This window comes from Triticum aestivum, chromosome 5B, assembly GCF_018294505.1.
Source record: "Triticum aestivum cultivar Chinese Spring chromosome 5B, IWGSC CS RefSeq v2.1, whole genome shotgun sequence".
Classification (NCBI taxonomy): Eukaryota; Viridiplantae; Streptophyta; class Magnoliopsida; order Poales; family Poaceae; genus Triticum; species Triticum aestivum.
Genome location: NC_057807.1, coordinates 325,306,949 through 325,379,037, shown reverse-complemented (window position 1 = coordinate 325,379,037; position 72,089 = coordinate 325,306,949). Strand labels below are relative to the sequence as shown.

At 44.8% G+C, this 72,089-nt stretch overlaps 2 protein-coding genes across 6 annotated transcripts; both read right to left on the bottom strand.

Moving 5' to 3' along the window:
- Window positions 1-12,433: 12,433 nt before the first annotated feature.
- LOC123116058 (chromosome transmission fidelity protein 8) lies at window positions 12,434-13,399 on the bottom strand. The gene is made up of 3 exons (XM_044537063.1): window positions 13,143-13,399; window positions 12,845-13,061; window positions 12,434-12,739 (listed from the first exon to the last, which is right to left on the bottom strand). The coding sequence occupies exons 1-3, from the start codon at window positions 13,302-13,304 to the stop codon at window positions 12,669-12,671; spliced, it is 450 nt and encodes a 149-aa protein (XP_044392998.1). The 5' UTR covers window positions 13,305-13,399; the 3' UTR covers window positions 12,434-12,668.
- Window positions 13,400-21,996: 8,597 nt separating this feature from the next.
- LOC123111661 (myb family transcription factor PHL7) lies at window positions 21,997-26,763 on the bottom strand. 5 transcript variants are annotated; one of them, XM_044532493.1, is made up of 7 exons: window positions 26,496-26,763; window positions 24,803-24,961; window positions 24,008-24,084; window positions 23,876-23,918; window positions 23,740-23,797; window positions 23,033-23,102; window positions 21,997-22,687 (listed from the first exon to the last, which is right to left on the bottom strand). In XM_044532493.1, the coding sequence occupies exons 2-7, from the start codon at window positions 24,942-24,944 to the stop codon at window positions 22,217-22,219; spliced, it is 861 nt and encodes a 286-aa protein (XP_044388428.1). In that variant the 5' UTR covers window positions 24,945-24,961; window positions 26,496-26,763; the 3' UTR covers window positions 21,997-22,216. The 5 variants fall into 5 exon arrangements, with proteins under 5 accessions (XP_044388428.1, XP_044388430.1, XP_044388431.1 ...); XM_044532495.1 differs by having other exon boundaries at window positions 24,803-24,947; XM_044532496.1 differs by having other exon boundaries at window positions 24,803-24,934.
- Between the last annotated feature and the right edge of the window lie 45,326 nt (window positions 26,764-72,089).

The window sequence follows — 72,089 nt, the reverse complement described above, 5'->3', positions numbered from 1 at the left end:
TCCTCCTCCATTGGTTGACTCCCATAGAAATCTATATATTAAAATGTGGACTTTTCAGTTTAATGAAAAACACTTTATTGGATATATAGAATACAAACGTGTAAGAATTCTTTGACGGTCATTTTGTCCTACAAGATTGAGAACCAAATATTTGATCAATTTACTTGTATGTAAATTAAAATCATCATGGCCCTGTTGTAATAAATTTTGCAATTCTTGTGAATTCAAGTAAAGACTTGAAGTTTAGTTAGTTTATTAAAAATATTGCATATTAATCTATTCGAATTAAGTCTACTTTGTGCTACATAGGCATTTTTTGGACTTAATTGATGGCGAAATAATATTTGAGTTGCAAAAAACATGATTTTTCAATTGCAAAATAATATTATTGTACCATTTGTACATGTTATAGGGATTGCGAATTGCAAACACATTGAACATGTAATGATTTATAGACATAATATGGTCTAAACATCAATACAAATTTAATTGAGCACAATATATAATCACACCAAGATACAAGGTCTAAAACATGACAAGTACTTAATTACAGCACTAATAGTTGAACCTATCTGCAAATTCCCAAATTTAGGGGCTAAAACATGGCAAGCACTAAATTAGTACTAGTAGTTGGACTAATGCATGAAATTCCGATAATATGAGGATTTTTCTGCAATCTAGCCTATCACCCGCTAGGTGTTTTTTTCTTTCTTGCTGGTCGTTGCAACGTGGGCCACAACCCATGAGGCCTTTCGGCCTAGGCCCATGGTGGCGCCGCTGAAGGAGCGGATAAGGGGGACTGGGAGGTGGGCGGTTGGGGTCAATTCCCCCCATTCCACCGCCACCTCCATGGGATCTCGTCGGCCGCTGCAGATGGCGCCTAGCACCGGCGATCTTCAGGAGGAGGAAGGCCCTCCCGCAGCGTAGCCGGGGAGGTGGAGGCCTGCAGGGGCCCAGGAGACGGGGCGGAGGCCGGGGCGGTGCTGCTCCAGCGCCACCGCGAAATGGCGAAGGATTCGGCGAGCCGTCGGTGGCGGCGTTCGCGGGCTTGCCAGGGGCGGAGGCGGCGGAGATGCTGGTGTTGGGGAACGTAGTAATTTAAAAAATTTCCTACGCACACACAAGATCATGGTGATGCATAGCAACAAGAGGGAAGAGTGTTGTCCACGTACCCTCGTAGGACGAAAGCGGAAGCGTTAGCACAACGCGGTTGATGTACTCGTACGTCTTCACGATCCGACCGATCAAGCACCGAATGTACGACACCTCCGAGTTCAGCACACGTTTAGCTCGATGACGTCCCACGAACTCCGATCCAGCAGAGCTTTGCAGGAGAGTTTCTTCAGCACGATGGCGTGATGACGGTGTTGATGATGCTACCGACGCAGGGCTTTGCCTAAGCACGGCTACGATATTACCCAGGTGGAATATGGTGGAGGGGGGCACCGCACACGGCTAAGAGATCAAGAGATCAATTGTTGTGTCTAGAGGTGCCCCCCTGCCCCCGTATATAAAGGATCAAGGGGGAGGGGGCGGCCAGGAGGAGGAGCGTCAGGGAGGAGTCCTACTCCCACCGGGAGTAGGAAACCCTCTTTTCCTAGTTGGAGTAGGAGGGGGGAAGGAAGGGAGAGAGGAGAGGAAGGAAAGGGGAGCGCCCCCACCCCCTCCTTGTCCTATTCGGACTAGAGGGAGAGGGGGCGCGCGGCCTGCCCTAGCCGCCCCTCCTCTTCTCCACTAGGGCCCATTAGGCCCAGTAAATCCCCCGGGGGGTTCCGATAACCCCCCGATACTCCGTTATATGTTCGAAACCTCCCGAAACACTTCCGGTGTCCGAACATAGTCATACAATATATCAATCTTTACGTGGCGACCATTTCGAGACTCCTCGTCATGTCCGTGATCATATCCGGGACTCCGAACTACCTTCGGTACATCAAAACACAAAAAATCATAATACTGATCGTCACCGAACTTTAAGCGTGCGGACCCTACGGGTTTGAGAACTATGTAGACATGACCGAGACACGTCTCCAGTCAATAACCAATAGCGGAACTTGGATGCTCATATTGGCTCCTACATATTCTACGAAGATCTTTATCGGTCAAACCGCATAACAACATACGTTGTTCCCTTTGTCATCAGTATGTTACTTGCCCGAGATTCGATCATCGGTATCTCAATACCTAGTTCAATCTCATTACCGGCAAGTCTCTTTAGTCATTACGTAATGCATCATCCCACAACCAACTCATTAGCTACATTGCTTGCAAGGCTTAGAGTGATGTGCATTACCGAGAGGGCCCAGAGATACCTCTCCGACAATCGGAGTGACAAATCCTGATCTCGAAATACGCCAACTCAACATGTACCTTCGGAGACACCTGTAGACCTCCTTTTTAATTACTCAGATACATTGTGATGTTTGGTAGCACACAAAGTGTTCCTCCAGTAAACGGGAGTTGCATAATATCATAGTCATAGGAACATGTATAAGTCATGAAGAAAGCAATAGCAACATACTAAACGATCAAGTGCTAAGCTAACGGAATGGGTCAATTCAATCACATCATTCTCCTAATGATGTGATCCTGTTAATCAAATGACAACTCATGTCTATGGCTAGGAAACTCAACCATCTTTGATCAACGAGCTAGTCAAGTAGAGGCATACTAGTGACACTATGTTTGTCTATGTATTCACACATGTATTATGTTTCCGATTAATACAATTCTAGCAAGAATAATAAACATTTATCATGATATGAGGAAATAAATAATAACTTTATTATTGCCTCTAGGGCATATTTCCTTCAGTTCCCACTTGCACTAGAGTCAATAATCTAGATTACACAGTAATGATTCTAACACCCATGGAGCCTTGGTGTTGATCATGTTTTGCTCATGGAAGAGGCTTAGTCAACGGGTCTGTAACATTCAGATCCGTATGTATCTTGCAAATCTCTATGTCTCCCACCTGGACTTGGTCCCGAATGGAATTGAAGCGTCTCTTGATGTGCTTGGTTCTCTTGTGAAATCTAGGTTCCTTTGCCAAGGCAATTGCACGAGTATTGTCACAAAAGATTTTCATTGGACCCAATGCGCTAGGTATGACACCTAGATCAGACATGAACTCCTTCATCCAGACTCCTTCATTTGCTGCTTCTCAAGCAGCTATGTACTCCGCTTCACATGTAGATCCCGCCATGACGCTTTGTTTAGAACTGCACCAACTGACAGCTCCACCGTTCAATATAAACACGTATCCGGTTTGCAATTTAGAATCGTTCGGATCAGTGTCAAAGCTTGCATCGACGTAACCATTTACGACTAGCTCTTTGTCACCTCCATAAATGAGAAACATATCATTAGTCCTTTTCAGGTATTTCAGGATATTCTTGACCGTTGTCCAGTGATCCACTCCTGGATTACTTTGGTACCTCCCTGCTAAGCTAATAGCTAGGCACACATCAGGTCTGGTACACAGCATTGCATACATGATAGAGCCTATGGCTGAAGCATAGGGAACATCTTTCATTTTCTCTCTATCTTCTGCAGTGGCCGGGCATTGAGTCTGACTCAACTTCATACCTTGTAATACAGGCAAGAAGCCTTTCTTTGCTTGATCCATTTTGAACGTTTTCAAAACTTTATCAAGGTATGTGCTTTGTGAAAGTCCAATTAACCGTCTTGATCTATCTCTATAGATCTTGATGCCCAATATATAAGCAGCTTCACCAAGGTCTTTCATTGAAAAACTTTTATTCAAGTATCCTTTTATGCTATCCAGAAATTCGACATCATTTCCAATCAACAATATGTCGTCTACATATAATATCAGAAATGCTACAGAGCTCCCACTCACTTTCTTGTAAATACAGGCTTCTCCAAAAGTCTGTATAAAACCATATGCTTTGATCACACTATCAAACGTTTATTCCAACTCCGAGAGGCTTGCACCAGTCCATAAATGGATCGCTGGAGCTTGCACACTTTGTTAGCACCTTTTGGATCGACAAAACCTTCTGGTTGCATCATATACAACTCTTCTTCTAGAAATCCATTCAGGAATACAGTTTTGACATCCATTTGCCATATTTCATAATCATAAAATGCAGCAATTTCTAACATGATTCGGACAGACTTAAGCATCGCTACGAGTGAGGAAGTCTCATCGTAGTCACCCCCTTGAACTTGTCGAAAACCTTTCGCAACAAGTCGACCTTTATAGACAGTAACATTACCATCAGTGTTAGTCTTCTTCTTGAAGATCCATTTATTCTCGATGGCTTGCCGATCATCGGGCAAGTCAACCAAAGTCCATACTTTGTTCTCATACATGGATCCCATCTCAGATTTCATGGCCTCAAGCCATTTTGTGGAATCTGGGCTCATCATCGCTTCCTCATAGTTCATAGGTTCGCCATGGTCAAGTAACATGACTTCCAGAATAGGATTACCGTACCACTCTGGTGCGGATCTTACTCTCGTTGACCTACAAGGTTCGGTAGTAACTTGATCTGAAGTTTCATGATCAACATCATTAGCTTCCTCACTTATTGGTGTAGGCGTCACAGGAACCGGTTTCTGTGATGAACTACTTTCCAATAAGGGAGCAGGTACAGTTACCTCATCAAGTTCTACTTTCCTCCCACTCACTTATTTCGAGAGAAACTCCTTCTCTAGAAAGGATCCAAAATTAGCAACAAAAGTCTTGCCTTTGGATCTGTGATAGAAGGTGTACCCAATAGTCTCCTTTGGGTATCCTATGAAGACACATTTCTCCGATTTGGGTTTGAGCTTATCAGGTTGAAGTTTTTTCACATAAGCATCGTAGCCCCAAACTTTAAGAAACGACAACTTTGGTTTCTTGCCAAACCACACTTCATAAGGCGTCGTCTCAACGGATTTTGATGGTGTCGTATTTAACGTGAATGTAGCCGTCTCTAAAGCATAACCCCAAAATGATAGCGGTAAATCAGTAAGAGACATCATAGATCGCACCATATCTAGTAAAGTACGATTACGATGTTCGGACACACCATTACGTTGTGGTGTTCCAGGTGGCGTGAGTTGCGAAACTATTCCGCATTGTTTCAAATATAGACCAAACTCGTAACTCAAATATTCTCCTCCACGATCAGATCGTAGAAATTTTATTTTCTTGTTATGATGATTTTCCACTTCACTCTGAAATTCTTTGAACTTTTCAAATGTTTCAGACTTATGTTTCATTAAGTAGATATACCCATATTTGCTTAAATCATCAGTGAAGGTGAGAAAATAACGATACCCGCTGCGAGCCTCAATGTTCATTGGTCCACATACATCAGTATGTATGATTTCCAATAAATATGTTGCTCGCTCCATAGTTCCGGAGAACGTCGTTTTAGTCATCTTGCCCATGAGGCACGGTACGCAAGTACCAAGTGATTCATAATCAAGTGATTCCAAAAGTCCATCGGTATGGAGTTTCTTCATGTGCTTTACACCAATATGACCCAAACGGCAGTGCCACAAATAAGTTGCACTATCATTATCAACTCTGCATCTTTTTGCTTCAACATTATGAATATGTGTATCACTACTATCGAGATTCAATAAAAATAGACCACTCTTCAAGGGTGCATGACCATAAAAGATATTACTCATATAAATAGAACAACCATTATTCTTTGATTTAAATGAATAATCATCTCGCATCAAACAAGATCCAGATATAATGTTCATGCTTAACGCTGGCACCAAATAACAATTATTCAGGTCTAAAACTAATCCCGAAGGTAGATGTAGAGGTAGCGTGCCGACCGCGATCTCATCGACTTTGGAACCATTTCCCACGCGCATCGTCACTTCGTCCTTAGCCAATCTTCGCTTAATCCGTAGTCCATGTTTTGAGTTGCAAATATTAGCAACAGAACCAGTATCAAATACCCAGGTGCTACTGCGAGCATTAGTAAGGTACACATCAATAACATGTATAACACATATACCTTTGTTCACCTTGCCATCCTTCTTATCCGCCAGATACTTGGGGCAGTTCCGCTTCTAGTGACCAGCCCCTTTGCAGTAGAAGCACTCAGTCTCAGGTTTAGGTCCAGACTTAGGTTTCTTCTCTTGAGCGGCAACTTGTTTGCCGTTCTTCTTGAAGTTCCCCTTCTTCTTCCCTTTACCCTTTTTCTTGAAACTGGTGGTCTTGTTGACCATCAACACTTGATGCTCCTTTTTTATTTCTACCTCCGCAGCTTTTAGCATTGCGAAGAGCTCGAGAATAGTCTTGTTCATCCCTTGCATATTATAGTTCATCACGAAGCTCTTGTAGCTTGGTGGCGGTGATTGAAGAATTCTGTCAATGACACTATCATCAGGAAGATTAACTCTCAGTTGAATCAAGTGATTATTATACCCAGACATTTTGAGTATATGTTCACTAACAGAACTATTCTCCTCCATCCTGCAGCTATAGAGCTTATTGGAGACTTCATATCTCTCAATCCGGGCATTTGATTGAAATATTAACTTCAACTCTTGGAACATCTCATATGCTCCATGACGTTCAAAACGTCATTGAAGTCCCGGTTCTAAGCTGTAAAGCATGGCACGCTGAACTATCGAGTAGTCATCAGCTTTGCTTTGCCAGACGTTCTTAACGTCGTCAGTTGCATCTGCAGCAGGCTTGGCACCCAGTGGTGCTTCCAGGACGTAATTCTTCTATGCAACAATGAGGATAATCCTCAAGTTACGGACCCAGTCCGTGTAATTGCTACCATCATCTTTCAACTTAGCTTTCTCAAGGAACGCATTAAAATTCAACGGAACAACAGCACGAGCCATCTATCTACAATAACATAGACAAGCAAAAATACTATCAAGTACTAAGTTCATGATAAATTAAAGTTCAATTAATCATATTACTTAAGAACTCCCACTTAGACAGACATCCCTCTAATCATCTAAGTGATCATGTGATCTAAATCAACTAAACCATGTCTGATCATCACGTGAGATGGAGTAGTTTTCAATGGTGAACATCACTATGTTGATCATATCTACTATATGATTCACGCTCGACCTTTCGGTCTCAGTGTTCCGAGGCCATATCTGTATATGCTAGGCTCGTCAAGTTTAACCTGAGTATTCCGCGTGTGCAACTATTTTGCACCCGTTGTATTTGAACGTAGAGCCTATCACACCCGATCATCACGTGGTGTCTCAGCACGAAGAACTTTCGCAACGGTGCATACTCAGGGAGAACACTTAAACCTTGAAATTTAGTGAGAGATCATCTTATAATGCTATCGTCAATCAAAGAAAAATAAGATGCATAAAGGATAAACATCACATGCAATCAATAAGTGATACGGTATGGTCATCATCATCTTGTGTTTGTGATCTCCATCTCCGAAGCACCGTCATGATCACCATCGTCACCAGCGCGACACCTTGATCTTCATCGTAGCATCGTTGTTGTTTCGCCACCTATTGCTTCTACGACTATCGCTACTGCTTAGTGATAAAGTAAAGCAATTACAGGGCGATTGCATTGCATACAATAAAGCGACAACCATATGGCTCCTGCCAGTTGCCGATAACTTTGTTACAAAACATGATCATCTCATACGATAAAATTTAGCATCATGTCTTGACCATATCACATCACAACATGCCCTGCAAAAACAAGTTAGACGTCCTCTACTTTGTTGTTACAAGTTTTACGTGGCTGCTACGGGCTGAGCAAGAACCATTCTTACCTACGCATCAAAACCACAACGATAGTTCGTCAAGTTAGTGTTGTTTTAACCTTCTCAAGGACCGGGCATAGCCACACTCGGTTCAACTAAAGTTGGAGAAACTGACACCCGACAGCCACCTATGTGTAAAGCACGTCGGTAGAACCAGTCTCGCGTAAGCGTACGCGTAATGTCGGTCCGGGCCGCTTCATCCAACAATACCGCCGAACCAAAGTATGACATGCTGGTAAGCAGTATGACTTGTATCGCCCACAACTCACTTGTGTTCTACTCGTGCATATAACATCTACGTATAAAACCAGGCTTGGATGCCACTGTTGGGGAACGTAGTAATTTCAAAATTTTCCTACGCACACACAAGATCATGGTGATGCATAGCAACGAGAGGGGAGAGTGTTGTACACGTACCCTCGTAGACCGAAAGCGGAAGCGTTAGCACAACGCGGTTGATGTAGTCGTACGTCTTCACGATCCGACCGATCAAGTACCGAACGTACGGCACCTCTGAGTTCAGCACACGTTCAGCTCGATGACGTCCCACGAACTCCGATCCAACAGAGCTTTGCAGGAGAGTTCCGTCGGCACAACGGCGTGATGACGGTGTTGATGATGCTACCGACGCAGGGTTTTGCCTAAGCACCGATATGATATTACCGAGGTGGAATATGGTGGAGGGGGGCACCGAACACGGCTAAGAGATCAAGAGATCAATTGTTGTGTCTAGAGGTGCCCCCCTGTCCCCGTATATAAAGGATCAAGGGGGAGGGGGCGCCGGCTAGGAGGAGGCACGCCAGAGAGGAGTCCTACTCCCACCGGGAGTAGGACTCCCTCTTTTCCTAGTTGGAGTAGGAGGGGGAAAGGAAGGGAGAGAGGAGAGGAAGGAAAGGGGGGTCCCCCCCCCTCCTTGTCCTATTAAGACTGGAGGGGGAGGGGGCGCGGCCTGCCCTGGCCGCCCCTCCTCTTCTCCACTAGGGCCCATTAGGCCCACTAAATCCCCCGGGGGGTTCCGGTAACCCCCCGATACTCCGTTATATGTCCGAAACCTCCTGAAACACTTCTGGTGTCCGAACATAGTCATCCAATATATCGATCTTTACATCTCGACCATTTAGAGACTCCTCGTCATGTCCGTGATCATATCCGGGACTCCAAACTACCTTCAGTACATCAAAACACAAAAACTCATAATACCAATCGTCACCGAACTTTAAGCGTGCGGACCCTACGGGTTCGAGAACTATGTAGACATGATCGAGACACGTCTCCGGTCAATAACCAATAGCGGAACCTGGATGCTCATATTGGCTCCTACATATTCTACGAAGATCTTTATCGGTCAAACCGCATAACAACATACGTTGTTCCCTTTGTCATTGGTATGTTACTTGCCCGAGATTCGATCATCGGTATCTCAATACCTAGTTCAATCTCGTTACCGGCATGTCTCTTTACTCGTTACATAATGCATCATCCCGCAACTAACTCATTAGCTACATTGCTTGCAAGGCTTAGAGTGATGTGCATTACCGAGAGGGCCCAGAGATACCTCTCCGACAATCGGAGTGACAAATCCTAATCTCGAAATACGCCAACTCAACATGTACCTTCGGAGACACCTGTAGACCTCCTTTTTAATTACTCAGTTACATTGTGACGTTTGGTAGCACACAAAGTGTTCCTCCAGTAAACGGGAGTTGCATAATCTCATAGTCATAGGAACATGTATAAGTCATGAAGAAAGCAATAGCAACATACTAAACGATCAAGTGCTAAGCTAACGGAATGGGTCAAGTCAATCACATCATTCTCCTAATGATGTGATCCCATTAATCAAATGACAACTCATGTCTATGGCTAGGAAACTCAACCATCTTTGATCAACGAGCTAGTCAAGTAGAGGCATACTAGTGACACTATGTTTGTCTATGTATTCACACATGTATTCTGTTTCCGGTTAATACAATTCTAGCAAGAATAATAAACATTTATCATGATATGAGGAAATAAATAATAACTTTATTATTGCCTCTAGGGCATATTTCCCTTCAGTTGGGGCCGTGGAAGACAACGCCTCGTCCTTGATCTTCACGTCGGTGGCAGTGTTGAGGTCGGGGACGGTGGCGCCAGGTTCATTGGTCTCCGTCGGTGTGGTTGGCTCCTGCTTCACAACGGAGTTGAGCCACTGCTCCTCCTCTTCGTTCGGCGTCGCCTCCCACTCCATCATGGCGGGCACAGGGCCATAGCCTGGAGGGATGAAGTGCTCGTCTTCGTCGGCAGGCGTCGGCGTAGGGAGGTCCGGGTAGGCGAGCGGCTCGTCGATGACCACCGGTTCCGGTGGTGGAGTGGCCGGCGGAGGAGGGCACGGCCCATACCCGTGCACGGGGCAGAAATCGCAGGCAGGGCAAGGGTCGTATCCGTGCACTGGACAGAAGGCCACGCCTGCGTCCATGCCATTGCCGAAGAAGATCCCCGGCGGTGGCGGGGCCTGGGCGGCCTCGAAGAACTCCTCCTCGCCTAGGAACGGGGCTGCAGCCTCGGCTGGAACCCAGTCCATTGGCGAAGCGACGAAGGCCGTCATCGGGGGTGCCTGGTAGGCGTGGTGGACGGCGGCAGATGGGTTGCTTGGTCCTGCCTGCTCTGCAGCGGCGGGGCCAGGGTGATCATGACGACCACGCGACCACGACGGCCGTTGCCTGGGCCCCAATGGCGAGGAACACCAGCACTATGGCGTCTGGCAAATCGACGGATTTCCCGTCCAATGAACCGGACAAGGGCAGAGGCGATTCTATGCAGGTTCATCCCTGCCATCTCACCTTCTCGTCTCGTCCTGTTCGTGCTCTGTTGGTCAAGGCTATCGTGGCTGATAACGTGTAAGAATTTGAGAGAAAACTTGTGTGCCATTGATAGTTGGGCAAATCCCTTTATATACAAGGATTAGCGCCTCAATTTGAGGCGCCTATTATAGGAGGTGCCTGTCCGGCATCGAGAAGGCGTCCGTACGGACGATCGCGTCAGTACGGCGCTTTGGACGCTAATAATTGTATTTACGCTAATTCTAATGACGGCTGGCTATGACAGTTCAGTAGAGACATGTCGTTTGATTCTTAACATGTTTCACGGGGTTTGCCCAGCCCAATCCCTTCGATCCCCTTCGTTCCCCTCCTATCCACGCGGTTGGCGAGCCTGGAGGGCACCCGCGCGGAACTGGACGGGCGAGACGCGCGAGACAGAGCGTCGCCCAGCCGCTGGATCTTCAACACCTCGCCGCCGCCACTGAGAGGACGAGCCCCGCCGTCGCCACCGAGAGCAGGTTCCTCGCCGCCGGATCTTGAATGCCCCGCCGCCGCCACAGCGTCGACGCCCCCCTTCGCCGGTTCTTCCCGAGGAGATTCCTCTCCTCTCCTCCACTACTTCACCCCCTCTGGAAACCCTAGGGCCACGGCCAGACGCCTTCTTCCTCCCTAGGTTCACTGCGTTCTGTAGCAGTTCGCAGCAGGAGTTCTTGTGACAGTTTGATGCGTCCATCACAGGAGCAGCAGTACTTTGACACCTCCTGCGTGGTTTGGTGCCAAACTGAACTCGTCTAGTCGGCGGCGGAGTTGTTGTGTCTACTTGTTGGAATCCCTACTTGCTAGCTGTTGGTGTTGAGCTAGCAGATTATGTAGGAGTAACCCATCCATCCTGATTGGTAGGGTGTGCTCTTGACCAATGGTTGGTAGAACCATCTCACTTTCTAATCTAGGGTGGTTGTTGTTTAGGTGCGTGCATGGAAAACATATGAAAACCACCTCACTCAACTGTTGCTCTGTACCGTATGATGATGTTTCTTGTTATTTTCAATCTTCCACTGCCAGTCATGAGTTGAGCTTAGCGTGGATTGTGATTTTTAGGACAGCTTGCTTGGTGCCATACATACATAGTTTAGTTTTCATGACTGTCCAGTGAGAGAGATGGTTCAGTGGATTGTGATAAGATATTGTCTATCTTGTAAAGATTGCATTTTTACATGTTTGCACTATCTTATCAGAATATGGTAATCCTTGCCTATCAAACAAGTTTTCCATATGAAGGGGATTCTGGCTGGAGGGGTTTGGAGGTTTCAAGGGGGTTTGAGGGGATTGGGTGGAAGGAAGGGATTCACCAAATCCCCTAAAATCCCCACCTCCATAAACCTCCCCAATCCACTTCTACCAAACAAGGCCTTAAGGAAAACCAGTTTTCATGGTGAAGTGTGTGTCTTGTGTCCTGTTATAAAACCCCGTCCACTGCGCTAGTACTCTCTCCATAAAGAAATATAAGAGCATTTACATCACTACTTTAGTGATCTAAACGTTCTTATATTTCTTTAAATGGAGTATGAAATATTTCCACCTTCATGTGTGGAGTATGATCTATGCTGACTGGAACTGGATAGAAAACATTGGCGTGTCATCTTTATCTAAAGGCGCTGCTCTGAAACATGAACATGACCATTTGGCTGCCAGGGTTACACGGTCTGATCTTAACCACCGACACGAGGACTTTCGTTCTTAGATACTACTGTCTATGTGTTTCTTGTTAATCTCTTTTCCTAGTCACGGTTAATTGCTTCGATGCTAGCCGTATCTTTTGTACTTCAAACACGATAAATTATATTTGAGTATCCTCTAGATGCACATGTAGAATGAACCTGATCACCACAAGAATAAAAGCAAATTTGATGGTGGTATTTGGTTCCCATAGCAGTGGACCCAAACAGCCCCAGAAGTTTGTGCTAATTTTTCACTAGTGTGCTTCAACGAGACGGGAAATTCATACTGGTATACGTACGGCACAAGCACAACAATGGTAGAGGAAGATGTGACCACTAACTAGACAGGGGAAACAAACGGGGACAATCAGAACCCCCAGGGAGCTACAGATCCTTAACAAACTTATTCTTCAGGAAGCGGGAGGCACGGTTGATGGGGTCGCCGCTGCAGGCAGGGCCTTCTTCTCCTTGGGCACCGGCTCTGCAGGAGGAAACCAGAAAAAACACGCCATCAGCAAAGTTTCTGCCGAATCACCGACACCGTGCTGGCAATTGTGGTGGAAATGGAAATTGGATCGGTGATTACTTGAGATGAGGGCCTTGGGGCGGTCCTTGAAGAGGATCTTGTGCCGGATGATGCCGATCACCTCCAGCTCCACCTCCGCCGCCGCCTGTCCACCTTGGCCGAGCTCGCCGGCATCTCCCTTGTCGTTCTTCTTCTTCCTCAGCACAAGCAGGGGCTTCTTGAGAGTCACCTTCGAGCCGGCGAGCTCATGGTACCCCACGGTGAAGGTGTACCCGCCCTGGCAATGGCAAGACCGCCGTCAAGATCCCCCAAATCAAATCAACAAACCAAATATGCAGGGAGGGTTAGTGGTTCTTGCCTTGGAAGTCGGGGCGGAGGAGGTGGAGCAGAGGCGGCCGATGTGGAGGCCCTGGATGCGGCCGGAGAAGCAAGGCTGCGGCTGCAGCACGCCCTGCACCTCCACCACCGCCCACTCCGGGCACGCCGCCTCGCCGCACCCGCACCGGACCTGGATCTGCATCGCCGCCTCGCCTCGGATCGGATGTGGAGACAGCGGGGGAGGAGGAGAGAGATCGGTTGGCGAGGCTTTCTGCTGGATGTTGGCGGGCTGCTTTCCCGCCCTTTTCATTTCCCCGTGCTTCTATTAGTTCGCGCCAAAACACCCCCAATTGTTTTTGCTTCCCTTTTTTTCCAAATGATTTTCTTTGCTTATACTGCCCTGGTTGCTCCAACGATGAAACAATGGACTCTCTCTCTCTCTCACGTGACACGAGCAGGAGCTCCTTGAATTAGGCCAACTCCAACTCATCTTCTCAAACCGACGTCCGTTTTGAATTTTGTCTGTTTGGATCGGTCAAAGGTGTCGTTTTTCTGTTTACGCTGACTCGTGCGTCCAACAGGTGAACGCATCGGCTCCACCACAGTAGTTGAAGCCCCTATGTATACATTTTTTGAACTATATACACATTACCAAATAAATCAAATATTGCTAATAGTTTTACAATCAAATAGTCCCACATCCGAATAAAAACACAATCAAATAGTTTTACAACCCAATCAAAATTGTCTTGAATACATGAAAATGAAATAAACCCATACATTTACTGGTTGCCCATGTGAGCACACATGTGCTCAACAAAGTCATCTTAGAGCTGCATGTGAGTATGCCAATCACGCATTTCATAATGAAATTGGATGAATTGTTTAAACATTGTCGGTTCTTGGTGCTTAGGCGCAACATTTTCACCCTGAAAATCAAACCCTTGGTCGTAAATGATGTCACCACGTTCATGCTCCACGATCATGTTGTGCATGACCACACAAGCAGTCATCACCTCTCAAAACTTCTTGGTGCTCCATGCAGTGCAAGGTGTCGAACGATACCTTATCGAGATTGAAGCACACCAAAAGCACGCTCCACATCCTTCCTAGCACTCTCTTGTTGCTGGGCAAATCTATGTCTCCTCTCTCCTCGCGGATTGGGTATTGTCTTCACAAGAGTTAACCACTAAGGATATATACCATTAGCTAGGTAGTATCCCTTGTTGTATTGGTGGTCATCGGTCTCAAAGTTGACCTTTGGGGAGTGGCCTTCTGCAAGCCTTGCAAACACTTAAGAATGATGAAGCATGTTGATATCATCGTGAGAACCAGCCATGCCGAAGAAAAATGCCATATCCAAAGATCTTGTGAAGCCACGACTTCTAGTATGACGGTGACACCTTTCACATGCCCCTTGTACTGCCCCTGCCAAGTAAATGGACAGTTCTTCCACTTCCAGTGCATACAATCTATGCTCCCAAGCATCCCCGGAAAGCCCTTGTCGGCATTGATTGACGAGAGAATTCCTTATTTGACCCATTCTTAAAATCTAGTTCCCTTTTTGACCCTAAAAATTTTATTTTTCCTTTTTTGACACCACAACTTCATTTTCTTCCTTCTTTGACACATCTGTCAGTTTTTGCCGTTAGCAACGTTAACTGTGACTGGAAATGTCGTTCTTACCCCTGCTAGGATGCTGGAAAAAAAAACTGGTTGAGCGAACCGTCAGGCGCTGCGCTGGGTCAACCCCCCGATCCCCTCCCTACTCTCCTCGATTCCCCTTTCCCTCGATCCCTAACCCTAAAAAATCACGGATGGAGGAGGGCGTGGCCGATGCTGCTACTGGTGGCGGGATGGACGGCGCGGTGGAGGGCGTGGCCGACGCTGCGCCGGTCTCGGCCTCGGGCGGCCATGGCGGGGAGGCGATGGGCGGCCATGGCGGGGAGGCAAAGGGCGTCCATGCCGGGGAGGCGGAGGGAGTTCCAGGCGCGCCACTGGAGGGCGTCCATGCCGGGGAGGCGGAGGGAGGTCCAGGTGCGGCGCCGGAGGGCGGCCATGGCGGGGAGGCAGACGAAGGTCCAGGTGCGACGGCCTCGGATGCAAGTGCTCCGGCATGGCTACAAGGGTAAGTGCTTGTTTTCTCTATATTTGAGTATTTGCTGCCATGATACGTCCTTGAGATGGATCGAAGATGCAACAGAGTAGTTAGAGATGGATATTTGTTGCTGCCAAATCTACAATGAAACAATAGACAAAGATTATGTTCATATAAAGCAAATATGTTATATTGGATAATCTGTTTACACATGTCACATTTTTTATTTAGAACACGAAGCAAGTATGTTCATGCACAATTGATCTTTTGCTTTTACAGGATGGATCCAAATTCAACATATTTGCTGAAAATCAAATTGCTTGGCAACCCAAAAAAAGCTAGGAAGGATATCCAATGCTTTTGTTATGATAAGGTTATTGATTCCGACTTAACAAATTATAAGGACTTGGTTGAATCAATCGTAGAGCAGTACTCGCCTCGCTATTTGGAAGTTGCACATGTTCAGTACTATGATCCTTTTCTTAAAATCTACCCAGAAGTAACATCTGACCAGGAATTGGTGTCTATGTTTGAGAAACTCTCTAAGACAAAGGTTGTGCACTTGTTTGTTGCATATTGTGATCCATCTGAACCATATGAGCCTATCACAGAGTGGCATATTGATGTGCATATCCAACCTAGCAACACAGAACAAGACGACGATGATTATCTTCGCAACCCAATACCTGAGAATGAACATGTTGGTGTTGATGAGGAAAATATTTATTTAGACGATGATGATTATGATAAATTAGATCCTCTTATCATATAGTTTGGGATACAAGCTTTGATAATCTGTATAGTTTTAAGGAACTATATGGTGATTGGGATACAAGCTTTGATAATCTGCATATTGATGAGCCTTGAAGGAACTATATGGTGATTGGGATACAAGCTTTGATAATCTGTATAATTTTAAGGCACAAATTGAAAGGTGCTGCCCCGGTAGCATAGTGATAATTGAGCACCACATAATAAAAGATAAAATCAGATTTAAGAGATTTTTTGTCGCTTTGAAGCCTTGCATCGACGGGTTCCTTAGTGGTTGCAGGCCATACTTGGCAGTAGATAGCACCTTCTTGACAGGCAGATTCAAGGGGCAACTGGCTAGTGCTACCGCCGTTGATGGCCATAGTTGGATGTGTCCAGTTTGTATGGGTGTTTTTGATTCTGAAACTAATGAGAACTGGATCTGGTTCATGCAATTGGTTAGGCAAGCCATAGGATCCCCAAGAGGTTTAACCATATGCACCGACGCTGGGCAGCCAGTGATGACCGGTGTAAAAGAAGTGTTCCCAGAGGCTGAACATAGGGAATGTATGTTTCACTTGGTGTCCAACTTCAAGAAGAAGTTTCATGGAAAGGTTTTTGATGACCACCTTTGGGCTGCTGCTTACTCATGGAACCCATATTTATTTGAGAAAAATTGGGTTGCAATGGACATACCAAAGCCAACGGCAACTACATATCTTAGGAAGTGGCACACTAGGTTGTGGTCTAGGAGTCAGTTCTCAACAATTTCCAAGGTGGATTATGTTACAAGCTCAGAAGAAGTTGCTGAAGTAACCGCATTGGGAGGCAGCGGCTTTAGGTTTGTGGTCAACTTGCTTGACAGGACATGTTCTTGTAGACAATGGGAAGTTTTTGGCCTTCCTTGCAAACATGGTCTAGCATTTATCACATCTCTTACCAATGCACGCATAGAGAACTATGTGGACTTGTGTTACTCCATTCACAAATTTAGAGCAGCTTATGACCAACTAATCCCTGCCATGGTTGACAAGAACTAGTGGCCTAAATCAGACCATGGATTCTTCATGTTTCCACCACTACTAAAAGCCACATCGGGTAGGCCTAAAACTGAGAGGTATAAAGGCTGCAGTGAGAAGAAAAGAAAAGGCGGCCAACACTTATGCCCTATTTGCAAGGACTATGGGCATCATTGGCACAAATGCAAGAAGGGTAACCCAGATGACATTGCTGCTATTTTAGCTGTGAGGTAATGAATTTTATTGTATATTGCATCACTTGCATTTTTTTGTAAAAACCATACATGTTAACTACTTTTTTGATGCTCATGTAGAGGACCACCAAAGAAGAGGACAAAGACCACCAAATCAGTTCAATCATCAATTGTGCCTTGCGAGGATGATGCTCCATCAGCCATGCGTTTTCCGCCAAGGTTAGCAACAACCATGCTCATAATTAAATATAATTAATTGTGCCTTTGTGTTCTAAGTGCATTCTTCTCACCATAGCCAAATCTTGGAGAAAACAACCAAGGAAAAAGGGAAAGGTGGTAAATCTGGATCCGGAGGAGCAAAAAGGTAACCTATGGTAGTTTCGAAGTTCTAATGTTATGTTATGCATTATTCTATTGTTAACTTGGGCTACCTGTATGTCATGTATGTGTATGTCTAGATCAAGAACACAACCCATTTGTGGCGAACATGATGTCGCCAAAAAGAAAACACATGTTGCTGTGAAGGTACATGCCAAAAGAAAAAGCAAAGAGGTTGCTGAAATTACTCCACACCTTCCTATGGTGCCACTTGACAGCCCTGCAATGGGTACACGCAACAAGAAATTCAACCCTGCTAGCCCTGCAATGAGCACATGAAGCAAAAAGAGACTTAGTTTGTGATTCTCATGTCATTACTTTTCGTATCATGTTTCATTTTGAAAGCTGAGTTGTTTATGTGATATATGTGTGGACCTTGGCTCTTTACGTGCTATATGCGACCTGTTGTGAACCCTCTTTATGTGCTATATGCGACCTGTTGTGAACCTGGGCTATTATGTCATCTTTATTGAACCTGGACTATTGTATGTCACTTTTATGTGAACCTGAATGTGTGTAGATGACCAGCTATGTGGGATGTTTGCATATATGTGAACCTGGAGCAATTATGTGTGTTTTTTGTGCATATGTGTACTGTACAGGGGATGTGCCTCCAAAATACAAGGGAGGCTCTGTCCAAATTTTCAATTGAAATTTGTGCATGTGTGTACTGTACTGTACGGGATAATTGCAGATTTTGTTTCATTTGGTAATATATTCCAGTTCATATTGCCACTGTTTTGGCTTCCATTTTGGTCACAAAATACACCAGGGGTAAAATGGACTTTTCATGTTGTATTTAACGGTGTTAGTTTGCAAAACTGACGGAAATGTCATAGAGGGAACAAAATGAAGTTTGAGTGTCAGAAAAGGAAAAAAAATCTTTTAGGGCCAAAAAGAGAACCAAATTTTAAGAGAGGGCCAAATAAGGAATTCTCTCTTGATTGACAACAACCGGTTGTATCTGCGGCATTTGACTCTCTCATGTACTCAGGCCAAACACTACCACCATGGCCCGCCAGAAGTTGTACATTGATCTAAGACACGTGGACTCACTCATACGTACGTACTCATCCACAAGATCGCCCGGAATTCCGTATGCAAGCATGCGAATAGCCGCAGTGCATTTCCGGTAAGAGGAGAAGCCAAGCTTGACAAGGGCATCCTCTTAGCACTCAAAGTATGGGTCATATGCTACCACTCCCTCCCGAATTTGATTGGGCACATGTCTCGCCATCCAGAAGCGGCGGTGAAATTGATGTGGTTTGAAGAGTGAGGAATCCTCAAAGTAATCGGCATAGAGGACGGCATGGCCACTCTCCCTATTGTTGTTCAGGGCCGGAGCATGGCCCGGGATTGATCCCCTAAACCGGGGCCGCTGCCTAGTACTGTGGTAATTGACGACCAAGTTCGTCATCCGAGGATGAATCATCCAATGAACAAATGAAGTTGTGGAAAAAATACTCGTCCCCACTATCCATGGTACCTTGTGAGCAAAGTGTCGAACACTGTGCAGTTGTGGTGGAGACGCGACCGAGAAGAGCACCAGGGGCTCCCCGCGCAGGAAGCAAGGAAGGTTGGCATTGACGATCGGCATCCGGCGGCTTTGCAGCGCCTGCAGGAAGGTGTTGGGGTCGATGGCGTCACCGGCGGTCGTAGCTTCCCGGTACTGGATGCGGCGATCCACAAACGCTGGCAAGAACTCCTCTGAAATGCGGGCGTGTGGTGGCTATGGTGAGGGGTGGCCGTGGTTTGGGCGGCCGGGCTAGACAGCGAGGAGGTGGCCGAAAAAATAGGCGGCGACTATGGCGGGTGGGAGGGGAAGGGGAGGGTCTGGCCACATAGGGGAAAAGCAAAAGGAGCGTCGTGTCCCCGACAGGCGAGCCATGGGAGGACAAGGGCGTTTATCCCGCCCGTCCGCGCGCTGTCCATTTTGTTGGGGAACGTAGTAATTCAAAAAAATTCCTACAATCACGCAAGATCTATCTAGGATATGCATAGCAACGAGACAGGAGAGTGTGTCCACGTACCCTCATAGACCGAAAGCGGAAGCGTTTAGTAACGCGGTTGATGTAGTCGAACGTCTTCACAATCCAACTGATCCAAGCAGCACACGTTCATCATGACGTCTCTCGAGGTCTTGATCCAGTTGAGGACGAGGGAGAGTTCCGTCAGCACGATGGCGTGGCGACGGTGTTGATGATGTTATGGCGCAGGGCTTCGCCTAAGCACTACGACGATATGACTGAGGTGTTAAATTGTGGAGGGGGGCCGCACAAGGCTAAGAGATTGTCTGTTGTGCTTTAGGGTACCTCCTGCCCGCGTATATAAAGGAGGGAGGGAGGAGGCCGGCGGCCAAGAGGGGCGCGCGCCATGGGGAGTCCAACTAGGATTCCCAATCCTAGTTGGAGTCCCCTTCCTTTCCAAGAGGAGGAGAGAGGGAAGGAGTAGGAGAGGGAGAAGGAAAGAGGAGGGGGGGCGCCGCCCCCTCCTAGTCCAATTCGGACCAGCCATGGGGAGGGCACGCGGCCACCCTACGACCCTCCTCTCCTTTCCTCTAAAGCCCATTAAGGCCCACTACTTCTTCCGGGGGTTCTGGTAACCTCCCGGTACTCCGAAAAATGCCCGAACCTTTCCGAAACCTTTCTTGTGTCCGAACATAACCTTCAAATATATCAATCTTTATGTCTCGACCATTTTGAGACTCCTCGTTATGTCCGTGATCTCATCCGGGACTCCGAACAAACTTCGGTCATCAAAAACACATAACTCTGAATACAAATCGTCATCGAACATTATGTGTGCGGACCCTACGGGTTCGAGAACTATGTAGACATGATCGAGACACATCTCCGATCAATAACCAATAGCAGAACCTAGATGCTCATACTGGCTCCTACATATTCTACGAAGATCTTTATCGGTCAAACCGCATAACAACATACGTTGTTCCCTTTGTCATCGGTATGTTACTTGCCCGAGATTCGGTCGTCGGTATCATCATACCTAGTTCAATCTCGTTACCGACAAGTCTCTTTACTCGTTCTGTAATGCTTCATCCCGCAACTAACTCATTAGTCACATTGCTTGCAAGGCTTATAGTGATGAGCATTACCGAGAGGGCCCAAAGATACCTCTCTGATACACAGAGTGTCAAATCCTATTCTCGATCTATGCCAACCAACAAACACCTTCGGAGACACCTGTAGAGCATCTTTATAGTCACTCAGCTGCGTTGTGATGTTTGATAGCACACAAGGTGTTCCTCCGGTATTCGGGAGTTGCATAATCTCATAGTCAGAGGAACATGTATAAGTCATGAAGAAAGCAGTAGCAATGAAACTGTAACGATCATAATGCTAAGCTAATGGATGGGTCTTGTCCATCACATCATTCTCCTAATGATGTGATCCCATTCATCAAATGACAACACATGTCTATGGTTAGGAAACATAACCATATTTGATTAACGAGCTAGTCAAGTAGAGGCATACTAGGAACACTATGTATTCACACATGTACCAAGTTTTCGATTAATACAATTCTAGCATGAATAATAAACATTTATTATGATATAAGGAAATATAAATAACAACTTTATTATTGTCTCTAGGGCATATTTCCTTCACGTTTCAACGCAAACGCGACCCAAATTTGGGCCGTAAATGCATCGGCGGCGAACAAAAAATGGACGTTTGTCCTTTTGCTCCCGCACGTTGGGCCGCGATTTGTGTCCGTTTTGCCCCAAACGGACGCGGTCAGACCATTTGGGGTCGTGCGTTGGAGTTGGCCTCATACCATTGAATTAATAGATGCCACAAAAAGTATATTGTTGAATTCATATTGAAAAATACTACTCCCTCCATTCCTAAATATTTGTCTTTCTAGAGATTTGAACAAGTGACTCCGTATAGAAAGGAGTGAATCTACACTTTAAATTATGTCTATATACATAGTATGTGGTAGTCAATTTGAAATCTCTAAAAAGACAAATATTTAGGAACGGAGAGAGTAGTTTCTAATGATATATTTTTATAGCAAACATCTCATGTAGTATTACTTTTATTGACGATCAAAGTAAATCTCAAAATACAAATTAGGCCCTATATGTCCAAATGGAGGGAGTACACAAGTTTCAAGTTTGTAGATGTTCTTTCAAGTTTGTATTCCACATTTTGTGGCTTTCGATCAATAAAACTTAGTTTTACCGCTAAAAAAATATGTTCTTCCAAAAAAGTTTGTAGATGTTGACTTAGGATTTTGTCTAGACTTTTGATGGTATTATTTTATAATTATATGTTGTACGAAGTACACACTGATAAAAGGGGCACTGACATGAAAACACTGGTAAACGCGTTGTTTCTGATCATCAATCACCCTCATAACAAATAGGAGTAGCATATCAAGATAAACTTGGTGTTAAGACTCAAGAACAAGAGTAGAAAACATAGCATGTAAAAACAGGCTAACAGTGCCCACCCCACCCAAGCTGGTCAACTCATCTGCCAATAAGGTTACAAGTCAAGGCGCTACAAATGCAAGATATAGATGTCATGTGTAAGTATGCATCATGTAAACAACCACCTGAAAACACCTAACAACTTTTGTCAACATACAACATATCCCCTTAGAAGACACCATTCTAAGATGCTGCCAAAATGTAGCTGCCGGGAGGCTAATGACCCGAGTAGTAGGGCACCGAACATTGCTGGAACTCTGGCCCCGAGCTCGACTCGAAGATATGCTGCGGAAGGGATAACTCGGCCTCCGGGAATTCAGCATCGCTGCCTCGCTGCCTCTTTGCTGCCCTCTCGTGCTTTGGACTGAGAGTAGGAGAACCGGGATGACAGTTGGAATCTGCTGTTAGCAGCGGTTCATCATGACATGGGCTCTTGATTGCTTCAGTCTGGCTTCCACTGTCTCTTTTGAAAGCCCCACCTTGAGATGCAGATTCAGATGTCGGTGCAGGAGTCGAGGGGTCTGTCCTCTCAGAGTCGGGGAACTGATCGCTCGACACTGTGACAGTTGCTCCTGCACCAGGTGTTTCAGACTTTATACCACCGCCACCGAAACGCTGCTGCTCTTCTATGATTTTCTTAAGGTACTTTCCCTGTGCCTCGATTCGCAGCTGCAGCTGCCTTTGTACCTAAAGAAAATGTTATCAGCACATCTTATCATTGATCCCTACTTAATATAATTGTAGGTTATTGATGAATTTACTGCTATGCAAGCATGCAACTAATGCATCTGGTCAATTAAACCTAACTATTTACTTAATTTGCAAGTTTGAAAATATGAATGAGATTACAAACCGAAACACAAACAATGTCTCTAGTGCAGACTTCGCAGCCATTACTAGAAGAAGCGTGGAAGTTGACAATATTAGGAACGGACTTGTTTTTGCCTCTAGCTTACTAAGAATTTTCCTCTGTTTTTAGAAGATAAAGTATTTTACAAGCATTTGCTTTTGGACCGCAAACAAAAAACTTACTTCGAGCTGTTCATGCAACCGCTTTTGGACCTCCATCTGCAGCTTCAGGGCTTCAGATATCTGCATTCCACTGTAAAGAAAAAGGCTCGACGATCAAACGTCCCTAGGAAAAACTGAGGAAAACAGGGGAGCAGCATCAACTGAAAGACACTAATTCCAAAAGTGAAATTGAAGTCTCCAAGAAAAAGGTCGCTGTACATTAGCAAAAGACTTGCCCCTTACGGATAGCATAGCATGGATAAATCAACAAAAAGCAACGATATTACATCTTTCAAATAAAGGAAGATGAAAATGCATATGGATCGGTTTGAAGCTATATCAACGTGTTTTCATTGCTGCGTAGCATTTGTGTACCTGATGATATTCAAGGCCAAAAATTGATGAAGGGAATAAAATAAATTGAACACTTTTCATTTTGCAGAAATTACTCATCCAGTATAAAAATAAGAGAGATTTCAATTAGATTATGGTTGCACCCTAATTTTTTATGTTTCTAATAACTGAGGAACCACAGTTAGCATGTGTGTCGAGCGGCATGCAAACCTCAAGGGTAGTAAAATAAGAGAGTTGACTATGCTAGATGAACTTCTTAGTGCATTGTAGAATACGGCATACATTGCAGTACTTTCATCCCATGCCATGCCAGTCACAGTTTACATAAGTTACTATTTAATGGAGATTATAACTGGCCATATGTGTATACATACGAGGATCCATCAAGTCCTGCTAGTGAATCCCCTGGATCTTTGTTATCAGCCTTGTTACCTACACGAGAGATACATATTAGGAAAGAACTGAAACAAATACCACAATACCAAGTATATGAGAAGTGTGTTCACCTACCATCAGCTGAAGAGTCGGGAATGTACTTTGCTAGCCTGTATTTCTGAAAACAGTAATAGGGGATTCAATATCAGAAATTAAGAGTTAACAAATATTACCAAAGGCCAAGTGGCACTGTTAAACAATATGTACCTGTAGGTGACTTTTCACATGGTATATTGTTAATCCTGGTGTACCCATAATTCTCAAAACTCCTTTAGGAGTTGCTCCTGTTGCATTTGAGGAATTCAAGTGTCAGCAGAAGCGAAGTTCAAAAAAAAGTGCCAGCAGAAGCATAATAAGCCTATATAATTACTGTAGCAAATAAAGGTACAAATGCACATAACTGACAGATAAGTGCAACATAAGTACATTTGTACCTTTTACTTTTATAATAACATAAGAAAATACTGATAAAAGTAAGTTATTAATTGCTTAGATGGATGGAGATCCTCACCCAAGTGATTTGAAAGTCTTAAAAATCAAGCTACAATTCTCTCACTTAAAAGGGCTTCTTGCTTGGTACATTCTCATGTAAATGCATGGTAGCTTATACATCTCATCTCTTTTACTTGAGAATAGAAGTTAATCTAACACCTTAAACTCTAAGCCATGCTTATTCCAAGCTTATATGATGTTGAGTTGAGATAATGTGATAGCTTAAAACCATATATAAGCTTTCTACTTAGAAACGATGTTTTGAGTTCCACGGCATCATATATTTACATGCTATTGTCACTTTAAGAACGTCTGGTATTTTCAAACTATACTAAAAAACTTCACTAGATATAACAATGTCATGTAATATAAATTAATTAATGTAAAATTATATCACCTTTAGATTTCAAATAAACTATTTTATGTAGTCCCATAAAGTGATTACACAGTAAGAAGAAATAGTATCATATAAAAGAAGTAATGAAGCACAGTTGCAATGTGGTTACGTACTATCAGGACCGCCCAGTTGAGTAACAGCCTCCACAAATTGTTCATGCAACTCATCTGTCCACCGCAAGCGTTGCCTCGCAGGCAAGCTAGCTTTGCTGTTTGGTCCATCATTCGAGCCCATGTTGTTTTCACCTGATTCCATTTGCTGCAGGTGAGCGACTGAGTGGCTATGATTAGACTCTAGTGCTGGTGGATATACTGTTCATCATCTAGGGAAAAATGATATAAGGAACCAAATAGAAAAGGCTATTTTATTTCCTTAAGAGAACGATGCTATATTAATAGAAAGGGTAGTCTAACATGCAGTGATCACCAACAATTTGCATTAATGAAAGTACAAAATAACTACTTAATATGAAGGTGCCGTGACATATTTCACTCCCTATCTACTGAGAAAGACCACCAGCTTGCAACATGTATGATGATTGCTTGGTAGTTAATGCCCTATTAAGACACCTCAGAGAAAAAGCAGTGAGATATGGCAATTTTCATACAGAACCCGGGTATTTCAGGGAAGACTAACCACACATTGGATTTAAGACAACAGAGAGTGTTTAATTTAATTTAGTACATACTCCCTCTGTCCCATAATGTAAGACGTTTTTTTGACTCTAGTGTAGTGTCAAAAAACGTCTTACATTATGGGACGGAGGGAGTAGATAATACTGAGAGCACTAACAGCCTACAGAGATGTCATTTGCCCATGGCAAACAGGTCAAAATCTCATATTCTACCCAGAGTGCTAGAGGGAACAGCCATTTTCTGTTTTCATCGACGCTAATACCTTTATCTCATCATTCCACTGGTCGTTCTGTTTACAAGGCAGATCAATCAAATCATAAGAGTCACAGAGGCAACACAAACTGATATTGGAATATTTGTGCCCACAGCTGGGAAGGTGCACCATCGCATACTCATGCTTGCGATCCTGGATCAGCTCAGGCAGGTCAATTTCGTGGCCACTAAGCAAGACAAAACAGCACGGATACAAATAGGCGAGGTGGTGGCTCGAATGAGCCATTCTAGTCATCCAAACGGCCATCAATTGTGAATAATCTAAAGAATCATAATAGAATGATTCCCGCCACGTTATGGACCAAAGGGGCTGATATTTTCAAAGAAACCTGTAGCAAACGTTCCAACAAAAGTTTACTTCTCTTAAAAACGCCAATTTATCCTACTAATGCTAGTACAGAAGAAACTCTTCCTATGTAGAGTAGCTCTTAAGAGTTTCTGTGTTCTCAACTCTTCCTATGTAGAGGAATTTGCCACTTCATCCAAAATACAACCATGATGATGGTTGTTTACTATCCCAACCTCTTATTCTTTCATTAGAAAAGTTCGCACTTTTATCAGGGCAAGAAGATGAGCAACCCCAAACATAACAGCTTCTGATCACCAAACATAGCAGGTTGTTGTCAGGGGCGATGCCCCAAGAACCCGGTTTCATAGCAGGTTGTTGTCAGGGGCGATGCCCCAAGAACCCGGTGAAAAACCATATGCCAGCCATCCCGCAGAGAAGGTGGGCCCACCATGTCAGCCTCATGAGGGGCCCCTTTCTTCCCCCAAATGGCCCCGACCACCCATGGAAACTACTTCGGCCAGGCAAGAGGTGGTGCAACGAGACAGGTAAAATTCGGGAATCCTCCCCGCGGCCAAAACAAATTGAAGAAGAAATTCGAGGATTTCTCACCTGCCAGGGTCGACGAACCGGCCGAATTCGCGGCGCGAGGCTCGAGCCGGGGAACTGGGGACGGCCGGAGTGCAGCTCGGCCGGCAAGATCGGGACTTGGCGCGGCGGTGTGGACTGGTTGTGAGGGAAGATTCGTGGGTTATTTCTTGGTTTCCGGCGAGCAGTGGAGAAAGAATTCCACGAGATTCGCCTCCCACCTTCTCTCTCTGTGCTACCGGCTCGGAAGGACCAGATTTCAGCCCAAACCTGCCCAACACAAACTGGTTTGCAGCTATTTTCAGTTAAGTCCTTATATTATAAAATTTTGTGTAAGACACACTTGTCCAGTATGGCACTCCCTCCGTTTCTATTTGGTCCTCGTGGTCAACAAAGTTTATAAACAAAAATATTAATATATACAATAATAAATCAATACCATTAAATTCATTATTGAATGTACTTTCACATTATATATATTTGTTATGATAATTATTTATATTTTTTAATATAAACTTGGTTAAACTTTACGAAGTTTGACTTCAGCCAAACCAAATATGCAGAATAAGTAAAAACGGGGGAGTAACGTTTCTATCTCAGCGATATTCTAGGTCCAAAAATCTTTCTTCGAAGACCAATTCTTGCTTTCCTGCTAACTGATCGCAGCTAAGATTAATGGATTTGGGAGTATATAATGAATATATAAAATAAAAATATAAACAATAGTAACATGTCTGTAAATTTGGGAGTAGATAATGAAAACCGATTATATATAAGCAATAGTAACAAGTAGGAGCGACGTTGTTGATGACGATGTTGGCGATAATCTGTTGCTGTTGCTGACGGTGATTAAGACGATGATGAGTAGAGCCGTCCGACTTGGATGAAAGACGACCCGTGATGATGAACTTGAGTAGTCGGGCAGAACGCTTCCCAAAAAGCTAATTTGTTCTCTCCTAGTGCAGGATCACAAGAACGAACGGTTTCGAAGACCTGCTCTCCCGCAATGCACACCGGCATTCGGGATGAAGTAGACTATGGTGACTACACAAATAATGAGATGAGGCAAAACCCTACACGTTTTTGATGTGTCTTTGGCCGCGGCAGGTAGCAGTAAATATAATAGGACCAGAGGCAGTATCATGTTACGATCACGATCTCGAACTGACTTGGATTCTAATTTGTATACTTATCGAACAAGAAATAATTAACTTGTTTGCCAATACATCAAAAAATAAAATGGCAAAAAGAAGCTACGCCCCTGTGGATTTGATGAACCATTCACGTGCACGTCGCAAGCGCGCCACCCCAGTCTGAGCCCGGCGAGGCGAGCGAGCACGCGCGCGCGATCTTCTATTTCTCTCCTTCACACCCCATTAAGTGCGGCGTAGAGAACTCACTGTATAAAGAGACTTCGCACCTCCTCAACTAGTCGTATGAGACTAAACTTTCAGCACCAGCACTTGTCATTTTTCATGAGCCTGGTTTGAGATTTCAGATATTTCACATGTAATAGGCCAATTATTTCCAACATTCGCCGCATATAAGTGAGATTCTAAAGTGCGTTTAGTGAACCCCGGATTGAGCAACATGACGTGACCACGATAACCGTTAGTACACATCAATACATCATCATCTGCGTGAATGTAGATGCAATCGGATGCCTTCATGAACCGTGCATGGTTCGCGACCCCGTGATCGTAATATCGTGAATACAGGAGGAGCAGAGCGAATATTGTACAGGAAAGTCACGCGGCGTGCGCCCTACATCTGGAAAAAGGTTTAGCCCTAGCTTAGCTTAGCTCTGGCCGGCCATTGGCCAATGGCATGCTGCGCCACTGCCCGCGTGGGACGCGTCCACGTGGCGCCTGCGGATCCGTTCAAACGCATGAAAATGGTCGACCGACCCATACGCTGTGCATTTGAAAACGGACGAACGCCACCAAAACAGGAGCGTTTTTATTTTTCGCGGGGCGGTTTGTTTTTTCGAAAAAAGGAGCAGCATTTTTGTTGATCTGGCTGTCATGTTTTCTTGGCATTTTTGTGTGTGGGCTGACTTTTCTTGGCATTGGAGTACCAGAAACCTATTTACTACTCCCTCGTTCATAAATACAGTACATTATAAAATATTCTAACCCTTTTACAAATCGAATGTACATGAACAGTGTTGATGTGTTTATTCACTCATTCCAGTATGTATGTAGTTCATATTTCTAAAGTATCTTATATTTATGAACGGAGGGAGTACAATGAGGAAATCAAACATGTTTAAAATGCTACAACTCCACAATTATCCATGTCGAAGTCTTAAGACATTCCATAGTGGGATATAAGAGTATCTACAACCGGACGCGGCAAATCCGACCACTCAAACGCTCGCGGACATGCCTGGCGTGTCTGCAGGCATTTCTCAAATAACTCTCTCTCTACATCTGAATACCTCATATAGGAAATCTTAAAAACATACAGACCATGCAAAGAAAACATCTACGTGTTGCGTAGATCAACTAATCCTCGACTACGCTACTCATTGTCGTCGAAGATGTCCCCTATCTCCGTTTCGGGCTCTGGGTACATGGGGGCGGCAGCAACTCCGACTCCTCCTCTGCCTCTGCCTCCATTTTCGCTTCCACCTCGTTGAAGAGCACGTCGGTCTCCGCTTGTTCTTGTCGGACAGAGCGCCAGTTGGACTCCACATATGACTCATCCTGGATGGACTCCAGGATGGCTGTCTGCTCCGCCATCTCCGCCGCTTGGGCGACGGCAAACTCTGTCATGGCCTCTTCCATGGTGAAGCCCGCAACCGGCGCCGGCTCTTCCTCCGGCTCCATCGCGCCCGCCTTCTCCGGATCGGCCCCCTCCATGGGCTCTGGCTGCTGATCCCCCTCCTCCTTCTCCTCCACCGACTCTGGCGAGTCTGGAGGCAGGCCTGTTGCGATCCGGGCCGCGCACCTCGCCCGGTCTCCTCCTCGATCTGGAAGCGGCGCTCCAGCGTTAGCATAGCGTAGGTGGGCTTCTACTATCGGGCCATGTCAAACGGCAAGGGAAGAGGAAGGTGGAGACGGGGAGAAATGTGCTTGGGCTGGCGACACATAGAGAGAGAGAGAGAGGAAGAGGTTGTGGCTAGGATTGGGAATGCCAGTCGGGTTAAATAGCCAGACTTTGGCCTCGGGCGATGAGCCAGTGCGGCGCCATGCAGTGTTCACACTCCCATCGGAGAAGATGCCCGTCAAACTGTTGGGTTTTCGGTGATTACGCGTGGGACTCGGCTGTCAGTCCGACATGGCGGACGCGCCCGAGCCTCACCATATCCGCCCTATATTTGAGCTGAATATGAGGGGTGCCGATCAACCCAGGCGTTTGAGGTGCCCGTCTGGGTCGGCTTTTTTTGACCGATCACTGACCAGGGCGTTCGCCCCGGCGTATGAGGAGGTGGGGGGGGGAGGGGGGTTGAGGCGTCTGGCTGTACATGCTCTAATAGCATAAATACCATGCAGTCACATGCAGTGACTAAATATATACATAGATGATCAAACGAGGAAATAGAGGATACCAGTAACATGTCAAATAAAGTGCTAATATGAGTCATGCAAAATAATAAATGAGGTTGTCTAAAGATAATAACCTATAATTGGTGATTTGCGTTTGTCTTAAGTCAAATTTATTTAAGTTTGACCAAGTCTACTAAAAAATATATTAATATCTAGAACTCCAAATTGGTCTCATGAGATTGTCATTTTTGTACTATGTGTATTCGATGTTATTGATCTTACCACATTTTTCTACAGAAATAATTTGTCGAGACATTGGCAAGATAGTTTGCCGCCAACCAATTAGTAGCTACATTTTTGGCATTTGCCGTATGACAAACTAAAATTTGTCAACAAACCAGAAATGCACACATGTTTTCAGTTTTGTTGGATATCCACAGAGAAGGTTCGAGAGAAGCCTCGGTTTCATCTTAAGATAAGGCTCTGACTAAGTTGTAAACGAGCTGGTCGTTGTCAACAATAACCCAAAGTTAATCAATCAAGAGTATTTTTTGGATTTTGGAGGTTTCTATTGCAGGAATCTTCGGATCGATGCCCGGCATATTCCCCACGTTGTGCTCGCACTCGTCTCTCATGCCAACAGTGGAGCGGTTCAGAATCAGATCAGTGAATGGAACAAGATGGATGGAGTACATGATAACCTTCTTCTTAATTCTATGGACACATATTACGTGTAGGAGCCTCCAACCAGAATCTGCTAAGTTTGCCTAGCAATAAGACACAGTACTTAGATGGTACTCACTCTGTAAAAAAATATAAGCGCATTTAGTATTTCTTTACAGAGGGAGTACGTGACATGGAAATTGTGATATCATGAAACTTCATCCTTTTCGATGTAATATGGTCGAAGCTGATTAGTTACACTGATCATCAGAACTTTGAACATAATAAGGATACCACATATGAAAATTGGTGATGGGGTTGCAACTCTTGCCCGTAGAACTGTGTGCAAGCAAATAATTACTACTCCTTCTATTCCTAAATACTGCCAAAACATCTTATATTTAAGAACAAAGGAAGTATTACACTTGATAGGTGATCGGACAAAATACCAAGCATCATTCACTTAGATCATATGCCACAATCAGTGACATAGTCTACAGAACGAGTCGGCTGATTTTAAAACTCTAGCTACAAACTCAAAAACAAATATCTCCTTTTCCCAACTAAAAAAGGATCTCCTCGCTGGATCGGGCTCTCTTCAGCATGGCAAAAGGGGTCGGTGGTGGGCCGGGTGGACTTGCCATCAATTGGTCAGGGTGAGAGCGATGGCACCTGCGTCATAACCTTGTTGAGGGTGTTGTCGTTGTAGCTTGTGTCTCCCCGTTCTCCGGGATTACACCGTAGGTCCCATTTCCTGGATTTGACGATGACATAATTTGTGTCGTTTTCCTTCTTGGGGCCATCATTTTAGAGATGGTATCGAGGGACCCATAGTTGGTGGGAGGTTTGCACTATAGTCGTCGCTTTTTTCTCTCGGGTGCGTGGATTTGGGTGGATGTTGTATGGAGACGGTGTGTGGCAACGGGTAGTGGTGTTCACCCATTGTCGTGTTTGCATGGTAGAGGCGGTGTGCAGCGGCAGTGCCAGTGATGCTAGCGGTGGTGCAACGGATGGGCCATGGTTGCTCGATGGTGCTGGTGGCGATAGACCGCGGCCATGGTAAGGCAGTGACAACTCGTGGTGTATTGTCTGGAGGTCATTGACCTAGTGAAAGGATCGACAGGTCGACAAGAGGGGGTGAATAGGAGACTACAAAATTTTAGGTCAACTTCCAAAATTTAGGGGCAATGCGAATAAGGTAAGTTCTCTAGATATGCAATCCACAATGAGAACAACCCATGGCAAGAAAGCTAGTACAAGGGTAAGCAAAGAAATGAGCTTATTAACAAGTGAACAAGCATACTAAGATAGTGAGTCGAGGACGCAGATGTATCCTGAAGTTCACACTCTTTGGGGAGTGCAAGCTTCGTTGGGAGGTGTCGAAGCCAAAGCTCCGGAGCACCAGCAAGCGGCTCACGTCATTCTTTCTTTGAGTCACCCAAATAGATGAGCCCCAAATCACTCGAGGTTGGTCTTGAAGGCAACAACTGAACCTTTGCAAACTTCCCAAAGCACACCACAAAGCAAGGAAGCATCAGGTCCTTTACTCCTACCGACTAGGAGGCCTAAATCTCCAAGAGTAACAAGTGTTCGTGATTAAATCGAGCTGGGATCATGAATTGGTTTCGTGGTAATGTAGATCGAGCCTTCCTCTTTCAATCCTCAGGATATGGTGGAGTTTGAGTGGAGGAATTGAGAGTATTTGAGCTTTTCGAGGTTTGGAATGATGGAGCACCTCAAGACATTAGGGATCAAGCTGGGAGGTGGAAGAAGGGGTTTTATACACCCCAGAGCCCAAAGTGACCATTGCCCACCTGATGGCCCCATGCGCATGGGCTAAAGGACCCCATGGGATGGGGTTAGAAGGCCTGTGTGTAGAGGGTATCTAAAAGAATCACGATTTTGACAACCCTTGAATTGGAGAGCGCTATGATAAGACCATAACACTACCCAAGTGCAACTGCCAATGACCATGGGAGTTGCTATGATCAGTGAAACCGGGCATTGATCATAACAATGCCCAACTACATTCTGCCATGATCAGTGCATCATTGTCTGTTGCACTGCTCATTGGCAGTTCTATGATGCGCTGGTTACTTACTGTCATCCACTGAACTAACAAGGTCGTGAAGACAGAGTGAGACACCACCAATCGAGGGGCGCAGGTTGTCGCTAACGTCGAGGCGGCCGAGGACATCATCCCGAGGACCAATGGATCAAGAGGGTGGATGTGTTGGGCAGGATAGCGGATATGAGCAAGCCACTGGGGCTTGTCCACGAGGGGCACGACAACCACTCATGTTTTACGTTTGTCGGTGTCAAAACCGGCGGATCTCGGGTAGGGGGCCCCGAACTGTGCGTTTAAGGCTAATGGTAACAGGAGGCGGGGACACAATGTTTACCCAGGTTCGGGCCCTCTCGATGGAGGTAATACCCTACTTCCTGCTTGATTGATCTTGATGTATGAGTATTACAAGAGTTGATCTACCACGAGATCGTAGAGGCTAAACCCTAGAAGCTAGCCTATGATTATGATTGTTGTTGGTCCTACGGACTAAACCCTCCGGTTTATATAGACACCGGAGGGGGCTAGGGTTACACAGAGTTGGTTACAGAGAAGGAAATCTACATATCCGAATTGCCAAGCTTGCCTTCCACGCAAAGGAGAGTCCCACCCGGACATGGGACGAAGTCTTCAATCTTGTATCTTCATAGTCCAACAGTCCGGCACAAGTATATAGTCCGGCTGTCCGAGGACCCCCTAATCCAGGACTCCCTTAGTAGCCGCTGAACCAGGCTTCAATGACAATGAGTGCGGCGCACAGATTGTCTTCGGCATTGCAAGGCGGGTTCTTCTCCAAAATCCCGGAGTACCTGTTGTAACGAGCAGTGTCCGGCTTCCCATTAATGTTGCAGTCCTCGGCTTCTGTACCTTAATAATGCCAGTCTCCACGTGTCGAGCAAATGCGAGAAGTCAGGGCATTTTTACATTTGCCACCCTGACCATGTAAATAAATTGTCTATTAAAGAGACGAGGATTCTCAGATCCAAATCACACCATCTTCCCCAACGAGGATCCATCAGAGCGTGCCCGAAAAAAGCCATTCCATCATGGCCGGCCGCCGCAGCTCCTCCTCTCGCTCCCGTAGCGCTAAGCCAGGTGATTGGGAGAAGTGTTCTATATCCCATGGCCAATTGGTGGAGTTGCAGACCCAGAGGTTTCTCCCGCCTACATATCTTGTCCCCGTCCGAGCCGGACTAGCCACTTATGATGGCGGGGAGCAAGCAGAGAGTTCCCCCAACCCGTCCAGGGGGGAGCGAGTATCCCTTGTCCCTTACTTGCTGAGGGGCCTCAGATTCCCAATCCATCCATTCCTCTGTGGGCTCCTGGAGTACTACGGCCTCCACCTGCATAACTTCACTCCTGCTTCCATACTGCACATCGCAGGTTATGTCGCCCCTTGCGAGCTATTTCTGGGCTGCGAGGCCCATTTCGAGCTATGGAAGAGGCTATTCTGCCTCGTCCCTTGTAATCAGGAGGGATCAATATATCAAGTGGGCGGAGCCGAAATATGGCACATCGTCGGGACCGGATACCTGTCCTCTCCGAAGAAGACATCCGAAGACTGGCCTTCGGAATGGTTTTATATAGACGACGTCCCCCTTTCGGACCCTATCCGGATGGGCCTTCCTGAGTTTGCCAATGCCCCACTGAAGAAATGCCGCAGCTGGCGTCCCTGGAGCCCCAGGAGGAAGATAACAGAGAGGTCCTTTATCTGATGGGCAGGATAAAAACGCTGGCCAAATCAGGATTGACAATAATCGAGGTTATGTCAATATGCATAATGCGGGGGGTTCAGCCACTCCAGTATCAGGGGAAACCCATGTGGCACTTCAATGGAGAAGACGATGCCACCCGCTACGGTCGTAAAGGTCCGGACTCCGCCACCGCTCTGGCGAAAATACTGTCTGATTTGTATAAAGGAGAAGAAGAGGAGTTTATCCGCATTAAGCCACATGATGGATTTTCCATGTACAACCCCCCAAGCTGGGTGAGCTGCTATCTTTTACTCAACTCCATTCATTCCTGTATTCTTAATCACAAATATTTACCTTGCTAATTCATAGCAGGAACTATGAAAAGCTGTGAGGGAGGTCCACAGCCCGTTTCCATAGCCAGAGGACCCTGACTGGGCCCTCGACCCCGGACTCGAAGAAGATCCGGACATATTTGTGGAGCTCGTCGATAGGACGTTTTACCAGTTAAGTTGTGATGGTGCCTTAGTGGCCATCATAGCTGATTATCCCGGCCTACTCCCTGCATCACATGTAAGTAAAACCGGAGTCCTAACTTCCGAGAAGGATCCCTTCTTTGTGCCTTACCCACCGCACATGTATTGCGTTTTACAGGGAAGGCCATCGGGACGCCGTGCCGAACCCGCGGTGACTCGTCAACAAGGGGCACCGAAGCCGGGTAGGCTTAAAAGGAAGGCGGTCAGGACCAAGACGCCGTCGCGGAGATATGATTAAAAATCGGCTACGTGATTATCGTCTTTTAAAATATAACAATGTCCATGGTTCCCTGGCAGAAAAAGCGCTCGCCGAACTGTGTCTGGAGAGCCTGCTGGCCACGCCTCCACCAGCTGGACTCTGGAGCCAGACTCAGGGGTGGAGGCTAACACGGGGACAACGCCGGACGGTCCTCCTATAGAGGATGCGAATATAATATCCGCTACAAATTCCAAAGTGGAGAGCGCCATGAATCACACGCGTCGACGGGCTATACTCCGCGACCCTAATTTATCTGAAGAGGCATTCAATGCCTTCAACTCAGGAGATGCGTACATCCGAGCTGCTCAAGGTGGTCTTGCTAGAGCCACGGACCAGTATTTAAAGGATATACGGGTAAGAAAATCTGATAATTATGTATATCAGTAGCCCCTGAGACTTGAAACAGTTGGCACAACTGATTTAAGGATCATTGAATGCATAGGTTCTTACAGAGAAGAACACCCATTTGTCCCAAGAGCTGGAGGAGTGCAAATCCCAGCTAAGGGCCGCAGTTGCCGGAATGGAGGAATCTAAGAAGGCCTCATCTGGTAATACTTGTCTAAAAAAGAATGTAATTACGTGTACCAGTTAGTATTCGGCATGCTTGTGAACCTAACAATAGATTCTGCAGATAATCCCGGAGGGAATCCGGGGATCGCACAAGAAGATGAACAACAAGCTAAACGACAACTAGAGGCTGGCGAGCGTGTGCTTACACGGGTTAGGCTGGAGAAAAACAATCTCCAAGATGCCAATACCCGACTGGGCGTTGAATTAAAAGATGTTCGGGCCCAGCTTGCTGACTCCGTGAAGGAGAATAAGAGGCTTCGACGCAGCATTTTTAGTAAGTTCTCGAACGAACCTTTATACAGTTCGGCGAAGAAACGGGCTAACAGAGTTATGTTTGTAGTTATGCTGACAGGTCGTCCCGAAGAGGAGATGCCCGGATTCGCAGGCGATCTTCTGCAAGAGCTCTCACAACTGCACGAACAAGTTCGGCAGGTGATGCAGGGTATTGCCTAGGCCTTGTGGCCATCCGCCTCCCTTCCAGGAGGCATGGGGGAGCTTGTAGAGATGCTCAAGGGAGCGCCACAACGCTTCCGATTATGGAAGATATCGGCCTGCCGACAAGGTGCGAGGGAAGCCTGGGACATGGTGAAGACGCGGTACACCAAGGTTGACCCGAATCACATGGCCGAGGTCGGACCTGTAGGGTCAGATGGGAAAGAGATCCCTGTTAGTCTGGTATATGACCAGGTACGAGTAGCCGCAAAGTATTCCCAACAGGATTGTAGGCTAGACAGCCTGTTAGATGGTATAGAAGAAGAATTTAGTCAGTCTAAGTGACTGTGTACTTCAAATGACATATTTTGTCCCTAGCCGGATTGTAAATCAGTTGTCATGGCGGGCCTTTTCGCTTCAACCTCTGGACCCGACAGTCCGGAGTGTATCCGAATACCCGCTCAGTTATGTAAACCGGGGTATGCGTGGAAACCAGGCATAGGGGTCATAAGTGCTTGAACAGACAAGTACCCAACTAGTTATGTTATATTACATGGATAGTAAGAAACATCTTCAAGGGAGAATAGTTCCGTTAAGGGTTCCTTTCCCTGGGTACGCATCCATTAATGTGCATGTCCGAACTACGAACAAAGACGCAGGGTATGAAACATATGGGGGTTTATATTGTAAAAAGGTAAAAAACATCTATTGTTCACCGACCGAATATTCCCTTAAGAACGCTAGCTTTCGGCTTCACCCAGTCTGAGGTACACGTCCGGCTGACCCGACAGTAACAATCGCAGAGGTGCTCCCCTTATGCCCTAGCCGAACTAACGGGGATGTAGGGCATAAACACAGGAGCCAGGAAACCCAGCTTGGCCAAAACTTAAGTCTCGATGCATATAATGGCGAAAAAAGGTACATATGGAAAAGCGACACATATGTAGTGGGCATAAAGCCCGGGAGATAATTATATTAAGCTTCTGTATAAGAAGCTGTTGGGGAACGTAGTAATTTCAAAAAAAATCCTACGCACACGCAAGATCATGGTGATGCATAGCAACGAGAGGGGAGAGTGTTGTCCACGTACCCTCGTAGACCGGAAGCGTTAGCACAATGCGGCTGATGTAGGCGTACGTCTTCACGATCCGACCGATCAAGTACCGAACACACGGCACCTCCGAGTTCAGCACACGTTCAGCTCGATGATGTCCCTCGAACTCCGATCCAGCCGCTTCGAGGGAGAGTTCCGTCAGCACAATAGCGTGGTGACGATGATGATGTTCTACCGACGCAGGGCTTCGCCTAAGCACCGCTACGATATTATCGAGGTGGAATATGGTGGAGGGGGGCACCGCACACGGCTAATAGATCTCAAGGATAAATTGTTGTGTCGATGAGGTGCCCCCGTGCCCCCGTATATAAAGGAGCAAGGGGGGAGGTAGCCGGCCAAGGAGGAGGGCGCGCCAAGGGGGAAGTCCTACTCCCACCGGGAGTAGGACTCCTCCTTTCCTTGTTAGAGTAGGAGAGAAGGAAAGAGGAGGAGAGGGAGAAGGAAAGGGGGGCTGCACCCCTTGTCCAATTCGGACCAGAGGGGGGGCGCGGGCCTCATTCCTTTTGGCCTCTCTCCTCTATTCCCGTATGGCCCAATAAGGCCCATATACTCCCTGGCGAATTCCCATAACTCTCCGGTACTCCGAAAAATACCCGAATCACTCAGAACCTTTCCGAAGTCCTAAAATAGTCGTCCAATATATCGATCTTTATGTCTCGACCATTTCGAGACTCCTCATCATGTCCCTGATCTCATCCGGGCTCCGAACTACCTTCGGTACATCAAAAACCATAAACTCATAATATAACCGTCATCGAACTTTAAGCGTGCAGACCCTATGGGTTCGAGAACTATGTAGACATGACCAAGACACGTCTCCGGTCAATAACCAATAGCAGAACCTGGATGCTCATATTGGCTCCCACATATTCTACGAAGATCTTTATTGGTCAAATCGCATAACGACATACGTTGTTCCCTTTGTCATCGGTATGTTACTTGCCCGAGATTCGATCGTCGGTATCTCAATACCTAGTTTAATCTCGGTACCGGCAAGTCTCTTTACTCATTATGTAATGCATCATCCCGTAACTAACTCATTAGCTACATTGCTTGCAAGGCTTATAGTGATGTGCATTACCGAGAGGGCCTAGAGATACCTCTCTGACAATCGGAGTGACAAATCCTAATCTCGAAATATGCCAACTCAACATGTACCTTCGGAGACACCTGTAGAGCTCCTTTATAATCACCCAGTTACGTTGTGACGTTTGGTAGCACACAAAGTGTTCCTCTGGTAAACGGGAGTTGCATAATCTCATAGTTATAGGAACACGTATAAGTGATACGTCTCCAACGTATCTACTTTTCCAAACACTTTTGCCCTTGTTTTGGACTCTAACTTGCATGATTTGAATGAAACTAACCCAGACTGACGCTGTTTTCAGCAGAACTACCATGATGTTGTTTTATGTGTAGAAAAGAAAAGTTCTCGGAATGTCCTGGAAATCCACGGAGGCGCTTTTTGGAATTAATAAGATTTTTTGGCGAAAGAATCAATGCTAGGGGGCCTATAGCCTGTGCACGAGACAGGGGGGCGCCCCCCCTAGGGCGTGGCCTCCTATCTCATGGGCCCCCTGGACCTCCACCGACCTCAATTCCAACTCCATATATTTCGTCTCGGGGAGAAAAAAATCAGAGAGAAAGTTTCATCGCGTTTTACGACATGGAGCCGCCGCCAAGCCCTAATCTCTCTCGGGAGGGCTGATCTGGAGTCCGTTCAGGGCTCCGGAGAGGGGGATTCGTCGCCGTAGTCATCATCAACCATCCTCCATCACCAATTTCATGATGCTCACCGCCGTGCATGAGTAATTCCATCGTAGGCTTGCTGGACGGTGATGGGTTGGATGAGATTTACCATGTAATCAAGTTAGTTTTGTTAGGGTTTGATCCCTAGTATCCACTATGTTCTGAGATTGATGTTGCTATGACTTTTCTATGCTTAATGCTTGTCACTAGGGCCCGAGTGCCATGATTTCAGATCTGAACCTATTATGTTTTCATGAATATATGTGTGTTCTTGATCCTATCTTGCAAGTCTATAGTCACCTATTATGTGTTATGATCCGACAACCCCGAAGTGACAATAATCGGGATACTTCTCGGTGATGACCGTAGTTTGAGGAGTTCATGTATTCACTATGTGTTAATGCTTTGGTCCGGTTCTCTATTAAAAGGAGGCCTTAATATCCCTTAGTTTCCGTAAGGACCCCGCTGCAACGGGAGGGTAGGACAAAAGATGTCATGCAAGTTCTTTTCCATAAGCACGTATGACTATTTACGAAATACATGCCTACATTACATTGATGAATTGGAGCTAGTTCTATATCACCCTATGTTATAACTATTGCATGACGAATCGCATCCGACATAATTATCCATCACTGATCCATTGCCTATGAGCTTTTCACATATTGTTCTTCGCTTATTTACTTTTCCGTTGCTACTGTTACAACTACTACAAAAACCCCAAAGCATTTATCTTTACTGTTGCTACTATTACCATTACTATCATACCACTTTTGCTACTAAGCACTTTGCTGCAGATACTAAGTTATCCAGGTGTGATTGAATTGACAACTCAATTGCTAATACTCAAGAATATTCTTTGGCTCCCCTTGTGTCGAATCAATAGATTTGGGTTGTACTTCACCCTCGAAAGCTGTTGCGATCCCCTACACTTGTGGGTTATCAATAAGTCATGAAGAAAGCAATAGCAACATACCAAACAATCAAGTGCTAAGCTAACGAATGGGTCAAGTCAATCACATCATTCTCTAATGATGCAATCCCGTTAATCAAATGACAACTCATGTCTATGGCTAGGAAACTTAACCATCTTTGATTCAACGAGCTAGTCAAGTAGAGGCATACTAGTGACACTATGTTTGTCTATGTATTCACACATGTATTATGTTTCCGGTTAATACAATTCTAGCATGAATAATAAACATTTATCATGAAATAAGGAAATAAATAATAACTTTATTATTGCCTCTAGGGCATATTTCCTTCAGTCTCCCACTTGCACTAGAGTCAATAATCTAGTTCACATAGCCATGTGATTTAACACTAATATTCACATCTGTATGTGATTAATACCCATAGTTCACATCGTCATGTGATCAACATCCAAAGGGTTTACTAGAGTCAATAATCTAGATCACATTGCTATGTGATTAACACCCAAAGAGTACTAAGATATGATCATGTTTTGCTCGTGAGAGAAGTTTAGTCAACGGGTCTGTCACATTCAGAGCCGTATGTATTTTGCAAATATATTATGTCTAGAATGCTTTGTACGGAGCTACTCTAGCTAATTGCTCCCACTTTCAGTATGTATCCAGATTGAGACTTAGAGTCATCTGGGTCAGTGTCAAATCTTGCATCGACGTAACCCTTTACGACGAACCTCTTGTCACCTTCATAATTGAGAAACATATCCTTATTCCACTAAGGATAATTTTGACCAATGTCCTGTGATCTACTCCTAGATCACCATTGTACTCCCTTGTCAAATCAGGGCATAGTATACAATAGGTCTGGTCCATAGCATGGCATACTTTTATAGAACCTATGACTGAGGCATAGGGAATGACTTTCATTCTCTTTCTATTTTCTACCATGCTCGGGATTTGAGTCTTACTCAATTTCATACCTTTGCAACACAGGTAATAACTGTTTCTTTGACTGTTCCATTTTGAACTACTTCAAAATCTTGTCAAGGTATTTACTCATTGAAAATCTTATCAAGCGTCTTGATCTATCTCAATGGATCTTGATTCTCAATATGTAAGTAGCTTTACCGAGGTCTTTCTTTTAAAGAACTCCTTTCAAACACTTCTTTATGCTTTGCAGAAAAATTCTACATCATTTCTGATCAACAATATGTCACTTACATATACTTATTAGAAAGGTTGTAGAGCTCCCACTCACTTTATTGTAAATACAGGCTTCATTGCAAGTCCGTATAAAACTATATGCTTTGATCAACTTATCAAAGCATATATTCCAACTCCGAGATGCTTGCACTAGTCCATAGATGGATCGCTGGAGATTGCACATTTTGTTAGCACCTTTAGGATTGACAAAACCTTCTGGTTGCATCATATACAACTCTTCTCTAAGAAAACCATTAAGGAATGCAGTTTTTACATCCATTTGCCAGATTTCATAAAATGTGGCAATTGCTAACATGATTCAGACAGACTTAAGCATCGCTACAGTTGAGAAAAATCTCATTGTAGTCAACACCTTGAACTTGTCGAAAACCTTTTTGTGACAAGTCGAGATTTGAAGATAGTAACACTACTATCAACGTCCGTCTTCCTCTTGAAGATCCATTTATTTTCTATGGCTTGCCGATCATTGGGCAAGTCCACCAAAGTCCACACTTTGTTCTCATACATGGATTCCATCTCAGATTTCATGGTCTCAAGCCATTTCGCGGAATCTGGGCTCATCATCGCTTCCTCATAGTTCGTAGATTTATCATGGTCAAGTAACATGACCTCCAGAATAGGATTACCTTACCACTCTGGTGCGGATCTTACTCTGGTTGACCTACGAGGTTCGGTAGTAACTTGATCTGAAGTTACATGATCATCATCATTACCTTCCTAACTAATTGGTGTAGGAGTCACAGGAACAGATTTCTGTGATGAACTTCTTTCCAATAAGGGAGCAGGTACAGTTACCTAATCAAGTTCTACTTTCCTCCCACTCACTTCTTTCGAGAGAAATTCCTTCTCTAGAAAGGATCCATCTTAGCAACAAATATCTTGCTTTTGGATATGTGATAGAAGGTGTACCCAATAGTTTCCTTTGGGTATTCTATGAAGACGCACTTCTCCGATTTGGGTTCGAGCTTACCAGGTTGAAACTTTTTCACATAAGCATCGCAACCCCAAACTTTAAGAAATGACAACTTTGGTTTCTTGCTAAACCACAATTCATAAGGCGTCGTCTCAACAGATGTTTGATGGTGCCCTATTTAAAGTGAATGCAGCTGTCTCTAATGCATAATCCCAAAACGATGGTGGTAAATCGGCAAGATACATCATAGATCGCTATCCAATAAAGTGTGGTTACGACGTTCGGACACACCATAACGTTGTGGTGTTCCAGGTGGCGTGAGCTATGAAACTATTCCACATTGTTTTAGTTGAAGACCAAACTCGTAACTCAAATATTCATCTCCACGATCAGATCACAGAAACTTTATTTTCTTGTTACGTTGATTTTCCACTTCACTCTGAAATTCTTTGAACCTTTCAACTACTTCAGACTTATGTTTCATCAAGTAGATATACCCATATCTGCTCAAATCATCTGTGAAGGTCGGAAAATAACGATACCCGCCACGAGCCTTAATACTCATTGGTCTGCATACATCAATGTGTATTATTTCCAACAAGTCAATAGCTCGTTCCATTGTTCTGGAGAACGGAGTTTTAGTCATCTTGCCCAAAAGGCATGGTTCGCAAGCATCAAATGATTCATAACCAAGTGATTTCGAAAATCCATCTTTATGGAGTTTCTTCATGCGCTTTACACCGATATGACCCAAACGGCAGTGCCACAAATAAGTTGCACTATCATTATTAAATTTGCATCTTTTGGCATCAATATTATGAATATGTGTATCACTACGATCGAGATCCAACAAACTATTTTCATTGGGTGTATGACCATTGAAGGTTTTATTCATGTAAACAGAACAACAATTATTCTCTGACTTTAAATGAATAACTGTATTGCAATAAACATGATCAAATCATATTCATGCTCAATGCAAATGCCAAATAACATTTATTTAGGTTTAACACTAATCTCAAAAGTGTAGGGAGTGTGTGACGATGATCATATCAACCTTGGAACTACTTCCAACACTCATCGTCACTTCCCCTCAACTAGTCTGTGTTTATTATGTAACTCCTGTTTCGAGTTACTAATCTTAGCAACCGAACAAGTATCAAATACTCAGGGGCTACTATAAACACTAGTAAGGCACACATCAATAACCTGCATATCAAATATACCCTTGTTCACTTTGCCGTCCTTCTTATCCACCAAATATTCAGGGCATTTCCGCTTCCAGTGACCATTTCCTTTGAAGTGTAAGCACTCAGTTTCAGGCTTTGGTCCAGCTTTGGGCTTCTTCACGGGAGTGACAACTTGCTTGTCATTCTACTTGAAGTTCCCTTTCTTTCCCTTTGCCCTTTTCTTGAAACTAGTGGTATTGTCAATCATCAACACTTGATGCTCTTTCTTGATTTCTACCTTCGTCGATTTCAACATCACGAAGAGCTCGGGAATCGTTTTCGTCATCCTTTGCATACTATAGTTCATCATGAAGTTCTAATAACTTAGTGATGGTGACTAGAGAACTCTGTCAATCACTATCTTATCTGGAAGATTAACTCCCACTTGATTCAAGTGATTGTAGTACTTAGACATTCTGAGAACATGCTCACTAGTTGAGCAATTCTCCTCTAGCTTTTATCTATAGAACTTGTTGGAGACTTCATATCTCTCAACTCGGGTATTTGCTTGAAATATTAACTTCAACTCCTGGAACATCTCATATGGTCCATGACGTTCAAAAATGTCTTTGAAGTCCCGATTCTAAGCCGTTAAGCATGGTGCACTAAACTATCAAGTAGTCATCATATTGAGCTAGCCAAACGTTCATAACGTCTGCATCTGCTCCTACAATAGGTCTGTCACCTAGCGGTGCATCAAGGACATAATTCTTCTGTGCAGCAATGAGGATAAACCTCAGATCACAGATCTAATCCGCATCTTTGCTACTAATATCTTTCAACATAGTTTTTCTCTAGGATCATATCAAAAATAAACATAGGGAAGCAACAACGCGAGCTATTGATTTATAACATAATTTGCAAAATACTATCAGGACTAAGTTCATGATAAATTAAAGTTCAATTAATCATATTACTTAAGAACTCCCACTTAGATAGACATCCCTCTAATCATCTAAGTGATCACGTGATCCAAATCAACTAAACCCTGTCCGATCATCACATGAGATGGAGTAGTTTTCAATGGTGAACATCACTATGTTGATCATATCTACTATATGATTCACACTCGACCTTTCGGTCTCAGTGTTCCGAGGCCATATCTGTATATGCTAGGCTCGTCAAGTTTAACCTGAGTATTCCGCGTGTGCAACTGTTTTGCACCCGTTGTATTTGAACATAGAGCCTATCACACCCGATCATCACGTGGTGTCTCAGCACGAAGAACTTTCGCAACGGTGCATACTCAGGGAGAACACTTATACCTTGAAATTTAGTGAGAGATCATCTTATAAAGCTACCGTCGAACTAAGTAAAATAAGATGTATAAAAGATAAACATCACATGCAATCAAAATATGTGACATGATATGGCCATCATCATCTTGTGCCTTTTGATCTCCATCTCCAAAGTACTATCATGATCTTCATCTCCACCGACATGACACCATGATCTCCATCATCTTGATCTATATCAATGTGTCATCACATGGTCGTCTCGCCAACTATTGCTCTTGCAACTATTGCTATCGCATAGCGATAAAGCAAAGCAATTATTTGGTGCTTGCATCTTATGCAATAAAGAGGCAACCATAAGGTTTCTGAAAGTTGCCGATAACTTCAACAAAACATGATCATCTCATAAAAATTTAGCATCATGTCTTGACCATATCACATCACAACATGCCCTGCAAAAACAAGTTAGATGTCCTCTACTTTGTTGTTGCAAGTTTTACGTGGCTGCTACGGGCTGAGCAAGAACCGTTCTTACCTACGCATCAAAACCACAACGATAGTTCATCAAGTTAGTGATGTTTTAACCTTCTCAAGGACCGGGCGTAGCCCCACTCGGCTCAACTAAAGTTGGAGAAACTGACACCCGCCAGCCACCTGTGTGCAAAGCACGTCAGTAGAACCAGTCTCACGTAAGCGTACACGTAATGTCGGTCCGGGCCGCTTCATCCAACAATACCGCCGAACAAAGTATGACATGCTGGTAAGCAGTATGACTTGTATCACCCACAACTCACTTGTGTTCTACTCGTGCATATAACATCTACGCATAAAACCTAGGCTCTGATACCACTGTTGGGGAACGTAGTAATTTCAAAAAAATTCCTACGCACATGCAAGATCATGGTGATGCATAGCAACGAGAGGGGAGAGTGTTGTCCACGTACCCTCGTAGACCGAAAGCGGAAGCATTAGCACAACACGGTTGATGTAGTCGTACGTCTTCACGATCCGACCGATCAAGTACCGAACGCACGACACCTCCGAGTTCAGCACACGTTCAACTCGATGACGTCCCTCGAACTCCGATCCAGCCGAGCTTCGAGGGAGAGTTCCGTCAGCACGACGACGTGGTGACGATGATGATGTTCTACCGACGCAGTGCTTCACCTAAGCACCGCTACGATATTATCGAGGTGGAGTATGGTGGAGGGGGGCACCGCACATGGCTAATAGATCTCAAGGATCAACTGTTGTGTCTATGAGGTGCTCCCCTGCCCCCGTATATAAAGGAGCAAGGGGGAGGCGGCCGACCAAGGAGGAGGGCGCGCCAAGGGGGGAGTCCTACTCTCCTCCTTTCCTTGTTGGAGTAGGAGAGAAGGAAAGAGGAGGAGAGGGAGAAGGAAAAGGGGGCTGCACCCCTTGTCCAATTCGGACCAGAGGGGGTGCACAGGCCTCCTTCCTTTTGGCCTCTCTCCTCTATTCTCGTATGGCCCAATAAGGCCCATATACTCCCCGGCGAATTCCCGTAACTCTCCGGTACTCCGAAAAATACCCGAATCACTCGGAACCTTTCCGAAGTCCGAATATAGTCGTCCAATATATTGATCTTTACGTCTCGACCATTTCGAGACTCCTCGTCATGTCCCCGATCTCATCCGGGACTCTGAACTACCTTCGGTACATCAAAAACCATAAACTCATAATATAACCGTCATCGAACTTTAAGCGTGCGGACCCTACGGGTTCGAGAACCATGTAGACATGACCAAGACACGTCTCTGGTCAATAACCAATAGCGGAACCTGGATGCTCATATTGTCTCCCACATATTTTACGAAGATCTTTATCGGTCAAACCGCATAACAACATACGTTGTTCCCTTTGTCATCGGTATGTTACTTGCCCAAGATTCGATCGTCGGTATCTCAATACCTAGTTCAATCTCGTTACCGGCAAGTCTTTTTACTCGTTATGCAATGCATCATCCCGTAACTAACTCATTAGCTACATTGCTTGCAAGGCTTATAGTGATGTGCATTACCGAGAGGGCCCAGAGATACCTCTCCGACAATCGGAGTGACAAATCCTAATCTCGAAATACGCCAACTCAACATGTACCTTCGGAGACACCTGTAGAGCTCCTTTATAATCACCCAGTTATGTTGTGACGTTTGGTAGCACACAAAGTGTTCCTCCGGTAAACGGGAGTTGCATAATCTCATAGTTATAGGAACATGTATATGTCATGAAGAATGCAATATCAACATACTAAATGATCAAGTGCTAAGCTAACGAATGGGTCAAGTCAATCACATCATTCTCTACTGATGTGATCCTGTTAATCAAATGACAACTCATGTCTATGGCTAGGAAACTTAACCATCTTTGATTCAACGAGCCAGTCAAGTAGAGGCATACTAGTGACACTATGTTTGTCTATGTATTCACACATGTATTATGTTTCCGGTTAATACAATTCTAGCATTAATAATAAACATTTATCATGAAATAAGGAAATAAATAATAACTTTATTATTGCCTCTAGGGCATATTTCCTTCAGAAGCCCCCAGGTATAATGAGCGCGCATAGCGCGTCAAGAGTGTGTAATCAAGACACACTTGAAGCCTTTAAGGCCATAAAAAGGAAGAAAGAAAGAAAGAGAGAAAGAGGATATAACTTAAAAAAGAAGGCGGAGGTAAGGAGACGAACACAGAGTCCGGCGCTAGGCATAGAATCTTCAAAGTCTGGCCACGTTCCATGGGTTTGGCTCGAGTCGATTATCATATGCATGACGCAGATGGTACACTCCTCCGGTGAGAACTTTATCAATGATGAAGGGACCCTCCCACTTGGGCTTTAGCTTGTCCTTTTTCTTCTCCGGTAGGCGTAGAACGAGTTCGCCAATGTTATAAGTTTTGGCCCGTACTTCTCTGCTTTGATACCTTCGAGCCTGTTGCTAATAGAATGCGAAACAGGCTTTTGCGACGTCACGCTCCTCCTCCAGGGCATCTAAACTGTCCTGCCGATCAAGTTTGGCTTCCCTCTCTTCATACATGCGCACTCGAGGTGAGTCATGAATAATATCGCAGGGCAATACCGCCTCTGTGCCGTACACCATAAAAAATGGTGTGTATCCGTTAGTGCGATTCGGCATGGTTCACAACCCCCATAGTACGGAGTCGAGCTCCTCGACCCAGTGTGTATCTGATTCCTTCAAGGATCGCACTAGTCTGGGTTTGATGCTTCTCATAATAAGACCATTTGCTCGTTCGACTTGACCGTTTGTTTGGGGGTGATAGATGGAGGCGTAATCGAGCTTAATGCCCATGTTGTCGCACCAAGTTTTCACCTCATCGGCTGTGAAGTTGGAGCCATTATCGGTGATGATGCTGTGGGGGACACCATAACGGTGTACGACCCCTGATATGAAGTCTATCACTGGTCCGGATTCGGCCATTTTAATTGGTTTGGCTTCTATCCATTTGGTGAATTTATCCACCATGACCAACAAGTATTTTTTCTTATGGCTTCCTCCTTTAAGGGGTCCAACCATATCAAGCCCCCAGACCGCAAAGGGCCAAGTTATGGGGATTGTTTGGAGAGCGGTAGGTGGCATAAGCCTTTGATTTGCAAAAAGCTGGCAACCGACGCAATGTTGGACGAGGTCCTGTGTGTCTGCTCGGGCTGTCGGCCAGTAGAAACCTGTACGGAAGGCCTTTCTTACAAGGGCCCGAGCTGCGGTGTGGTGGCCGCCGAGTCCAGCGTGAATTTCGGCCAAGAGCTGCCGCCCTTCCTCTTCGGAGATGCACCATTGGAGCACTCCGGTCGCGCTTTTCTTATAAAGCTCTCCCTCGTGGACCTTGTAGGCTTTAGAGTGCCGCACAATGCAACATGCCTCATTTTGGACCTCAAGGAGTTCTTGCCTATTTAGGTAGGCTAAGAAGGGTTCTGTCCACGGGGCGATGACAGCCATGATCACGTGGGCCGATGGTGTTATTTCGATTATGTCAGTGTGTTCGGGATCTGGGGTTGTGGTCGGATCCGAACTAGTATTGCCGGTCTCCCCTTCCCACACCACTGATGGCTTGAACAACCTTTCCAAGAAGATATTAGGTGGGATGGGGTCACGCTTAGCGCCGATGCGGGCGAGGATATCCGCCGCTTGATTGTTTTCTCGGACCACATGATGGAATTCGAGCCCCTCGAACCGAGCTGACATCTTGAGGACGGCATTGCGGTAGGCTGCCATTTTTTGGTCCTTGGTGTCAAATTCTCCATTTATTTGAGATATTGCGAGGTTCGAATCCCCACACACTTCTAGGCGTTGAATGCCCATGGAGACTGCCATCCGAAGACCATGCAACAGAGCCTCGTATTTGGCTGCATTGTTGGAGTTTGTGTATAATATTTGGAGTACGTATTGGACTGTATCTCCGGTGGGGGATGTTAGGACAACGCCTGCTCCCAGACCAGCCAACATCTTAGAGCCGTCAAAGTGCATGATCCAATTGGAGTACATGCCATACTCTTTAGGGAGTCCGGCTTCTGTCCATTCGGCGACGAAGTCATCCAGTACTTGTGACTTAATGGCTTGCCATGGTTTGTATATGATGTCGAACGGGAGGAGCTTGATAGCCCACTTAGCAATCTGGCCCGTGGCATCGCGATTATTTATTATATTGTTGAGTGGTACTTCAGAGGCCACCGTGATTGAACACTCTTGAAAGTAGTGTTGTAGTTTCCGGGATGCCATGAAGACCGCGTATGCTATCTTTTGATAATGTGGGTACCGTGACTTGCATGTAGTATACCGGATTTTGAAGCTGGAACATGTCCGTCCGTCTCTCGTTCGACGACGAGCACTGTGCTTACAACCTGGTGCGTTGCAGCTATATATAACATCATGGGTTCACCGATATTTGACGCGGCCAGGATTGGATTGCTGGCCAAGAGGTCCTTTATTTCTTCCAGTCTGGCCATGGCCGCATCCTTCCACTCGAAGTGTTCGATGTGTCGAAGAAGGCGATAAAGAGGTAGTGCCTTTTCTCCCAATTGGGAGATAAAGCGGCTTAGGGCAGCCATGCATCCAGTTAATTTCTGGATTCGCTTGAGGCCTGTTGGGGTAGCCAACTGTGACAGAGCTCGGATTTTAGCCGGATTTGCTTCAATTCCTCTATTTGAAACAATGAAGCCTAGGAGCTTTCCGGCAGGCACGCCGAAAACACATTTTTCCGGATTGAGCTTGATGTCATATGTTTGGAGATTGTCGAACGTAAGCCTCAAGTCATCTATTAAAGATTCGACGTGTCTGGTTTTGATGACCACATCGTCTATGTATGCCGCAACTGTTTTGCTGATTTTTTTCCAGGCATGTCTGAATCATGCGTTGATAGGTTGCACTGGCATTTTTGAGCCTGAAAGGCATGGTGTTAAAACAGAAGGGGCCGTATGGAGTGATGAATGCCGTTGTGGCTTGATCGGACTCCGCCATCTTGATTTGATGGTATTCGGAGTATGCGTCGAGGAAGCACAATGAGTCGTGTCCTGCGGTAGCATCGATGATTTGATCGATGCGGGGGAGAGGGAAGGGATCCTTGGGGCAAGCTTTATTGAGGTCCTTGAAATCGACACATAGGCGCCATGATTTGTCCTTCTTTGGTACCATCACCAGGTTTGCTAGCCAGTCCGAGTGTTTTATTTCTCTGATGAATCCGGCTTCAAGTAACTTGGCTAGCTCCTCTCCCATGGCTTGTAGATTGGGCTCTGAAAAGTGCCAAAGAGTCTGCTTGACCGGCTTGTATTCCTTCAGTATGTTTAGGCTATGCTCGGCCATCCTGCGTGAGATACCTGGCATATCTAAAGGGTGCCAGGCGAAGATGTCCCAATTCTCGCGCAAGAACGCCCGCAGTGCGGCGTCTATTGTGGGGTTCAGCTATGCCCCGATGGATGCTGTTTTTGTAGAGTCCGTTGGGTGGACTCGGAATTTGACTATTTCGTTCGCTGGTTTGAAAGAGGCAGACTTGGATCGCTTATCGAGTATTACGTCGTTCATGTCCACTGTGGAGCGCAGTGCCGTTAGTTCTTCGGCCGCGAGGGCTTTGGATAACGCCTCAAGGGCCAGGGCGGCGGTTTTGTTTTCGGCGTGGAGTGCTACGTCCGGATCACTGGTTAGAGTGATGATTCCATTGGGCCCGGGCATCTTGAGCTTCAAGTACCCGTAACGGGTATAGCTTGGAAGCTCGTGAATGCATCCCGCCCCGAAAGGGCGTGGTATCCGCTACTGAATGGGGCCACTTGGAATGTGATTTCTTCGGACCTGTAATTCTCCGGCGTGCCGAATACCACATCTAGTGTAATTTTTCCCGCACATCGTGCCTCCCGTCTAGGAATAATTCCTCTGAAGGTTGTGCTGCTTTGCTCAATGCGGCTCTTGTCTATTTCCATTTTGCTGAGAGTTTCCTCGTAGATAAGGTTTAATCCGCTGCCACCGTCCATGAGCACTTTAGTAAGCCGGAAGCCGTCCACAATTGGACTGAGGACTAAAGCGACTGGTGCTCGAACTGTTCGGAATTGAGGTTCATCACTGGCGTTGAAGGTTATGGCCGTGTCGTTCCATGGGTTTATTGCTGCAACATGGCAGACTTCGGCGAGGCTGCGGAGTGCTCATTTGCGCCTGTTATTTGAGGCGAAAGTCTCGAAGACTGTCAATACTGTATTTTTGTTTTCTGCGGGATGATGCTTTGCGGTATCGTTAATGAGGAGGTCCTCGCCGCTCTTGGCCACTTGCCGGAGTATCCAACATGCTCTAAGGCTGTGTGTTGGTATGGTATCCGATGTGGTGTGAATTTTGCATGGCCCATTGACCCATCCCTCCAATACGGTTCCACGCCCTGTGATGGGCTTTGGTTTCTTCGTGATTGGGTCGGGTGACATGCTAGAGTGCACCCTTTTAGTTCGGACAAGGGGTTTAGTGAGAGCCGGAGGATCCCAAAATTTTGCTTGGGTTTTCCAGGCGCTTTCCATCACACAATACTTCTGTACTATGGCCGCCAAGTCAGCAAAGTGTGATATGTCACGGCGACTTATGGCGTTGAGGATTCCCTTGTCTGTGCAGTTTTTGTAAAAGAATGAGATTGCGTCTTCCTCACGACAGTCCTTAACCTTGCTCATTACAAGGAGGAATCTGGCCCAAAAGTGATGTACTATCTCTTGGGATTGTTGTCTAATGTGGGAAAGATCGCTTGTATCTGGGTGGGTGGGTGGATTTAAGTCCGAACCCTGACCCGATCTGAGACCCAGGGGCAAAGGAGCTTCCGAACTTGGCGGTTCGGGTTCCAGGATGTTGCCCACTTTTTCTGGCCCGTTGTCCGATTCTAGGTTCGGAGCTTGGGCCATGTCCTCCCGTAGACGGGTATCTGGCTCGGAGAGCTCGGTAATCCGGACATACTTCGTCCCCAAAATAGAGGAAGAATCGCTGCATTGCTCCTCCACCACCGCTATCTGATGGGTGACCGGCGGAGAGTTAATCTCCCTTTGATCGGGTTTAAGCCCAATCCGATCATAGTCCATAGCGACTCCCAAGGCAGCTTCGCGATCCAAGAGCTCGTTCAAGGACGAGAGATCCATTGGATCCATCTGCTCGGTGTATTCTGAGCTGACGTGGAGGCTGTTTTTGATGACCCGAGAAGTCATTGTTGGCACGGCGGCCAAACGGGCGGTCATGACGAAGCCGCCTAGTCGGAGAGTTTGGCCTAGAGCCAGGGCTCCACAGGAGGTGATGTTGTCCTTGACAACAAGGCGAGCCATGAAGCCTTACCGTGACGACTCAATGGAACTCTCAATGAAAGCACCAATGTCGGTGTCAAAACCGGCGGATCTCGGGTAGGGGGTCCCGAACTATGCGTCTAAGGCTAATGGTAACAGGAGGCGGGGGGCACAATGTTTACCCAGGTTTAGGCCCTCTCGATGGAGGTAATACCCTACTTCCTGCTTGATTGATCTTGATGATATGAGTATTACAAGAGTTGATCTACCACGAGATCGTAGAGGCTAAACCCTAGAAGCTAGCCTATGATTATGATTGTTGTTGGTCCTACGGACTAAACCCTCCGGTTTATATAGACATTGGGGGCTAGGGTTACACAGAGTCAGTTACAGAGAAGGAAATCTACATATCCGAATTGCCAAGCTTGCCTTCCACGCAAAGGAGAGTCCCACCCGGACACGGGACGAAGTCTTCAATCTTGTATCTTCATAGTCCAACAGTCCGGCACAAGTATATGGTCCGGCTGTCCAAGGACCCCCTAATCCAGGACTCCCTCAACGTTCCCAACAAGGATGTCAAGAACATTGCCATGCTTCTCATCCCTGAGGCCTTCTGGCTGGTGATGAAGCTATGGCTCGTCCTGAAGCATCCTCGCATCCACAGGTTGTTTGCCAAAAAATGGTGTGAGTTCTAGGTCCAAGTCCAAATCTTCCACGAGGGACTGAGACTACTTCCGAGAAGCACAAGATAATCCCCTGCGACCTGCTTGGCCTTAGGTTGTCAGGCCTAGGCTTTAGGGTGCAAATCTACAGATCCGACACCTCCACCATATGCAGGGTCAGGGGCACCAGGCACTGCTATCAGGGCGACTGAAAGGATCGATATGGTTGACTGGAGGGGGGAGGTGAATAGGCAACTAACAAGTTTTAGCTTTTCTTGACCAAATTAAACTTAGCATCAAAGTAGGTTGTCTAGATGTGCAACTAGGTGAACAACCTATATGATGCAACAATAACAAGCACACACGCAAGCAAGGGACACAACACAAAATAAGCTTGCACAAATAAAGGTGAGAGATAACCAAGAGTGGAGTCGGTGGAGATGAGGATGTGTTACCGAAGTTCCTTCCCTTTGAGAGGAAGTACGTCTTTGTTGCAGTAGTGTGGAGGCACAATGCTCCCCAAGAAGTCACTAGGGCTACCGTATTCTCCTCACGCCCTCACACAATGCGAGATGTTGTGATTCCACTATTGGTGCCCTTGAAGGCGGTGACCGAACCTTTACAAACAAGGTTGGGGCTATCTCCACAACTTAACTGGAGGCTCCCAACGACACCACGAAGCTTCACCACAATGGAATATGGCTCCGCGGTGACCTCAACCGTCTAGGGTGCTCAAACACCCAAGAGTAACAAGATCTGCAAGGGATTAGTGGGGGGAATCAAATTTCTCTTGGTGGAAGTGTAGATCGGGGCCTTCTCAACCAATCCCTAGAAAATCAACAAGTTTGATTGGCTAGGGAGAGAGATCGGGCGAAAATGGAGCTTTGACCAACAATGGAGCTTGGGGAGAGAAGAGGTAAGTCAAATTGGAGAAGAAGACCTCCTTTTATAATGGGGGAATCAATCCAACCGTTACCCCCCTCTTCAGCCCGCACAGAGCCGTACTACTGCTCAGTAGAGCGGTACTACCATAGAGACTGAGAGCAGAAGAAAAAGAGGGAGAGCGGGAGAGAGAAGGAGGGTATGGGCGACACTACTAGTGGTGGTAGCCGTGGTACTACCGCTCACGGGCGGTACTAACGCTGCTACTGCCGCTACTACTACCGCACAACCCAACACGAGAAAAGATATCTTCGAATCGAGGTGGTAGCGGTGCTGAACCAGGACAGTACTACAACCAATGCACCCAAGTGGTACTACCACTGCAGGACAGCGGTACTGCCCCTTGAGGACCATGAGCAGTACACCGTGCTGGCGGCGGTCCTACCGCGTCGTCGGCGGTACTACCGCTATTTCCTCACAATCTTCACTTCCAATGAAACGACAAGCTCCAAGGAAAGAAAAGGAGCTGGGGGTGCAAAAAATGAAGTGTACGTGTTGATTCCACCCTGGCCTTTCCATTGCGGACCCCCTCTTGATAGTACGGTGTCTCCTACGACTCAAGTCCACCAAAACCGAAACGAAAGAGACTACACCGTTTTACTTAAAGCTCCGAGAGGAAGGAATCGTCTCATGCCAATGAATGAATCTTTGAAAAACTCAATGCACACGATTAGTCAGCAAAAACATTTTCATTAATCACCAAAACTACTTAGAGAGAGACATGCCCTAACAATCTCCCCCTTTTTGGTGGACTGATGACAACACGGGATTTGTACAAAGGAATAACATGAAAATCAATGAATCCAAGAAACTAGAAAATATAGACGGTCTCCCCTAGATGTGTGCACTTAATTAGAAGTGCGTTTGGATCGCAAAGTACACACATTAGGATCAACACCCCCCTTTATTTTATAGTCTGACAACATTTGCATCAAAGATGAGACATATATGAGCTAGGATGCAATAGAGCAGCAGGTGAGCAAGGTAGACATATGAGATAAGCATGAGCTCACAAACTACTAAAGTACTCGACATACAAAGATAATAATAGGATAGGGTAGCATATGTCTCACACCATATGATAGGCAGGTCACACGAGCACAAACCAAACCAAAAGCAAATGACGAGAAAAGAGTTTGCGAGAGAGAAAGACAGGGCAAAAAAAACACACTCGCAACTCGACAACGTCAAATCCCTAAACTCTCTCCCCCTTTGGCATCGAGACACCAAAAGGGCCAAGAGTGCTGCTATGGCCACATGTGATAGCATAACTCATGATCTCCTTCATCACACTCCCGCGTGATCGTCCGCTCCTCCGTCATCGGCAGGGGGCTGCTCGGTGTCTAAGTCTGTCCAAGGGCAGTGCTACTGAACCCACTCCCCCTCATCGGTGATCTTGCCCTCAGAACCGCTGGCAATGGTTGCACCAAATTGACGCATGAGCTCCTTGTGGTGACTCCTAGCCTTCTTCTTGAACGCATGAGCCATATAATGTCCATGAGACTCCATGCAGAAAAGTTTCTTCATCTTGTGCTTGAGCTTCTTTGCCCATGAGGGCTCCGCTCCAGATGGCACATAGTCCTCATATTAGCCTCTGCCTCAACCTCGTCAGCACCTGACAGAATCCCAGACTTCGGAACTGAAGTGCCCCAGCTCTCCTTCTTCCTCAGATGCTTGATCTCATGAGGGATCAACTCGCCAGTATCCATCACGACACTAGGATAAGTGTGCTCCCAAGCCTTCTCAATAAGCAGCATGAGAAACGGACCATAGATAGGGCACTTGCGCTCGGAGATAGCGGAGAGAAGCTCAGACCACATGACATGAGAGATATCCAAGGAATCTCCAATGTTTTCTTCCTTCTCATGCTGACAGAAAAGTAAAATGTCCACGAGAAACGAGCGAACCATATCCAAGTTCCCAATGCATGGGAAAAGAGGCTCCCTAAAGATGCGATGAAGGATGTCCAGGTAGGCAGGCAGCTCATATGTCTCCTTCTGCGTCATGGGGTTAATCTTCACAGTGCAGAACAGCTAGAGAGCTTTCTTGTGAGTAGAAGTTGTCTTTGGTGAGGACGAAAGCCAACCGGGTTCTCAAGCCCTTGATCTTCAATCTCAAACAATTCCATGAACGCTTTCCATTTGATAGATAGAAGTTTGCCATTAGTCATCCAAGTCAAGGTCCTTTCCGCATCAGTGCCCAGATGAACCGTGGCATAGAACTGAGCCACCAAATCCGTATCAAAGAATTTGTTGAACTCCATGATCATGAGAATAGTCAGCCGAGAACACATCTGCAGAGCTTCGCCAAAGTAGGCAGGATCCTTCTCCATATAGGCAATGTCGATGGAGCGGACATTAACATAAAGATGCTTCTTCGCTTTGATCACATCAAAATAGATTACCCACTGAAAATGGTTCTAGAATGGGCGGTTGACCAAAGAGGGTTCTTGATCTTCCGCATATGGGTTGCGCTAGCGCCTTTCCCAGAACTCCTTTGTAGTCATCTCTATCACAGACTTGGCCCTAGGCTTGGGCTTGTTCGCAACTGTCTTCTTGGGCTGAGAAGGAGGAGGAACACTTGAGGAAGCAGCCCCTGACTCAGAAGTGCCATAACGCTTTGAACTAGTACGCCCGGGGTTGACACGATGGACGGGTTCCTCTGAAGGGCCATCACCTGGAACCAAACACACGAACACAAGAAACAACATGAGGGAATGGGCATAAGCCACCAGAAAAAGCAACAAGGATCAATAGTTGGTACGGGTATGGTGGAAGTTGGCATCCAGTGGTAGTACCGTGAACTAAAAGCGGTAGTACCACCAGAGCGAGGGGACAGCGGTTCCCCTACTGCCGCGGCCAAATCTGGCACTGCTGGAATGCCAAATTAAAAAAAGCTACCAAATATCAATCCAAACTATCTAGTAGCCTTCACCATCCTACTCAAACTTTGATTTGGCCACAAATTGATGAATGCAAAGCCTATTGCCCCTAAAGACTAGATCTTAAACCTAAAAGCAAAGAGAAAGAGATCGGGGGCAATACAAGCATCCATGGCTAGAGGAAGGGGTGGGGATTGATCCAACCGAAGGAAAAGGTGAAAGACGGCCCGAAGGAGGCGGCCCACCGGCGCCCTCCCGCGGCGAGTTCATCCTAGTGCACGAAGAGGACGATAGGATCGAGTGAATGAGTGTGGGGGAGAAAGAAACTCCCCCTGCCCCAACATAACCCCCTAGTTTCGCCCCGCAGCGGTAGTACCGCTCGGGCGGGCGGTAGTACCGCTCGGGCGGGCGGTAGTACCACTTGATGTACATCAGCGGTAGTATCGCGCTCCTCCAGCGGTAGTACCGCCCAGCTAAAAACTCAAAGACTTGACAAAAAAGGCTTAGCTCAAACAACAAGAAGACATGAAGAGGCAAGGGAGCAAACACAAAGGCAAGAAAGCGCCCATGAGAGGACAAGAAACAAAAACCACACAACTCTCAAAGAGAGGGCGATGGCCGAGGCCACCTATGTTTGAGTCAAGTGGTATGGCACCGCGAAGATTTTAACCTTGGGCCCATGACCAAAACTCATCTTTGAAGCACAAGTACCATAAAAAATGGCTAATGTGAAAGACATGATTAATTTATGCATAATGGGGGGAGGAGGAGTTCATTGAGAGAACGATACTCCCCCTATGTCCATGCCTACACCTAAGCAAGACATCAAGATGAGTATCATGGGGTGTGCACAGGTTCAAGCCGCATTGCTCAAATCAATGATATTTAGCTTATGCCTTAACTCGCGGAATCTTGCTTCATCCAAGGGCTTCATGAAAATATCTGCAAGGTTATCATGAGTGTTGACATATTTCAGCTCGATCTCCCCTCGCCTAATGTGATCCCGGATGAAGTGATACCTAATATCAATATGCTTCGTCTTGAAGTGTTGCACCGGGTTGAGAGAAATCTTGATGGCACTTTCATTGTCACACCAAAGAGGCACTTTGTCACAATGACACCGTAATCCTTTAAAGTTTGCCTCATCCATAGAAGTTGAGCACAACAACTACCATCGGACACATACTCTGCTTCGATGGACGAGAGAGACACACAACTTTGCTTCTTAGAAGACCAACTCACCAAAGAGCAACCAAGAAATTGGCACCCTCCGGAAATTGACTTCCTATCCACTTTGTCTCCCACCCAATCTGAGTCCGAATAGCCCATAAGATTGAAGTTAGCTCCTCTTGGGTACCATAAGCCAAAGACTGGGTTATGAGCCAAATATTGAAGGATTTGCTTGACCGCCACACAGTGGCTTTCCTTAGGTGCGACTTGAAACCGTGCACAAATTCCCACACTCAACATGATATCCAGTCTAGATGCACAAAGGTAAAGCAAGGAGACAATCATGGAACGATATACCTTTTGATCCACCACTTTACCATTGGGATCAATGTCAAGTTGGCATTTGGCGAGCATTGGAGTGGAAGCCGGCTTGACATCACTTAGCTTGAATCTCTTGAGCATGTCTTGAGTGTATTTGGCTTGGTTGATGAAGGTTCCTTCTCTTCTTTGTTTGATTTCGAACCCGAGAAAGAACTTCAACTCTCCCATCATGGACATCTTGAACTTCGAGGTCATGAGAGCAGCAAACTCCTCATTGAAAGCTTCATTAGGAGAACCAAAGATAATATCATCAACATATAGTTGGCATACAAACAACTCCCCTTTGACCTTCTTAGTAAAAAGACTGGGGTTGATTTTCCCAATTTCAAATCTACGATCTTGCAACAACTCGGTAAGGTGCTCATACCACACACGTGGGGATTGTTTAAGGCCATAGAGTGCCTTATCGAGTTGGTACACATGATTGGGGAACTTGGGATCCTCAAACCCCTGGGGTTGTTTGACAGACACCAACTCATTAATAGGACCATTAAGAAAAGCACTCTTCACATCCATTTGTTGCAACTTGAAGTTATGATGAGAAGCATAAGCAATCAACAAACGAATAGATTCAAGGCGAGCAACAGGAGCAAAGGTTTCACCGTAGTCGATACCCTCGACTTGGGAGTAGCCTTGTGCTACCAAACGAGCCTTGTTGCGAATGATAATCCCATGAGCATCTTGCTTGTTCTTGAATACCCACTTGGTTCCAATGACATTATGGTTCCCCTTTGGCCTTGGCACCAATCTCCACACCTTGTTGTGCTCGAAGTTATTGAGTTCTTCATGCATGGCATTGAGCCAATCCGGATCCTCGAGCGCCTCATTGACCTTTTGGGGTTCAACACAAGAAACAAACGTGTGATGTTCATAATAGTTTTCTAATTGTCTACGAGTGCTTACCCCTTTTTGTAAGCTTCCAAGCACATTCTTCATGAGATGATCTTTGGTAGTGAGCTTGGATGCAATCTTGGTAGCACAACGCTCCAATTCCTACTCAAGAGAGAGTTGAGGAGCAGTAACTTGATCATCTTGAGCGTCGTCTTGAGCTTGTTCTTGATCTTGAGCTTGCTCTTGATCTTGAGCTTGCTCTTGATCTTGAACTTGCTCGGGGGGAAGAACTTGACCTTGGGCATCACTTGGTGGTTCACCACCATCTTGATATTGATCTTGCCCTTGATCCTGTTCACTTGGTTGAGGGCCTTCACTTTGTTCTTCAGAAGCATGTGGGTCTTGGGCTGGTAATGGTTCCACTTGAGTGCAACATTGTCCTTCTCCTTCGGCCACAAGGGGTTCCTCAATGGGTAGGATATGACCAACACCCATTCTTCTTATGGCTTGGGGAGGAATTTCATCACCTACATCACAAGTACCACTTTGCTCCACTTGGGAGCTGTTATTCTCGTCAAACTCCATGTTACACGTCTCCTTGATGAGTCTCCTGGACTTGTTGAGGACACGGTAAGCATGAGAGTTTGTAGCATAACCAACAAATATGCCCTCATGAGCTCTAGCCTCAAATTTATACAAACAAACACCTTTCTTGAGAACGAAACACTTACAACCGAAAACCTGGAAGTACTTGAGGTTGGGCTTGTTACCGATGAGTATCTCATGTGGAGTATTGTTCAAGCCTTTGCAGAGATAGAGCCGATTGGATGCATGACAAGCGGTGTTGATGGCTTCGGCCCAAAAGTTGTAGGGAGACTTGAACTCCTCCATCATGGTCCTTGCCGCGTCCATCAATGTCTGGTTCTTCCTCTCCGCTACACCATTTAATTGAGGGGGGTAAGGTGCGGAATATTTATGCTTGATCCTCTCATCACTAAGAAACTCACCCAAGGTGTAGTTCTTGAACTTGGTGCCGTTGTCACTACTTATTGTCAAGATCTTTGCATTGTGTTGACGTTGAGCTTCATTTGCAAAGTCGATGACGGTTTGTTGGGTCTCACTCTTTCTCTTGAAGAAATATACCCAAGTGTATCTTGAGTAATAATCCACAATCACCAAGCAATACTTTCTATCCCCAAGACTATCAAAGGATGGAGGTCCAAGAGATCCAAGTGGAGGAGCTCCAAAGGCCTCTTCGAGTAGATGATAGTCGTGGGAGGATGAGCCTTCTCATGTAGCTTTCCTTGGATACAAGCACTGCAAGCACGATCTTTGGCAAAACTAACATTTGTTAGTCCACGAACATGGTCCCCCTTGAGAAGACTTTGCAAAGATCTCATATTGACGTGCGCTAAACGGCAATGCCAAAGCCATCCCACGTCAACTTTAGCCATTAGGTAAGTCGCAGTCTTCGTGGGTCGCTCTGAAAAGTTAATCACATAAAGACCGTTCTCGACATGCCCAACAAAGGCTACTTTAAGAGTCTTACTCCACAAGAGGGCCATGGTATCAATATCAAAGAAAGTGGCAAAGCCCATGAGTGCAAGTTGACAAACGGAAAGTGAGTTGTATGCAAGGGCCTCAACAAGCATGACTTTCTTGATCGTGAGATCATGAGAAATGACAACCTTGCCAAGACCCAATACCTTAGAAGATGAATCATCACCCCATTTGACATTGATGGGCATAAATGAAACTTTATGCACATCCACCACCAAGTCCTTGCTTTCGGTCATATGATTTGTGGCTCCACTATCGAGCAACCATGATCCCCCACCGGAAGCAATAACATACAAGAGATCAATGCTTCGTTTTAGGTACCCATTTTGTAATGGGTCCTTTGATGTTAGCAACAAGGGTCTTAGGAACCCAAATAGACCATTCAATATACTCATAAGAAGAACCAACAAATTGGGCATAAACATGCCTATCACTAGCACGACATAACACATAAGAAGGGTTAAAATTGTCGGCTTTATTGGAAGGAGTGGCATTGCCCTTCTTGACACCGTCACCCTTCGTGTTGTTCTTCTTCTCCTTAGCATTACCCTCTCCCTCCTTCACAAATGTTTGCTTGAGAGGAGGAGGTTGTGTGGTCTTGTCATTCTTCTTCTTCTTCTTGGACTTGGGTGCAAAGACAATCCCTTCCTTGGCCACAACTTCCTTTTGATTGCTCAAAAGGTCATTGAGGTTCTTCTCTTCTTGTATGCACGACACAAGGCCTTTCTCAAGTTGCTCCTTCAACTTGGCATTCTCGTCCACAAGATGCACATCCTCACAACACAGGTTAGTAGCATATGCATTATCAATTAAAAACATATGAGGAAACGTGGATTTCTGCTTGGTTAGCACTGGTACGCGTTGGTGCTATACAAACGGTTTTAAAACCCTTTCCGCGACGGCATTCGAAACCGTCGCCTAGTGAGTATGGGTGATTAGGGGGTCCTTCGCACACGACCCAGAAACCGTCGGGGATATGCCCTCCTGGCACACACGTTCGGCAAAATGAGGTCGTGTGCGACCGACAAGCGAGCAAATACGGTTATTGAAAGTGCAACTATCCCTAGGTGGTTTTGGTAATTCATAACAACATATAGCTCATTGAGCTAATGCTATTCCAAGACTATTATTTCAAAAAAGCTCAATGAATGGCATGGCTTGGATGATGAAAGTGGATCCCTGAAAATATCAAGGACAAAGGATTGGCTCAAGCTCAAAAGCTCAAGACTCTTCATTTTACATTTTAGTGATCCAAGATCACATTGAGTCTATGGGAAAAGCCAATACTATCAAGGAGGGATGAGGTGTTGCTTAATGAGCCTCTTGCTTCAAGTGCTTGGTGATATGCTCCAAATACCCTCAACTACTTTCTCACATCCTCATATGACCTAAAACTTAAGTCAAAATCAGTCATACCGATTCTTTCTATCCGGCGCCACCGAGTTCAAAAGTCATAGACACTGCCACAAACCCTAGGCAAATCGGTCTTACCGATAGGGATCTTGGTCTCACCGAGATGGAATTGTAATCTCTCTGTTTCCCTTTGTAACGTTTCAGTCTAACCGAAGTGAGCAATCGGTCCCACCGAGATTGCAATGTAAACTCTCTGTTTCCCTTTTGTAACATTTTGGTCTCACCGAAAAGAGCGAATCGGTCCCACCGAGTTTACCTGACCAACTCTCTAGTTAGCTAATTACCAAAATCAGTCTCACCGAGTTTGTGTAATCGGTCTCACCGAGATTACGTTATGCCCTAACCCTAACCATATCGGTCCTACCGAGTTGCATGTCGGTCCCACCGAAAATCCTAACGGTCACTAGGTTTACTGAATCGGTCCGACCGAGTTTGTTGATTCGGTCCCACCGAGTTTGGTAAATTGTGTGTAACAGTTAGATTTTGTGTGGAGGCTATATATACCCCTCCACCTCCTCTTCATTCGCGGAGAGAGCCATCAGAACAAACCTACACTTCCAACTTACCATTTCTGAGAGAGAACCACCTACTCATGTGTTGAGGCCAAGATATTCCATTCCTACCATATGAATCTTGATCTCTAGCCTTCCCCAAGTTGCTTTCCACTCAAATCTTCTTTCCACCAAATCCAAATCCTGTGAGAGAGAGAGTTGAGTGTTGGGGAGACTATCATTTGAAGCACAAGAGCAAGGAGTTCATCATCAATGCACCATTTGTTACTTCTTGGAGAGTGGTGTCTCCTAGATTGGCTAGGTGTCACTTGGGAGCCTCCGACAAGATTGTGGAGTTGAACTAAGGAGTTTGTAAGGGCAAGGAGATCGCCTACTTCGTGAAGATCTACCGCTAGTGAGGCAAGTCCTTCGTGGGCGACGGCCATGGTGGGATAGACAAGGTTGCTTCTTCGTGGACCCTTCGTGGGTGGAGCCCTCCGTGGACTCGCGCAACCGTTACCCTTCGTGGGTTGAAGTCTCCATCAACATGGATGTACGATAGCACCACTTATCGGAACCACGACAAAAACATCTGTGTCTCCAATTGCTTTTGAATCCTCCAAACCATTCCCTTTACTTTCTTGCAAGTTGCATGCTTTAATTTCCGCTGCTCATATACTCTTTGCATGCCTGCTTGAATTGTGTGATGAATGCTTGACTTGTCCAAAGATTGCTAGAATCTGCCAAACCCTAAAATTGGGAAAAGGTTAAGTTTTTAATTGGTCAAGTAGTCTAATCACCCCCCTCTAGACATACTTCAAGGTCCTATAGTTATACATGCAGTAGTGCTAAAAAATACAATTATATAGGCAAAATCATTTTCGGTCGTATGTTCATCCCACACAGTCAGTCCCCGCGAAACGTTTCCGTTCATACATACGTCCCACACAGTCGCTGCAAGGAAAACGTTTCCGTTTGTAGGTACATCACACACAATTTTCCCCGTTAAATCGTTTGTGATGGCCTCCCCGTCGCACACAATATTAATAATTTTATCGTTTGCAATATTGAATGCATCACACATGGTGCGTAGAAGAAACTGTGTGTGTTGCCTTAGGTCATCGCCCACGATATTTTCTCAATAACCGTTTGCAATAGCAAAAACCAATTAGCAGGCTAATTACCCTATTATTAATAATCCATTTATTAATCTAATTGACATTCATATTAAACAATATTTCATTCCCATATTAAGGAAGCATGATTTAATAATTGAAATACATCATAGTACACCATGATATAGCTTCAGCACTCAGCTACCCCATTACACAACTGCACCAGCACCAAGTTTGACGTGCAACATCTAGAACCTTTCGAAATTAGCATCATAGATGGTACATAGACAGATGCATCTCATCGGGAAAACTACTGAAGTAGAAGGTGAATATTGAGCATTCATTGATGTTGAAGGTCTTTGCAACTTTAGACCAGTGCCTGTGGATGATCAACCATCCATCCTTCGTCCTCTTCAGGAACACTTCAATATTGAACCGTGGGTGTTGTATGAAAACCTTCCTCGCCTCTTGTCCATACATGTGGTTTGAGAGGTAATCATCAGTGAACTGTTTTGGAAAGGCCCGAAAACAAGGATGTGCATAAATATCTTCTCTATATTGGAAATGGGGTAAAGGAATAAAAAAGACAAGGTATAATAGTATACAATAACAGAATGCAGCTGATTACCCACAAGTATAGGGGATCTATCGTAGTCCTTTCGATAAGTAAGAGTGTCGAACCCAACGAGGAGCAGAAGGAAATGACAAGCGGTGTTCAGTAAGGTATTCTCTGCAAGCACTGAAATTGTAGGTAATAGATAGTTTTGTGATAGGATAATTTGTAACGGTAACAAGCAATGAAAGTAAATAAAGTGCAGCAGGGTGTCCCAATCCTTTTTGTAGCAAAGGACAAGCCTGGACAAGTTCTTATAATGAGAAAAGTGCTCCCGAGGACACATGGGAATTATCGTCAAGCTAGTTTTCATCATGCTCATATGATTCGCGTTCGTTACTTTGATAATTTGATATGTGGGTGGACCCGTGCTTGGGTGATGCCCTTTCTTGGACAAGCATCCCACTTATGATTAACCCCTATTACAAGCATCCGCAACTACAAAAGAAGTATTAAGGTAAACCTAACCATAGCATGAAACATATGGATCCAAATCAGCCCCTTACAAAGCAACGCATAAACTAGGGTTTAAGCTTCTGTCACTCTAGCAACCCATCATCTACTTATTACTTACCAATGCCTTCCTCTAGGCCCAAATAATGGTGAAGTGTCATGTAGTCAAACGTACACATAACACCACTAGAGGAGAGACAACATACATCTCATCAAAATATCGAACGAATACCAAATTCACATGACTACTAATAACAAGACTTCACCCATGTCCTCAGGAACAAACGTAACTACTCACAAAGCATTTTCATGTTCATAATCAGAGGGGTATTAATATGCATTAAGGATCTGAACATATGATCTTCCACCAAATAAACCAACTAGCATCAACTACAAGGAGTAATCGACACTACTAGCAACCCACAGGTACCAATCTGAGGTTTTGGTACAAAGATTGGATACAAGAGATGAACTAGGGTTTGAGAGGAGATGCTGCTGGTGAAGATGTTGATGGAGATTGACCCCCTCTCGATAAGAGGATCGTCGGTGATGATGATGGTGATGATTTCCCCCTCCCGGAGGGAAGTTCCCCACTAGAACAGCTCTGCCGGAGCCCTAGATTGGTTCCGCCTCATGGTGGCGGAGTTTCGTCCCGTAAGCTTGCTTATGATTTTTTCCAGGGTAAAAGACTTCATATAGCAGAAGATGGGCACAGGAGGGCCACCAGGGGGCCCATGAGGCAAGGGGCGCCCCCACCCTCGTGGCCAGGGTGTGGGCCCCCTCTGGTACTTCTTCTGCTCAATAATTATCATTAATTCCAAAAATGGCTTTTGTGGAGTTTCAGGACTTTTGGAGCTGTGTAGAACAGGTTTCCAATATTTTCTCCTTTTCCAGCCCAGAATCCCAGCTGCCGGCATTCTCCCTCTTCATATTAAACCTTCTAAAATAAGAGAGAATAGCCATAAGTATTGTGACATAACGTGTAATAATAGCCCATAATGCAATAAATATTGATATAAAAGCATGATGCAAAATGGACGTATCAACTCCCCCAAGCTTAGATCTCGCTTGTCCTCAAGCGGAAGCCGATATCAAAAAATATGTCCACATGTTTAGAGATAGATGTGTCGATAAAAATAAAATACGGACATGAGGGCATCATGATCATTCTTATAGCAGCAACATATATAGATTTTGTCATATGATTTCTTATGCTCAAGTAACAATCTATTCACAATGTCAAGTATGGTTCAGAAACTTCATTGAGAACTAACAAACTATAATCTCAGTCATTGAAGCAATTGCAATTTATCATAACATAGGAAAGAGTCAACATAAGAGCTTTTCAGCAAGTCCACATACTCAACTATCATTTAGTCTTCTACAATTGCTAACACTCACGCAATACTTATGGTTATGAAGTTTTAATCGGACACAGAGAAAGATAGGGGCTTATAGTGTTGCCTCCCAACGTTTTACCTCAAGAGTAATGTCAACAATAATAGTTCATGCTAACTTACATCCAATTGGATATATATATCAGGATCTTTCCAACACGAGGTGCTTGCCAAAGGATAAAATAAAAAGGGAAAGGTGAAGATCACCTTGACTCTTGCATAAAGTAAAAGATAGGCCCTTCGCAGAGGGAAGCAGAGGTTGTCATGTGCTTTTAGGGTAGATGCACAAAATCTTAATGCAAAAGAATGTCACTTTATATTGGCACTTGTGATATGAACCTTTATTATGCAGTCTGTCGCTTTTATTACTTCCATATCACACAATCGTATAAAGCTTATTTTCTCTGAACTAATAAGTCATACATATTTAGAGAGCAATTTTTATTGCTTGCAACATGACAACTTACGTGAAGGATCTTACTCAATACATAGGTAGATATGGTGGACTCTGATGGCAAAACTGGGTTGAAGGATATTTGGAAGCACAAGTAGTATCCCTACTTGGTGCAAGGAATTTGGCTAGCATGAGGGGGAAAGGCAAGCTCAATATGTTTGAATGATCCATGACAATATACTTTAACTGAGATGTGAGAAAACATAACCCATTACGTTGTCTTCCTTGTCCAACATCAACTCTTTAGCATGTCATACTTTAATGAGTGCTCACAATCATAAAAGATGTCCAAGATAGTATATTTATATGTGAAAACCTCTCTTGCTTTATTACTTCCTATTAATTGCAACGATGACCAAAACTATGTTTGCCAACTCTCAACAACTTTTAAGCCTCATACTCTTTATGTGTGAAGTCATTACTATCCATAAGATCAATATGAACTCTTCTATTCTTTTTATTCTTTCTATTTTCTCAAGATCATAGCAAGATAGAAAAGCCCTTGACTCAACACTAATCTTTATTATATATAGCTCACGGACTCGATTACATAGAGGGATCACAAGGCAAAACTCAAAACTAAATCATACCAAAACTTTATTCTACTAGATCAAGATATTACCAAAAGGATCGAACTAAGAAAAACGGTGAAGATAGGAGTGTGATGTGATACGATACCGGGGCACCTCCCCCAAGCTTGGTAGTTGCCAAGGGGAGTGCCCATACCCATGTGATGATGTCCTCGGAGGTGGTGAAGAAGGAGTTGTTAATGATGTAGGCTTGTCATCCGTATTCCAAGGCATAGGCTCACCATCATAGAAGGATGATCGAGTCTCCGGGATCCTCAAATCTGCAGCCAAACTCATCCTCTTGAATCTATATTCATACTCACAGTTTTGGTTTTGCAGGTCGTAGATCTGGGCTTGGAGGTGCTCGATTTTCTCATGAAGCTTGAAGATGGTCTCCCCAATGTTCTTGGCGTCCAACTTGTGGTTGTTGGTGAACTCCGCGATCATCATCTGGTTGGCGTTAAGTCCGCGCTCCACCATCCATTGGCACTTGAAAACTTGTTGTTCCATCGCTTCGAGCTTTGTCTCCACGCTTCCGGTACTCCTTGGTCCCTCCACACCGCGGATGTGCAGCACCCCCTCACGCATCTCAATGGTTTGAGGGTGATGCAGTACCTCCGCAAGATAGGGATTGATGACCCTCTCGAAAAACTTGTCCTTGGGAGTGCTTGAAGACGTCATGGTGCTCTAGATTTGTCAGAAAAACATCTCGAAACAAAGACAGAAGATTTTTGCGTGATACAGTGGTCAAAACCTTCGGGAGATTATATAATGAATTTTTACCGACCAAAAGAAGTATCGTGCAAGAAAACGGAGTCCGAAGAGCGCACGAGGTGCCCACGAGGAAGGGGGCGCACCCAGTAAGGTAGGGCGCGCCCTCCACCCTCGTGGACGCCTCGTGTCCTTCCTGGACTACTTCTTATTTTTCCTATTTTCTTAAATATTCCAAAACAGAGAAAGATTGCTATTAGAACTATTTTGGAGTCGGTTTACTTACCGTACCACATACCTATTCCTTTTCGGAGTCTAAAACGTTCTAGAAAGTGTCCCTTATGTATTCCTCCATGGTTACGGTGTCAATAATATTAGTTTCAACATTTATAGGATTACTTGAGATATAATGTTTGATTCTTTGACCGTTCACCACCCTTGGATTTGTGCCTTCGAAGTTGTTGATTTTTATGGCACCGTAACGATAGACCTCCTCGATAACATAAGGACCTTCCCATTTAGAGAGAAGTTTTCCTGCAAAAAATCTTAAATGAGAGTTGAATAGCAACACATAATCACCTACGTTAAACTCACGCTTTTGTATCCTTTTGTCATGCCATCTTTTAACTTTTTCTTTAAACAACTTGGCATTCTCATAGGCTTGGGTTCTCCATTCATCAAGTAAGATAATGTCAAATAACCTTTTCTCACCATCAATTTTGAAATCATAATTGAGCTCTTTAATGGCCCAATATGCCTTATGTTCTAGTTCGAGAGGTAAGTGACGTGCTTTTCCATAAACCATCTTATACGGAGACATACCCATAGGATTTTTATATGCAGTTCTATAAGCCCATAATGCATCATCAAGTTTCTTGGACCAATTCTTTCTAGATCTATTAAAAATCTTTTGCAAAATTAATTTGAGCTCTCTATTACTCAACTCTACTTGACCACTAGACTATGGGTGATAAGGAGATGCAATTCTATGATTAACATCATACTTAGCAAGCATTTTACGGAAAGCACCATGAATAAAATGTGAACCACCATCAGTCATTAAGTATCTAGGGACTCCAAACCTCAGAAAAATAACTTCTTTAAGCATCTTAATAGAGGTGTTATGATCAGCACTACTAGTTGGAATAGCTTCTACCCACTTAGTAACGTAATCAACAGCAACTAAAATATGTGTATATCCATTAGAGGCAGGAAAAGGTCCCATATAATCAAAGCCCCAAACATCAAATGGTTCAATAACAAGATAATAATTCATAGGCATTTCTTGACGTCTACTAATATTACCAATTCTTTGACATTCATCACAAGACAAGCAAACTTACGAGCATCTTTGAAGAGAGTAGGCTAATAAAAACCAGATTGCAATACCTTATGTGTAGATCTATCTCCAGCGTGGTGTCCTCCATATGCCTCGGAGTGACACTTGCGTAGGATCTGTTCCTATTCATGCTTAGGTACACAACGTCTAATAACACCATCTACTCCTTTATAAAGGTGTGGGTCATCCCAGAATTAATGTCTTAAATCATAGAAGAACTTTTTCTTTTGCTGGTATGTGAAACTAGGTGGTATAAATTTAGCAACAATGTAATTAGCATAATCGGCATACCATGGAGCAGTACAAGAAGCATTTATGACTGCTAATTGTTCGTCGGGAAAGCTATCATCAATAGGTAGTGGGTCATCAAGAACATTCTCTAACCTAGACAAGTTGTCTACAACGGGGTCCTCAGCTCGCTTTCTATCAATAATATGCAAATCAATTCTTTTAGCAAGAGAACCCATCTAATAAGTCTAGGCTTAGCATCTTTCTTTTCCATAAGATATTTAATAGCAGCATGATCAGTGTGAATAGTTACTTTAGAATCAACAATATAGGGTCTGAACTTATCACAAGCAAATACAACTGCTAATAATTCTTTTTCAGTAGTAGCATAATTTCTCTAGGCAGTGTCTAGAGTTTTACTAGCATATTGAATAACATCTAATTTCTTATCAACTCTTTTCCCTAGAACAGCACCTACAGCATAATCCGTAGCATCACACATAATTTCAAAGGGTAAATTCCAATCTGGTGGGTGAACAATAGGTGCAGAAATCAAAGCTTTCTTAAGTATTTCAAATGCTTCTACACAATCATCATCGTAGACAAAAGGAATATCTTTTTGCAATAAATTAGTCAGAGGCCTAAAGATTTTAGAAAAGTCCTTAATGAACCTCCTAGAAAAATCAGCATGACCAAGGAAACTTCTTATACCTTTTATGTCCTTGGTACACAACATCTTTTCAATAGCATCAACTTTAGCTTTATCAACCTCAATACCTCCTTCAGAAATTTTATGCCCCAAGATAATGCCTGCATTAACCATAAAGTGGCACTTTTCCCAATTCAAAACAAGACTAGTATCTTCGCAACTCTGCAAAACTCGATCAAGTTTGCTCAAGCAATCATCAAAAGAGGATCCATAAATGGAGAAATCATCCATGAATACCTCACAAATCTTTTCACAAAAGTCAGAGAATATAGCCATCACGCATCTTTGAAAGGTAGCAGGTGCATTACATAAACCAAAAGGCATATGTCTATAAGCAAAAGTACCTAAAGGGCAAGTAAAAGTAGTCTTTGCTTGATCATCCGCTGACACGGGTATTTGAGAGAAACCAGAGTAACCATCTAAAAAGCTAAAATGTGTATGTTTGGATAGTCTTTCTAGCATTTGATCAATAAAAGGTAAAGGGTAATGATATTTCTTAGTAGCTTTATTTGATTTTTGGAAATCAATTACCATCCTATAACCTGTAATAATTCTTTGTGGGATCAATTCATCTTTATCATTAGGAACGACAGTAATACCTCCCTTCTTAGGGACACAATGGACAGGGCTTACCCACTGACTATCAGCAACGGGATAAATTATACCTGCCTCAAGGAGCTTTAGTATTTCCTTTCTTACCACTTCTTTCATCTTAGGATTTAACCGTCGTTGATGATCTCTAACTGGTTTGGCGTCTTCGTCCAATTTAATTTTGTGTTGGCATAAAGTGGGACTAATGCCCGTAAGATCATCAAGAGTATATCCAATAGCAGAACGGTGTTTCTTCAGAGTTTTCAATAATCTTTCCTCTTCCTACTCTGAAAGATTAGCACTAATAATAACAGGATATATCTTCTTTTCATCAAGATAAGCATATTTAAGAGTATCAGGTAATGGTCTAAGCTCAAACACGGAATCGCCCTTGGGTGGAGGGGGATCCCCTAGGATTTCAACAGGCAAGTTGTGTTTCAGAATAGGAGCCTGTTTAAAGAATACTTCATCTATCTCCCTTCTTTCATTCATAAACATATCATTTTCATGGTCTAGCAAATATTGTTCTAAAGGATCAGTAGGAGGCACAGCAATAGAAGCAAGACCAATGATTTCATCCTTACTAGGCAAATCTTTATCATGGGGTTGTCTACAGAATTTAGCAAAATTAAACTAATGTTTCATATCCCCCAAGCTAATTGTAACAACATCCTTTTCACAATCAATCTTAGCATTAATAGTATTCGAGAAGGGTCTACAAATACAATGGGACAAAAGCTATCTTGTGGGGAACCAAGAATAAGGAAATCAGCAGGGTATTTAACTTTCCCACACAAGACTTCAACATCTCTAACAATCGCAAATGGTGAAATAGTATCTTGATACGTCTCCAACGTATCTATAATTTTTGATTGTTCCATGCTATTATATTACCCGTTTTGGATGTTTATGGGCTTTGGTTTACACTTTTATATCATTTTTGGGACTAACCTACTAACCGGAGGCCCAGCCCGAATTATTGTTTTTTTGCCTATTTCAGTGTTTCGAAGAAAAGCAATATCAAACAGAGTCCAAATGGAATGAAACCTTCGGGAGCGATCTTTTTGGAACAAACGTGATCCAGGGGACTTGGAGTGGACGTCAAGCAACATAGGAGGCGGCCACGAGGGTGCCCAGCGCGCCCCCTACAGGTGGGCTTGTTAGAGATGTCGAAGTCTTGTGTGGGAAAGTTAAATATCCTGCTGATTTTCTTGTTCTTGGTTCCCCACAAGATAGCTTTTGT

Bases quoted from the DNA above. Each gene is read 5' to 3' on its own strand.
- LOC123116058 (XM_044537063.1), bottom strand. From the start codon at position 13,304: ATGCAGATCCAGGTCCGGTGCGGGTGCGGCGAGGCGGCGTGCCCGGAG. The intron at 13,062-13,142 runs GCAAGAACCACT...TGCCATTGCCAG, and splicing joins CCTCCGCCCCGACTTCCAAG to GGCGGGTACACCTTCACCGT. The intron at 12,740-12,844 runs GTAATCACCGAT...TTCCTCCTGCAG, and splicing joins CCCCAAGGCCCTCATCTCAA to AGCCGGTGCCCAAGGAGAAG.
- LOC123111661 (XM_044532493.1), bottom strand. From the start codon at position 24,944: ATGGAATCAGGTGAAAACAACATGGGCTCGAATGATGGACCAAACAGC. The intron at 23,798-23,875 runs GTAGGTGAACAC...TCTCTCGTGTAG, and splicing joins TCCCGACTCTTCAGCTGATG to GTAACAAGGCTGATAACAAA. The intron at 22,688-23,032 runs GTAAGTTTTTTG...CATTTTCTTTAG, and splicing joins GGTTGCATGAACAGCTCGAA to GTACAAAGGCAGCTGCAGCT.